The sequence below is a fragment of the Quercus suber genome, unplaced genomic scaffold, assembly GCF_002906115.3.
Source record: "Quercus suber isolate HL8 unplaced genomic scaffold, Cork oak 2.0 scaffold_42, whole genome shotgun sequence".
Classification (NCBI taxonomy): domain Eukaryota; kingdom Viridiplantae; phylum Streptophyta; class Magnoliopsida; order Fagales; family Fagaceae; genus Quercus; species Quercus suber.
In genome coordinates this window covers 612,390-673,337 of record NW_027069507.1, presented here as the reverse complement: position 1 = coordinate 673,337, position 60,948 = coordinate 612,390, and the positions used below count along the sequence as shown (strand labels likewise).

Genomic DNA, 60,948 nt, shown 5'->3' with positions numbered 1-60,948 from the left:
GGATGGCCTAGCTTCAATATAAAACATGTAGGGGACATGTTTCCTTGTGAAAGTGATAATTATAATAATAATAATTAATAATAATATCAGCGAGTGAGAAGAAGACAACTATATATGCCTAGAAATGAGTTTCTACTATTTACTCTTAATATATTAATTAATTTTGTATTTTGTTTTGGTCACATAGAAAGTTTAGATGCAATAATATCTTCCAAAATGATCATATTCATAAAATCAAGTCATAAGAGATCACATCTGCTTTTAAAAGACTCTTCTTTTAACTAACTAAAGCAGAAAGCACAACCCCACTCACCACTTACATCTTCCTCCTTTACCAAAAAGAAAAGAAAAAATGAGAAGAAGTCCTACTTTCACATGATCAACGCATGCATTCACTGAGAAAGAAAAGGGAGGAGAGAACTATAGTCTATATATAGTGCGTCAGCGTAGCATCTTCTTGCTGGTTCATGGTATTAGACCTAACTTCCTTATAGATATATAGTTGATATCATCTCAAGGACTGGGGACCCGGAGGACCCTTCAAATTAAATGTCCACCTTACATATATATATATATATAGTCAACTATTATTAACAAATTGAAAATGAAAAAAGAAAAAAGAAAGAAAGGTGACCCATAATACTACTTAATATTATCAACCTAGCTACATAGCTAGCTAACAGGTGCACTAATTAAGTGGGTCTAAGTATATCGGTAATATTCCATATATCTAGCTACATATTTAGGGTTTTCTTTTTCTTTTCTTTATAAATACATACAAAATACTAATTAGAGATAGGTCTAGCCTCTAGGTTAAGAAAAGAAGAATCATGGTACAATGTTGTCAACTCCAATTTGCTTTGAGGGGTCGAAGCTATGATTTTGTGGGTAGTGATCTTGTCGATATGACTGATATTGTGGTGGAGTAGTGGATGATAGAGATGGATTATAAGAGTACCATTTAGAGCAGAAAAGGTAATTAAAGAAGTTGATGAGGCTGAGGGCAGCTAACAACCAATAAAAATGATCAAGCCTATCCTTGTTGAGGTCATTTTCACTAAGCCATCCACCACTTGAAGAACTTGTGGTAATTTTGTTCACTAGGGAAACAAGGAGTGAGCTTAAATAGAAGCCAAATGAGTATGAACAGTAAGTCATGGCAGTTAGAAATGATTGCATTCCTTCCGAGGACTGCTTGTAGAAAAACTCTATTAGCCCCACGGCAGTGAACATCTCTGACAGCCCAAATATGAGAAATTGTGGAGCAATCCAAAAGATCGACAGAGTTTCATTCAGATGTAAAGCTACATTTCTTCTCTTTTTCTCAACCATTGCAGCTGAAACCATAGAGAAAGTAGCAATAAACAGCCCTATGCCAACCCTTTGTAGAGATGAGATTCCTGAGTCCCTTCCTGTGAATCTTCGTGCAATTGGTACAAAGACAGTTTCATACAGAGGGACAACAAAGATTAGCAAAATGTAAGGGATGGATTGAAGAGAAGCTGGAGGGATGTGGAAGCTGCTTGAGATCCGGGTGTTCATCGTGCTCCCTTGCTGGACTGAAAACGTTTGGAGCTGTGCCAAAATGGTGTTAAAGATGATGGTGCACGCAAATATGGGAATAACTGAGATGATTATCTTCACTTGCTCCACTTGGGCAACTGTGCAAAGTCTCCATGAACTTTCACTTCCATCTTGAATTCTAATGCAGGCCTTGTCAAGGAATCTGCAATATCATGATTATCTTAGAGAATATATATTTACATTTTAACAAGAACAAGACTAAAATTAGGTATGTCAATGTTTTACCCAACCCACGAACACAACACGAATCCAACACGAACCCAACACGGTTTTTTGCAGGTTAGAGTTAGACTTTAGCGGATTTAGGTTATAAACGAAACAACCTGAACGCAACACAATAAAAAACGTGTCATAAACGAGTCAACCTGCGTGACCCGCAATAAACACATTTGACATGCCAATTTATTCATGTCATATCGAAATGACACATTTAACACAACCCGTTTAACTCATATAACAAATAATATTAATTTTATTTTAGATTTATTAAATAACTTTTATATCTAACTTATATTTTAAACTTTAAAAGAAAAGTGAGTAATTACAAAAACTTACAAATGATATAATTGGAAATTGAAATGGGTTGGAAACTTGAAATGTATACACTACTTTTGGGATGTAAAAAAAAAAAAATTCTAGATGAATGTTATATTTAATATTAAGCAAATTGAAATGGGTTGGGTTCAGATTGAACTATTTAGTCGAATACTCCTATCTTGACACAACACGAACCCGACATGAACCTAACGCGCTAACCCAAATTGACACCCCTAACTAAAATCTAAATTATACCCTTAAATTTGGATTAATTGTCATTTTCATTTCTAAAGTTAATTTTTTGTCAATGTAATCCTTAAAAGTATATTATTCTTGTTAAATTGGTCATTCCATCCATTGTTGTCTATACAATTGTCAATATTCACGTATGTAATATGAAATGGATTGCTGGACTTTTAAGGGAAATTTTATAGACGCCAATGGACAAAGAATTTAAAAGAAATGTTCAAGTTTAAGGACCGAAATAACAAAAAATAAAACTTGAAGGACTGAGAATTTACCCAAACTTGGTGCAATTTGGATTTTGGCATAAAAACATACATTATATAACAAAAGCAAGAATTCCCTGTTTAAATTTGAAACAATCCCTGTTTCATGCAGGGCAAGACCTCTTCACAGAAATCTAGTATATGGTAAATGGTAATCATCAAATATGTTCTGTCTTACCTGAGCTTTTCGGTGTGGAGGAGACTATTGATGTTAGGTGACGTAGCAAAAATATGGTTCGGTACATTGTTTTGGCTTCCATGAAGCATCCCAGTATTTGAAGGGCAGATTTGCTTTCTCTTTGTAAATGCAGCAACAAAAACCTGACAAGGAGAATACATAACAAATCAAGCGCTTACTTTTAATAAACAACTAGGGGTCACTTCCAAATCCCTATCTAAAGTAGACCGTATTATTTATATGAAAAAGGATAGGACAATACAAAAATTTACTATAGTACTTAACTTAAGCAAGAATTATCAAACATAACTACATGTAATTGTATTTTGCAAAGCCAAAAAACTTCCATTATTGTTCTTTTAATCAACAAAGGTAAACCAAAGCTATTCTCTGTGTGGCCATATTAATTATATATACCATCTGACCCTAAAATGAACATATTTTGTAAACTGAACCAACAGAGAGTACCTGAGTTACAACCTACAATTCGTCATAAAACATTTTTAAGAAAAAGGACAAAAAGGAAATCTCATCATATGACATATCAGCATCGACAACTTTATTCCTTTTTGCCTTTTGATTTATCATTTTCGAATTAATTAATCAAAATTAGTTAGCCGACAATCGATTACAAAAATATAATGCTTCATGAACATGGATTTCGAGGAATAGCTTAAAAGAAGAATGGTTTCTAACTATCCAAAAGTTGAAGCAAAAGAATCCGCATAAAGGCCTTTATATTTAAGCTAAAAAAGTGACGGGTACTACAAATTTTACTATATATTTAGAGTTATTTATTTATTATGTTGTTTAAATAATGTCAATTATATTTATTGTCTAATCAATTTCTAACTTGTAATAGTAAAATTGATAGTAATTTTAGCATTTTTAAAGAAAATAATAGTAGTTAGAATCATTAGAGATTACTTGAGCAATTGGGGTGAAGATACTTCCGCGGGGTGGCGTGTTCCTGTAGAAAAGAGTACCCGAAACCAAGCTGATCATTCCTATTGCCATGGCAGCTGCAGAGACTCCAAATCCAACATCCATTCCAGAATGTGTTTGGACCCAAACCAACACAGTAAGAGCAATAAGCTCCCCCATGCAGAAGGCAAAGTAGGCAGCATTGAAGTAAGTAGAGAGTGTCTTGGATTGCTTGGAGTCATTTGTTCTGAATTGGTCAGCCCCATGAGAGATTATATTGGGTTTTAAACTACCACTCCCTAAAGCCACCAAGTAGAGTGCAACAAAGAATATCAATGACTTGTAGCCCTTTGCCTCCTCACACTGGCCTCCCTCCAATATCATGTTGCATTTTGGTGGCCTTAGTTGTGGAACATGGGCTTGAACAGCAAGTAGTATAAAACCCTGTCACATAATTAACTCAAATTAATATTTATTATTATATATAATTTGTTAAAATGAATACAATATATAATTAAATAAGATCTACTGGCTGGCATTTTGTACTATGGAATATTCTTTTTTTTCCCTTTTGATGCAGCAAACCAAAGGGCTTTAGAACAAAAACCATCATTGATATATTCATCTTTATGTTTTTTACAGGAGTGAAATGAAAAGAATCTCAAACTTTATATGTATTTCGGTATCATAATTCATAATTAGATAAGGTTGCAGAGATATTAAATAGAGATATACTGAGATCTCTAGAGAGACAAGAATCTGTTGGGCAGTATAAGAAAAAGAGACATGTCAGAGAAAGGGCTTACAGAGAGCTCCACAAAGCCAAAGATCAACATGGTCCAGAAACTCCCAAGATAAGAATCGGAGAGGAACCCACCAAGGAGTGAGAGGAGGAAGACTGTCCCTACAAAGTTTGTTACTATGTTTGCAGACTTTGACAGAGGAAAGTGCATGTCATTGATTACGTAAGTTATCAGATTGTTCCCAACTGCAGCAATTGCCATCATCTCGAATGCTTGGAGACCTGCAGTGTGACCCACAGAAATCAAGCATATGTATGTTACTTATTTTTTATATAGAGAACATCAAAATGAAATGAAGGATATCCCACATAACATTTATATCAATAAAATCTAAATTCTGATATTTATTTCTTTCTAACTATTGTACTACCACACTTGAAGAATGATAAAAGTGTTAAAATGGTACTTCTAACTTTAAGCAAACATAGAGATAGATTTTGTAGGCATACAACTACAAGGCCAAGCAATATATATGAGAGAGAGAGAGAGAGAGAGAGTATGCATGGTGCACATGGAAAAATAGTATTAAAACAACACAAAAAAGAAGAAGAAAGAAAGATAGGAGATCGAGGAGAAGACCTAGGACAAAAACAGCAGCCGTCATTCCACCATGCTTGTTAGGCTTGCAGGGTCTGCCTCTCCAATCAACAGAGGTCTCCTCCACCAACACAGACTCATTAGGCATGTCAATGGCATCTCCTTTTTTTGTCTTCTCCACTCTTTCCACCATTCTTTCTACTTAATTAATTTGTCCTTTATCTAAATACAAATTTTCTTTCCTTGTCTATACTATTTGACACAAAGATACTTTAATATTAGTATTGTTGAAACTTGGAACTTGAGGGACTACTTCTTTTGTGATTTTGGGACAAGTGAAGAAAGTGGCATGGGTTGGCCTTGTATTTATAATGATTTTCCATCCAACGCTATTCCTCGTGGCCGATCTTTTCAACTCCTCGTCAAGTTGACTAATTAGGCAGTAGTGGAGGTGGCAGCCTGGCCCCCATTACCATTACCATTACCATTAGGCTCAAAACTAAGCATTAAGCAATGCAAAAAATGCTTAAATGCAAGTCAGCCTCCTTTCGCCCACAAATCACAATCACCACTTCGGTTTTGGTATTATATATACATACATCTATCTATATTTTGATAGTATTTAATTGATAATTACATTTGAGTTTGACACGTATATATATATAGCGATAGTAGCAACTAGCTTGAAAGAAATCTTTTGTTTACATATAAACTCCTCCCAACCAAACCCATATCCAGTATCCACCATCAGATATATGGTAATTCCTTCAGGCCCGGGTACCATAGACCGTACTTAATTTTGTCGCAGAGCACTATATCCACCGATCAATCATGATCGTTCTAGTTGGCCTGACGTATTGTTTCTCAAACTTGGCCCACAAGTCATGGAGTGGAGCATTAAAACCACTTCTTTGTGCTCTTCCAGGACTCTTAATTACTTCGCATCAAGAGGATTTTTTTTTTTTTTTATTTAATATTTTGCTTTAACACTGTGCTATCCTTGCTTAAATCANCAATAACTTGTGTTAATCCCAGACAGGTGATCATGATTTTTAATAAACAGTAACCACAACAAGTTAGACCAACGTACACCCATGGGATATTCTTCATCTGATTTTACATTTTGAGTATTACAAGTTTACAACTTTAATACCTTACTTTATGTCTTAAAAAAAACTTCCTATGGAGAGAAGGCTCAGCATCAAGATTAGTTCTAATGGATTTCGTTGATAATAATGATCTCTAGATCGATAACATAAAGCTAGCTATGACCTATGAACTGAGAATTGAAGATCCTACATAGCTCAAATGAATAATAGAATATGCCTTAATTAATTTGGGCCTACATACCCACCAGCTGGCTCTTAAGTCTTAACCCTATTATTTTTACACTAAAGACAGGTGCAATCAATCATATTCATCATATCGATGATCCATTTTTGAATTCATATATGGCATCGTTGGTTTTAGGTAAAGCAAGGCATGTAAACCCCTCCATGGTATAATTCATTCCATGATTATTCAATTCTTGGTTAATCTTATCCAGCAAACTTGTCAAAAAATGCTATCATGCTCGACGTAGGAACCCCTTAATTAAGTCTACGATTTAAGTTTAACCTTTACTTGCACAAGAAGCTCTTTCTTTCGAAATAATAATAATAGTGTCATATAGAAAATAATATTCAATACAAATTTATAAGTATTATCTTGCTATAATTACTTATGCATCTAAGTTAACTTGTGAAATTTTTGGAAAAATACTACAAAATTCCTTGAGGTTATAATAATTCAGTAATACTACAGTCATAAAGTATTTTACAACATTTTTACAAAATATTGATGTAACCAACTTCTTATTGGTTTTCATCTAGACTCGCTCATCATTAATATCACTTTTTCATTTACCAATAATCACTCACCATATCAGCAGTTTGTAAAAAAATTTCACTCACCACATCGATAGTTTGTAAAAATTTTTATAAAATAGTTTGTATCTCTAGAATTATTCATAATAATTAGTACAACCTATATTCTTTGGACTTCATAGTTTCAAAGTTCCTAATTTACTTCATTTTCTCACGCGTTAGTCAACTGTTAATATAATATAAATTGGTAATCAATGATTCTTAGAAAATTTCCAAATTGCTTTTGGTAGATTAGAAAAAAAAAAAAAAAGTTCTGCCATAGTGCCATTCATAAAGGCTTGCATCACCAAAAGCCGAACAATATATGCATTCTAAATGAAGTCAAGTTTTAATTGACTAGGAGTTTAAGAAAAAAAAAATAGTGGTTCACCGGTCAATTACTTAGCACCATATCCTAGATCATTCAATTCTTGACCTCAAGAAGATTTTGTAGGCACGGATTGGATGTTGATTTAAGCAAGGATAGCACAGTGTTTATTTCCGAAAGCTCTAGGGTAACATGTGTTGCTGAAGGAGCACACACAAGCTAGCCATTGGTTGCAACTGTAAGTGTATCTCTTTATTTGTTTTGCCAAAGGCTGTTAATTTTAATCGTACATGCAATGTCTTAAATTAAAATGAGTACATGCACCTGTATTCCAAAACTTCTCAGATAGATTCCGACGCAATTTGCTAGGCAGGTTCCTTAAAGTATGTAGTACGTGACACAATCCAATTTACAGGATTAATAATAAGGTCTTGTTGTTCCAAAAAGTATATAAATTGTTGCTCTTTTTGAAAGGGTTTAATTGGATCAAAGATTGGAAATTATGATTGGTAATAGTTTTATGCTGTTAAGAGCATTCACATCAGCTCTTGCATTCTCATGTATAATAGAAAAAGAGAAGAATTTTACACATTTAAACCACAAAACTTCCCACATCAGTCCGTTTAAAAATGTGTAAAGTCTTCCAAATTTTTCCACGAGCTACAGTACCCGTGTAAATTTACACGGACACCATAGCATGTGTATTTAATTTTTTATTAGTTTTTTCTCTCTCTCCATGCCTCAGTTGCTCTCACTCTCACCTCACTCTCCACTGTCGCCAATCACACTTCTTCCTCAGCAGCCGTGACTTGAGTCCATGACTGACTGAATGATGCCGCCGTTCTTCAATATAATATTCTGACGAGCCAAAATGATGCCGCCGTTTCGACATCCTTCAATCTGATCTTCAATTAGATCGCTCAAAATGATGCCGCCGTTCTTTAATCTGATCTTCAATTAGATCACTCAAAAACTCAAAGACCAAAGCGCTCAAAAACTCAGAAACCAGATCGCCCAAACTTGAGAGCTGTTGAGGAAGAAGAAGAGTTTGATAATCCATGAGACCCATCTACACGTTCTCTACCTGGGTTTCTTTTGCTTTCTTTCTTTTGCTTTTTTTTTCTATCTGGGTAGCTCCGCAAGCTGTTTGTGTGTGTGTGTTTTTTATTTATTTATTTATTTATTTTGGTGGCTGTTTATGTGTTTGATAGGAATTAATATTTGGGTGGCTGTTTATGTGTTTGATAGGAATGAATTAGCTGAAGATTTGTGGGTTGATGATAGTGGTTGGGTGGGTTGATGATGGTGGTTGGGTGAGTTCATGGTGGGTGTGGATTGAATATTTTATTTGAATAAATGTATATAATAGACAAATTAATGTGGATGTTTTGTAAAAGTGGTTGTGTAAAATAAAAAAAGTAGATTTTGTCTTGTAAAATAGACAAAAAATTTGCACGAACTGACGTGAATGCTCTAAGGGAATTGACAATCAAATCATTAACTGGCCTGCCGCCTCAGAGAGAGAGAGAGAGAGAGAGAGAGAGGTGGTTCATAGTGTTAAGGACGTCATAGTATGCATTCAAACAGTATCCAAGAAAGAGAGCCAATTGAATTTAAGTTTTTACTTTTAAATTTTTTATTGATAGTGGTGATTCCATCTTTGACGCATGGCAGATGTTAGAGTGCGCGTTAATAAATCCACCTAATTCATTTCAAGCATATGTTAAACGGGAAAAAGAAAAGTTTATGCATTTGAAAATGATGGCAACCATTAAGACTTAAAAAAAATTAAATTAATTAATTAAGTAGCCACAAATTTGCTTTACTTTAGATTTATGTGTTTTTGAAGGCAACTTTAGATTTGATTTATTTGTTGTTTAATCATATAATTTGGTTAAATTGCTTTTTCCATGCTGCATCTCAATTAAAAGCCTCAATTTTTTCCCCCTAATGATTTGATAGTTGAGGATGAGAAAATTTAAACTCTGGATATCTTTATTGAAAATATCAAAAAATACTAACTAGTTAAGTTAAAAGACGTTTGGCGAAAAAGCGACAACTTAAAAACACTCAATTTTATGGTTGCATAGTCTTCCTTAACTTCCGGATGCCATCCTTGAGCAACTACTAAATCACTAGTCTAAAACTCATGAAAGTGAAATGATTTCTTAATCCCACATTGCTAAAGGTAAGTAGAATGTTAGGTAGGGTTTGGATACACGTTTGCGTCCACGTTTGGCTTTTCAACGCGTTTTTTTTTTTTTTTTTTTTTTTAAGTCGCAATTTTTGACCAATTCTCCCATGAACAGTGTTTTTTTTTTTTTTTTTTTTTTTTAAGTCGCAATTTTTGACCAATTCTCCCATGAACAGTGCACTATTCACGGGTCTTACAAATTTCACTTTTTAACAACTTTTTTCATTAAAAATGGGTCACACGGCATTATTCACACATTTAAAAATTATTTTGATACAGTATTTTTAGTTTTCAGTTTCAGTAAAATAAGTTCTATTAACGGACCTTTAGTGTTAGGAATGGAATCATGATTTATCTTTAGTGGGTCAAAGCAAAGAAATAAAAAAGAATAGTACTAAGTACTAACAATAAGAAAAGAAGAATAAGTTGTATGGATTAGCTTAATGTAAGCTCATCGATCAAATTTTATAATGTTATTAATATGATAATCCCATATTAATGAACGCAATCCAAAATTACATTTTAAGAAATAAAATCAATTTCATTGATCTCAAATTTTTAAATTTTGTACGAGGATTTTAAATAATTAGTATATTAACATTTGAAGTTGATAGTACTTCATCACTAGCGTTGGATTCTAAATCATTTGATTTTTTTTCTTTTTCTTTTGAGAAAAGTTGATTGTTTTAATTGACTTTCTCATAATCTACAAGTCAAATAAACATGCTATTTATTATCTCATTATATCTATGGTAATATTCCAACTAAAAAAATCAATTCATGTTGGCAAGTAAAAAAGATTTAAAAACAAAAAAACAAAAAATTAATCATATTGTCACAAAGGGTGGATTAAGCTGAATACAAATGGTTCCTCACAAAGGAATCTAGGCCAAGAGGCAAGAAGGTGGAGGGCCAGTAGGTATGAGTGTTTTGCCCAAACTTTGAGTGGTTTCCTTTCTCACTAATGCAATTATAATAATGTTCATCTTAGCTTGAGTTATTTTATATATAGAGGATTGTAAGTGGCTCTTGAGGAAGATTGCTCACATGAGAATCAAACATGCGGGAAGCGAATACTTGCGTTGATGCCTTGGATGTTTTTGGGGAGAACACAAGTTGAATATTGTTGCTTTTGAATTGATGATTTGATGGGCGTTGGTCTCGTCTTATACATTCTATTATTTGTACGTAATTTAGACTCTGTTTTGTTTCGTTTAATGCATAACCTCCTTTTATTCAAAACAAAAGGTTTCCAATCTAGAAACTGCTTAAATTTGGTTTGCTTGCACTTTGCAGAATGAGTCTTAGAATATTTAAGCTCAAAGGGGGAGACTTTACATTCTAAACATATATATTCATTGGTGATCGTCACATTCAAATCATGATCCGACCCATTGAAAGGTCTATCATTTTAAGCCTTTTTGGATAGAGCAAATGTAGTGGGCGATCCATGGAAGCGTCATGAACAGTTGCTTTGATTCACTTAAGATGTTTGAATATATTTTATAATCCAATTAAGTTACTGACTAAAAGAATGCCACGATATATGGTAGGGAATTGGAATGATTTTTTTATGAATGGAAAGAACAATTATCAATTATGGTTTGGTTCTATGTTGCCCGACACATCCATGACAATTCATATATGATAGTGGCAAACATTGAATTTAGAGTTCCCGTAAACATTGGCTTTGGCGGCCCTTAGAATCGCCAATATGTGAAGGCCACTTTTTGTTTTTACAACACGCATGGCCTGCAACCCTTTCTACGTAGTATCTACTACTATCTACTATGAATTGAACTACCTAGCTAGCTAGCTACTACTTCGTACCTAGATTAAGCGCTTACCAAGTTACCATAAGCTTTCTATTTTGTGAAAACAATAAGATTCTCTGAGCCTCTTAGAGCATTCCCATTTAGGATTTCAAAAAAGTTCAATTTTATACCCTCAAAACTTATTTTATTTATTTTACTATCTTATTTTACAACTCATCCAACATTCCAGTTTCGATTTTTATATACAACTCATTAAAATAATATAAACTACACAAATATAAAAAAATTATATTTTGCTCCCATCTCTCTATTCTACCTAACAAATCTTCTCACTGCTACCCGCCAACATTAACTACAACCCATACATCTGAACCACCATTACAACCCCAACACCACCGATTCAAACCCAACCCCTAGCACTAGTACTACAATCAACCTTGAACCACTGAACTTGAAACCAACCCACCACCACCCAGCACCACCAAAATGATTCAACCCACAACCACCATGACCCGCACCTCAACAGCACCATGATCCACTGTGGCCCACACCTCGACCACAACTATGAACCACACCGTGACCCACACCTCGACTACAATCATGAACCACATCGTGACCCATCGTGACCCACACCATGAACCATCAAACTTGAAACCAACCCACACCACATACCCAACAACCATCGTGAACACAAACCTTGACCTCAACCCATTGCCACCACCACCACCATTGAAGAGCAAGATTGTGAGCAAAACCCACCACCAAAAAAAAAAAAAAAAAACTATGGCAAGTAAACACAGACCCACTGCGAGCAAAACCCAACACACCCACGGCGAACACACCCACAAGGACAAACCCAAACCCACGGCAAGCACACCCTGATTTCGTTCAACCACCCAAACACAACCCAAACTCCAACCCAATCTCCACCTAAATGTTGACCCAAACACCACTCCAAAGGCCAACCCAAACTCCACCCAAATCTGACCCAAACTTCGACCCAAACGCCGACCAAACTTTTATTACAGTGAACAAACTAGAATTTACAAGGGAAAAAAAAAATCAAAGAAAGAAGGAATCTGGAGATGCAAAGAGTGAGAGGGGCTGAGGGAAAAGAGGGAAGGGAGAAGTGAGAAAGAGAGTGCAGAGAATAGAGAAGAGAGAGAGAAAAAGTGAAAGTGAAAATGAAAGAGAGAATAAGAATAAAATATATATAAATATATATATATATACACACATTTGATGAACAATGAGTTTGTATATACACAACCTCACTGTTCATGGATGTTAAGAACTTTTGCATATACACACTCGGTTGGAGCATGTTTTTAAGGGGTTGGTGGCTAAAATAGCAACTGGGGGGGGGGGGGGGGTTTACATCCCCCATTGCTAGTGCTCTTATGGTCTAGGCTGACGCTTTCACTAGGTAGTAGGCACCAAACCACTTAGGTAATTATCCATGGATACTAGGTGGAAGGTCTAATATTAGTTTTTTTTTTTTTTTTGGTAGACAGGATAATATATTAAAAACTAGGTGTATTAACCACAATATTACAACCAATGATCTGGGTCAAGCCCAGTTTGTCAAAATGTAAGAAGGAGGCAATTATAGAGGGAGGGGACTAAAAAATAACAAAATCATCCTCCATGTTTGCTCCAAATTTTTCATGAGCGTTGGCACGACAATTTTCTTCTCTATAGCAATGTTTTAGTCAGACATGGGGAATGTTCTTCATTAAGTTCCTGCAATCATCAATAAAAGAAGAGAGTTCTCAATTAGTGCTAGTGGAGTGAGATAACACAGGAAATAGCTATAGAGACATCAACGGGAAATTGGGTATCTAGATTTGCCAGGGCTATTGGCTTCACGTCTAGCGTTTCTGCTGAACTCTGGGCTGTGAGAGATGGGTTGGCTTGTTGCTGTAGCCTTTCCATAGCTGCGGTGGAAATTGATATTGATGTCTCTATAGCTATTTCCTTGTTATCTCACTCTACCAGCTAAGGGTTTCATACTCCATAGCCCAGCTTTCACCTCTTCTCTTGTGATCTGACCGTTAAGAGTTTCTCCTTTTTCCTTCGACAGAATGCTGGCCCAGCTTGTGACATTCCAGATGGAGATTGGGGCACTTGTTTTGCTAGTTTCAAACAAGGACATGTAGCCCTCCCTGATAATGGATGCAATACTCTCCTTATTGTGAATCAGGGGGGGGGGGGGGGCGATACACGAGTCCATGCCACAACCTTTGAGCAAGCAGCCACTGTGGGTTTGAAATAAGGCTTCCATGCACGAATAGTAAGATAGTGTTCCCCTACAAACTAGTTTCCCCCCCCCCCCTAACAACTTTCTTATAATCCTCAGTTAACCTAAACTTAATCAGATAGAAGTCATTCTCAAAAAAAAAATTAGAGTACTCTGTATTTTCAAGCTGGCAATTGAAAACCAAGAAACCGTTGTTCGGGAAATCAAGTCCAGGGATACGAGAATCATGGTACAATCATTATATATATATATATATATTCTTTCTTTTACATTGCATTGGACTCGTTTCTCTTTATTTTCTTCAAATTTCTCTTATGGGTCAGCTCAATGTACTCTGTTTTACTTGAATTGGGTACAAGTAGTTTTTTCATTTTTTACTTGTATTGCTATGGTTTTTGATATTTGGATTTAATTGAAATATTGGGTTCTCTTGGTTTTTGAAAATAGGGTGCTGGAGGTTCTGATGAAGAGGACAATAGGTGGCCTCTATGGCTGAAACCTTTGCTCAGAAAGAGCTTCTTTGATCCATGCAAGTTACACCCCAATTCCCACAAGAGGGGATGCAATATGTATTGCTTGGATTGTATAAATGGTGCTCTTTGCTCTTTCTTTCTCAAATACCACAAAGACCACTGTGCTATTCAAGTACTATTTGTTGGAGTGGGTTATGTTTCAAACACTTAGCATTGTGCTTTGTGTCTCACATTAGTTAGGAGTGAACCATGTTATGTGTTTATAAGCCATTATTCTCCTTAAGTGGTAACTTGAAAGATAATTGGCTAGGTGTTAGAGTTGGGCTTAGGTTGGGTTTATGCTTGTCTCTATCTCTATTGGGTTGTATCATTCTTCTTTCTTTTTCTTCTAGCCTTTTTAGTTGGTCTTTGCCCAAGCATCCCGTTGGGCATTTAATAAGCTGCACGTTGGGCATGCAAAGTGACTGTTGGAGCCAGCCCACTATTTCTTATTTCCTTTGGCTTATAAAACCCTTCAACCCTCATTTCTTTTTCTTATCTTTTCATTTTCTAGCCGCACTCCACAGCTTCTTTACTCCTCTGTTTTCTTCTCTTCTCCCACAAAACTTTATACACTTGTTTTGGGTGTAAGGAAAGGCAAAATAAGAAGGTTATTCTTTAGTTTTTCTTTGTAAAGTTGTAATTTACAACTATATTTTTGTTAGCTTTTATTCCGTGTCAAATTTAATTATATTTTGTTCAATCATTTCCCTATATGTTTGTGGGATTTAATATAAGGGTTTAGTGTGAGAGTTTGGTGAAGAATTGTGAAGATAGTGAAATTTGCGACTTGCTTGTGACTGGCTCGCAAGTAGACGACCCCTGAAAGGCCACGTGAGAAGCACATGCTAAAAGTTGAAAAAACTTATGCTAGACTAGTTTTTGCAAGTCACTTCGCGACTTGGCCAATCCGGGTGACCCGCGCAACTCTCTGCTTGGATGATTTTAAAGAGTGCTTTCCTCGTTTTTTTTACCTACATTATATAAGCCCACATTAACCACGAAATTGTAAAGAGCTATTCAAAAGAAAACCCTAGAAAAGTTTTTACAACACCCACCATTTTAGAAAGAGTAACTCATCCTTAAGTGAGAATTCTTTTGTAGTCTCTTCTCCTCCCCTCTCCCATTGTTATACCTTGAGAGGATATTTGTACCCAAATATAACCCACACATATTCAGAGTGTAGAGAGTATTTGCCAAAATAAGCCATTGAGGCTTGGCGGATACAATCGAACGATATTGCGGGATCCAGGAAGCTAATGAAGACAAGATTCTGAGAAATCCGTTGGTAACTGGAGTTTGGAGAGCTCAAGTACTTTGGGTAGAATAGGTTTGGAGGGTCTTTTTGGTATCCGTGTACTTCAACTTATTTACTAGTGGATCATTTCGGCTTGAAGGGTCACGGAGAGATTTTTTGCCAAGTTCTTCGGTTTCCTCTTCGATAACACATCGTCATATTATCTTGGGTTTGCAACTTTATTACCCACTTTGCTTTCCATTTTAGCATTGCACTTATTTGTTTATCCATACAATTATTGAATGGTTCGATTGATTAATTTGTTAATCACAAATATTCCGCATTAAGTGTGTTAAGTTTGAAATTAATCAAGCCGTAATTAAGAATTGGGGGCCTAAATAAGCAATAGTGTTTTACACTATTTGAGCTTTCATTCTTGATTGGGTATGCATCCATATCGAAGATTTTTGCTATAGTCTAATCTTGGGGGGTTGTTCGGCCAAGAGAGCCTAATGTACCAAATTCTACTCCATGTGGCACGAATCAACCTTTAAGGACAATACAATTTGCATTATTCTATAGTTTGTGAGATATTTCTAACTCTATCTATTTATTTTTGTTATTGATAATTTTTTAGGGTTTATATTATTGAATCAAACCTTGTTTTTCATTGCTATATTTTTAACACCATTTCCTCCCTCTGAATTTAAAATTTTCCTCTCTTTTTGGTTACATATATTGTTGTCAAATTTGTTGTCATATAGATTCTCGGTAGATGATGATAGTTTACAAATATATTGTCTTACATTGAATGTTTTCTCATACATGATATTATTATAATGTTAATGTTGATGGTTTTGATATATTTTCAAAACTAGAAGTTTTAAAGTAAGTTTTGCAAGTAGAAAAAAAAAAACGATAATGAATTTACTTAAATTATGTATTAAAAAGCTAAATTCATTTCGGAATACTTGTATTGTTTTCATAATTTTATTGAAAATATTTGTTGCAGTTTGTTTTTATAGAATGTTTTTTATTTTGCAAATTAAAATAGATAATATCCTATCCATAATATATTGGATTAACCACATATAATATATATATCAACAAAACTTGAACATAAAAGTTAGTAATTTTGAATCTTAAAAGTGAGAAGAAAATTTATAAAACTAAAAGTTAAATCAATTTTATTTAAACATTAGAAAATGTTTCACTAATGGTTTACAACTTTCTGGACTTCCTTATATTTATTTTTGTACATTTTCTACTGAAGTAGTGTTATCATTTGCTTCCTAGAAACTACCAAGATTAATTTGCTCCTCTCTCTAGCTTAAAAGATATTTGGTTTTCTTGTCGAAAAAGTAGTGAACTTGAACTAATAAGATGCCCGGATTAAGGTGTTACCAAATTACAGTTTCGAATTTTCTTGCAATAATTTATTTATACATATACTCTTGTTAGATACGTAAGTTATAATTCGATGAAGATCAAATACTAAGGAATGATGATGCCTTGGCTTTGGCCAATCAGAACACCTATAGTTGAAATACAGCACTTTTGTGACTTTACTTCAAAATATCTTCTTCTGTGTAACCAAGCAAATTCATGATTATCAATTGCTTCAACCCTAGCAAGTATGAATGTCAAATTAAACCACGTTACTCTCGCTTTAAAACGTGCCTCCGTGGAAACACACACAACCAAATAATTAAAAAATAAATATTTGGAAAAGTAATTAAATCCTTTATTATTCAACCGACCAAGCGACCAAATCTCTGTAAAATCCACTTTAATTTGCTAAAATAATTATTTACTTTTTGAAGAAAAATAATAGAAATTTCCTCCCAAGGAAAGGGGTCAAAACTCAAAAGAAGTAGCTAGGTCGGTAGGATTAGTTGGCAGAGTCAAATAAGCTAGAATTTGTAAATGTAGGTAAAAAGTGCCATACACGATGGCCATACACTACTCTTTTTTCTTTTTTCTTTTTTTTTGGGTACTTAAATAAATTATTAAGTACCTTAAATGTATTACTATAACAACAAGTTATTTAATCCAAAAATTAAAATTTTCACATAATTTAAAAAACAAATTAATTCATATTATTTTATTAAACAACTTATTTTTATTCATGTAGAATACCATATCAGCTGTATTCTAAAAATATATATGGTAATAGTCATTCCATATATATATATATATATACTTACTTGTAATTGTTCCCTCTAAATAAGATTTTCCCGTAATTGTCTGCGGACATTTTATAGTCTTTGGCCACAATCAGATCAGCAACAAAGTACGCCTAAGATTTAGCTCAAGCATCATTTCATTATTATCTCCCCACTTATGATTTGCTTAATTAAAAAGTATGGGCGATCATAAATCAGAAAGCACACAAGAAGTGTCTCAAGCTCCTATTAGCCTATGCATGCCACATGGCAGTCTTATGGACATAATAATAATAGAGTAGTCGATGTGTCAATTTTTAATTTGTGTTTGCACACAACAATGCTTGTGAGTGGGAGACAAACATTCCCTATTGTCCAAATTCATTCTAACTAATTAATAAGTGTGTGTGTGGGTTTAGTATATATATATATATATATATATATATATATCTTTAGATTACTTTGTTTCATATCATTTTGTGTACATTGGATACCAATAGAGATAAAAGTTTACATTCTCAAAAAAAAAAAAAAAAAAAAAAAAAAAAAAAAAAAAAAAAAGATATAAGTTTACAACCTAATCCTTAGAGGCCATTTGGTCATCCAGTTTAAACACACGCGTTCAGTGTTTAAAAACTGAACATATGTGTCCAAAAAAAGAAAAACATGTTTGGTCATCCATTTTCAACATAAGTTGTTTGGAAAACATTGTTCCAAAACCAGTTTTCAAACACACAGTTTTGAAATCACTTGTAGCCTGTTTTTAAACAACAAAACAAGGGTTTTCAGTGACAATTGGGTAATTATTTTGAAAATGGTAAGGGCCCACTTAGTCAGGTATGTCTCATCTCTTCCTCTCACAATTATCCAAAGTCTCTGCACGCCGAATCCCAAAGTCCACCTGGTCAGTTTTTTTTTTAAAAATCAAACACAAATACCGAACACATATTTTTGTTTTTTGAACACTGAAATATGTTATTTAAACTATGATACTAAACACATTTTTTTTTTAAACATTAAAAACATGTATTTCAACAACACTTTTTAAACCATAATTTTCATATTATTTTAAACAACAATTTTTGAAATTCATGACCAAACGGGCTCTTAATTTTATATAACTTTTTTTTATCTCTTTTTTTTTTTTAATAATAATAATAACAATTCGGTAGGAAATAAACATATGTTTTTTCTTTTTTTCAGAAAGTTGGTGCTAATTGTCTTGTTCTTTTTTTAATGTCCTATACGTTTTGTACAGGCTATCCTCTTCAAAATAATTAATTAATCAAAGGTGAGATGAGATGAAAATTGAACGGGAGTGGGCAGAAAAGAAAGATTACAGTCTCCTTTTTTTTAGTGGCTTGATGAAAACTTTTTTTGGATGAGAATCTGCTTGATGAAATCTTTAAAAGGAAGATTACAGACATAATTATTACCAAACTATGGTATGCATTTTGACTTTTACCTCACCTACAAAGAAAAGTGTTTTGAATTTTGATTTGAGATAATGACTGTGTGTCAAGCACATTATTTATTTATTTTGTTAACAAAAAATTGTACTCGAGGCTTACACTTTCCACTTGTTGCTTCCTCGATGAGCCTAGGTGATACTTGTCAAATTGATACTTGGTCCAATAACCTTTGGTAACCTCTTCGAAGTAGCTATACCAAATTTGACTATGTCAGTGTCATGTGTTTTTGCTACAGACGCTAGCTACCTTAATTAATTGCCTCTTTCTACTCTTTCTTTAACCACTTTGCATTTCATTAGATTTTCATTTTACACCACTCGTTACTTATTAGCATTCCAAGCATTAGTTCTGGTTTTTAAATACCTTCACCTTTCTAGTCGTAATTTTCTCGTTTTGCCACTTTTCGTGCTTTGAGAATATTTATTTAACCAACAACATTAATGACCTGACCTAGTGGGGGAAAATATTGTTAGAATATATATATATATATATATAAATCTGTGTGTGTCTGTGCGCGCACAAAGTCATATCATTGGTTGGGTAAATAGAATTTTTTACTTGATTAATAGTTATTAAAATAATTAAAATGACATTTTTAGACCCATTGGTTTAAGTTTTTAGGTAGAAATGATATTGGTTTCCCCGTTTATTGTTTCAAATTTGGAAGCCATTTCTTTTTTCATTTTTTGCTAGGTAAAAGTTTTAAGGTAATTCAATCCTCAATGTGTCCCATTATTGAAAACGGATGTTATCAACTGGACCAAAGTTCATTGGCATTTTTTTTTTGTTTTTGTTTTTGTTTTCTGCTTTGGTTACGTTTAGATTTTTCAATGGAAATTATATATGCCTCCAGTTATCAAATCTATATCAAATCCTCCAGTTCCAATAAGGATATGAAGCTTGGTGGTCCTTAGCATATCTTATTTTGTGTTTGTGTTAACTGTTATGATCCCACTTGTATGTGCATATTGTGTGGATGTAACTCTTTGTGTCTGGAAGAGAGGAGAGATTTTTCTTGATCCAGCAATTATTACTTTGAAGAAGAAGAAGACACTTTAAAGAAAATAGTGACGCTTCCCCATTTTTAACCCCACGTTTGAAATTGGTTCAAATTAATATATATATATATATATATATTCTTCCAAGTCTCCATACAATGAAGTTGGGCGAAGAACAACAAGGCTTCATCATCCTTAACCGGTCCTTCAAAATCATAAGAGAAAGTGACCTTATTCATAAAGATAAGGATACTCAAACTGCTACTTCTACTAATCTAGCTACTTCCTTACATACCTCAGAATTTATGTTGTGATCAAAAATCTGTAACGGTAACACAATAAGGCAAGGAAAGGTCCCTGGCTTAATGACTGCCCTGACATTATAGAGTCATCGGTCTAATAAAACAAATAGTATTATTGGTATGATTATATAAATGTAATGTTGTATCTCAAAAAAATTTAACAATTAATTTCAAAAGTTTCAAGTTTCAAGCTGCATCTACCACATTATCGATTCATGAGATTTTTAAGATGTCTCATAAGTAGGAAATGAAATAGTCTAGCAAAAAAGATTATGACAAGTTGGGAAAAAAATGATCAACAATGATGACAACAAATTTCATAATTTCACATATTTAAGCGAGATTATAATTAGTGTAATATCACTTTTAAATAGCTTCGCATCTAACATCACTTCTATTCTATTGTAAATCAATCACAATGTAAAATAGTGTATTTACTCACAAAGTTGGTGATGTGTTGGAACTGAACACATCTGACGCCTTCAGTTTGCATGCCAAGTGGAGTCATGCAAGAAAAGGATGTCCAACCAACCTTAAAACTTGTTTTAGAATTACAACAATTTCACAACTATCTGAAATGACAAGTTGTTGAACCATACAACATTACAACTCCAAACAAATAAAACATAGTTTTGAGGGAATGAATAACATTGTTTTACAGACCACCTTCGAGATGACAAATTAAGAAACAGAGAATTAAACCAGAATAATGGTGCCCTTGGAAAATAAAAATCACGACCAATAACCTCAGCTTCACCTTTTTTTTTTTCCTTTCCCTTATTGTATGTGATAAAATCATAAAATGCTAAAAGATGGTTTTAACATTTTACCTTTATTCCAGTTCTTACCTCACATAATTGGGTCGGGAGACCATTTATGTTATCACTTATATGTGTAAAAGAATGAAGTGAAAGTTTGTGTCAAATCAGATGTCTCATTTCAGCATTATTTGAGGACTAATCTATCTATGAGTATCCTAGGCGTAGCACAAATGCCATATAATGCTCTTATTCTTTGCTACAATATCTGCACTGAAAATGGCATTGATGAGAAAAGACCATGGTGCGAGAAATTATAACATCTCAGTCTTAGTCCCTCTTAGCTTAAAGATTATAACTATATCAATCAAAGAATATTTGAGATGTCATAGCTGTCATCATAGTTTTCCTATTCAATGAAGAGGGATTTTATTGATTATACACCTTGATTTCACTTAGTGGGGCATGGCTGTTTGCCCCTAAGAATCTTATATATACAAATATGTTCGAATGTAGAGTTGTATATCCATATTATTTAGGACCGTAAAATAACATATATATGGCCCTAAGAAAACTTGAGCTCTATTGGAGATCTAGATATCCCTTTGATTAACCTCAAGAATATTATCTATAATATATAATTGCTCTTCGCCAGTTTCCCTTGACAAGTTTCTTCTTATTAAGGCCATTTCGGAGGTACTAGTCCTCCATTTTCTCTTTTTTTTTTTTTTTTTTTTTTTTTCTTTTTGTAACTAATTTTTATTATATCAAAAGGTTTATTATGGATTTAATTTCTTTTGGTTTTAGAAACTAATCAAGTATAAATTAGGAATTGAACAATTTGAATTTATTTATCTTTATGTTTTTCAATATTAATCTAATGTATGCAATATCAATGGTGTAGTGACCATATTTTATTTAGGCTTTATTTTATTTGAGGAATGGATCACCAAGCTTATCTAAATAATACAATAAACTTTTAATTTACAATTTCTGCTTCTTAATGATAATTTTTTATGATTAGATTCAAGATAACATATTAGTGAACTTTGGATTACAAAAGTAATAATTTATGTATTATTTAAATTCAATTTTTAAATATTTAGTTTCTTTCATTTTTTTTTTTTTTTTTTTTTTAAGAATGAAATCTAAAAATTTTATTGAAAAAGTCAATCACTATCAGTTAAGAGTACAGAATATAGATGTAGAAAAACATCCTCCATTTACACTTTATAACCACTAACATGTTTAGTATGTTTAGTTAGATTATGAGCAACAGAATTATCAAGTCTATGTACACGTGAAAAAGAAATCCTATTAGAATCATGTGCTTTCCTGATATCCTTGAACAATGCTCCGTCGAAATTAACCTTCAGTGAGTTTATTGGGTTTATCTTATTTGTATAGAAATGATAGACAGAAGAAAAAAAAGAATACACTCAAATAATTATTTTTACATGAAAAATATATTTATCAGTTAACTTGACCCGACCCGTCAAACACTGGTTATTAATTTTTGCAACGTGTTTCAATAGAAAGCTTTTTCATGCGTCTTTGCTCATGGTCTGGAGAAAGCTTCACATAAGCAATGCATATACTTGCAGAAAAAGGAATCGAAAACCTAGATACAGCCAAACCGAACGTTAAAAAGAGAGTCCTAAAGTAAGGATAAAAGGTATACACAAACGCAACATATCATGGGTGTTCCTTACATCATCTACTTAGCCGTTTCAAAATGGAAAATCACCTCCCCTAGCTCTAACCTCTAAGTCTCACCGCCACCTACCTTTTATATATGCATGCATCTTCGATCAGTGTCTGTATTATTATTATTCAGTTTTTACTCTTTTCATCATCTGGAAAAAATAATGAAGCCACAAGTAGAGAAAATGGTTAAGATTTCCAATCTAATGCTGTGGCTGTGGGTCACCGCCACAATGACGGTGCAGTGCTCGAAGGCAGCTGTCGCGCCACGACAGGTTGCAGCTTTGTTTGTGTTCGGAGATTCCTTGGTTGATGTTGGTAACAACAACTTCCTTAGCTCCTTAGCTAAGGCCAATTACTATCCATATGGCATTGATTTCACTGCTGGCCCTTCTGGGAGATTTACCAATGGCGAAACCTTTGTTGATATGCTTGGTAACTTTTCTTCAGCCTTGTTACTAATAATTATTGTGATACGCACCAAATGGATTAGATTGTATGAGTGTTGGATCTCACCAAATGATATATATCAGGCATTATTAGGTTGGTTTAGATGATATAAATGATTATGAGAAATTCTAATTATAATTTTTGACTAGTTCTTTGGGTATGTAACACAAATTTAGCTAACGCTAATATGAGCGTTACAAGCGTATATAACACAAATGTTACTAACGCTAATATGAGTTTTACAAGCGAATATAAGGAACTTTAGTTGCCAATCTTTTGAATATAACGAAGATATGATTAATACTTACTTTTTATGACCGTATAATATTTTTTAAAGTGACATCTTCATTATTTCTGATAAATTCCTCAGATTGTGACAATAATATCATTTAAGGTTGTCATATATATATATATATATTTATATCGATATATATCTTTGTTATCCCCCACCTCTGATATATATACCATCTGATGTGAAGTTGCTGGACAAAAATGGATTGATCAATATGGCAATCATTTAGAATAAAAGCTTTTATTGACTAGAAGAACAAGTATGAGCGAAGCTCATTTTGATGTGAATTTTTGGTTGGCAGGGAGGATGTTGGGGATTCCATATCTTCCAGCTTTCGCAGATCCCACCACAGTTGGTACCCGAGTTCTTAACGGAGTTAATTATGCTTCAGCAGCTGCTGGCATCCTTGATGAGACCGGCCGACACTATGTACTTCAATTAATGCATTTATATTAATTATTATTAGCAACTTTCTATTAAATTTTAAAAACAAAAAATAATAATAATAAAAGACAGTTTGTATGTAATAAACAAAATTCTCTTCCAAAATTATACTTTTGCTGTAATTGTGATGCCCGGATGCAGGGACAACGGTACAGCCTGAGCCAGCAAGTGGAGAATTTCCAGTTCATCACATTAAATCAATTAAGAACAATAATGAATGGGGCGAACCTGAGCCAATATCTGGCAAAATCTATAGCAATTTTGGTGTTTGGAAGCAATGACTACCTCAACAACTACCTCTTGCCATCCCTCTATTCTTCCAGCTATATCTATAGCCCCCCAGATTATGCAAACCTTCTACTCAATCGCTATACCCGCCAAATTTTGGTATATTTCACTATTTTATTTTCTCTATCATAAATTCAATGAATCATTTAGAATATATATGGGTCTTAATTTATATCTAATTAAACACAATAAGTTTAGAGAGACTTTAACCTTAATTAATTTGTGTGGGATTAGTGAACAATTAATTTATATGAAATGGTTCGCTGCATGCATTGCAGGCATTGTACAGTATGGGATTGAGGAAGTTCTTAATAACAGGAGTAGGACCGCTTGGTTGCATCCCATACGAGAGAGCTAGTGGTCAAGCCCAGCCAGGAAGGTGTGTGGATTATGTGAATCAGATTCTTGGTACCTTCAATGAAGGGCTTAGATCGCTGGTCACTCAGCTCAACACCAACCACCCTGATGCAAAGTTTCTTTATGGCAATACTTATGCTGCTTTTGGAGACATCATTAACAGCCCTGCCACTTATGGTAAGTAAATTACTAGCTATATATCAAGCAAATTAAGAAACGCATTAGATAGAATTTATTCACCTTTAATTTGAACACAAATTAAGATGTACACATAAAATCTCATTGGCAGCTGGCGGGCCAAACCCAATCACTTGTTTACTTTAGTGTCATGCATATATACAAGTCCCGGTTTTAATAGTTTCGTGTGTAGCAAGCATTTTTAATAGCAAAAATTAATGTTATTTCAGGGTTCAGCGTGGCTGACAAGGCTTGTTGTGGAATTGGGGGAAGCTACGTGGGACAAATAACGTGTCTACCATTTCAAATGCCATGCCTAAACAGGAGCCAGTATGTGTTTTGGGATGCTTTCCATCCCGGAGAAGTTGCTAATGCCCACCTTGCTTGGAGGGCTTTCTCCGGTTCGCCCACTGATTGTTACCCAATCAATGTTCAACAAATGGCTCTCCTTTGATCTCAAATACTTTTATAGCGTGAGCCTGTTTTATTTGTCATGTATGTTCAATAATTAAGTTCAAAGTTCAGTTTGCAATTTGGCATCTATATATGCTTGTATTGTATGTGGAACTATTGTGTAGTGGAAACCATTTCCTTTTATCGTGTAACTCCCTTTCGAGATCTGCAACGATGTTTGCTATATGTGTGATACTAATTTATCAAGGACACTGTCTCTATGGGCTATAATAATGAATTTATAATTATTATTTGAAGGTTCCCATGGCCATACATGCAAATTTCATGTCAAATACCTTTTACAAACAATGGTAAATACGTAGACTTGTCCTCTATATGAGGCTCATATAAATTTTTTAAACCCCCAAACAAAATTGTAAAAGAAATACATTTAATCTTTTATTTACTTTTACTTTAATGGTCAAATTAGTAGTTAAGCTTTAATTTTTATCAAATTAATCAAAATGAGTTGTTTCACCCAAATTTGTTAATAAATAAATCCATTTAAATATTTTTAAAAATAAAATAAATAAATACTCATCAAACAAAAAAGATAAAGTATCTAATGAGTTTAATTTTGTAGCTAAAAAAAAATGCTTAAACGGTGTTATTTGATAATAGATTTGAAGGGAAAGACCCAAACTCATGTTTACTAACAAATATTAAATCTTATGGATTAATATGACAATTGAAAAGTGAGACTAAAATGAACCTTAATAAGTAAAAGAAAAAAACCAAAGGTGATATGGTAAAATGCAGGCCTTAATTGAAAACAGGCCTAGGCTAGGATGGGCTGGGCTCGGCTAGTGAATTTTTATGGGGCCTAACCTAACCCAGGAATGGCCCCCTTTTTCAGTGAATAGTGAATAATCCCCACAAAAGAGGGACTTTGAAAATCTGTGTGTCGCCTTTTGATATGTTCTTTGTCCCCTGAAAATTGAAAAGAAAGAGTGAAGAGTGAAGAGTGAGAGGGAAAAGGGAAAAGAAAGAAAGAAATAGAAATGGCGTGGTTGAGTAAGAGTAAGAGCATGAAAATGGGAAAATCAAGTTCAAGTGCTTCTCTTTTGAAATCACTGTTATGTCGTCCTCCACGCTCCTCCTATTCAACTGCTAAAAGGTCATCTAATTCGTCTTTTAAGGAAACACACGACGTCGTAGCAGAAGCAGAAGAAGAAGTAGAAGCAGCAGCGAGTGCGAGTTCTGGAATCAGTAGGCCACTCTCTGAAATCCTAAAAGAACTGAACAAGAGAGTGCCCGATTCTCTCGTCAAAGTCTTTCGCTCCGAAAATGACTTCTCCATCAAATATGTTCCCTGGTTCTCTCTCTCTCCATCAAATATTTTCATCTAACTTTAATCTTTTTATTTTTTATATCTCTTTTTATTTTTGTTTTTGTGTAGGCATGTTATGAATCGGATTTTGAATTTACATGCTCCGGGTATTATTCTTTTTATTTTATTTATTGTTGTTAATATTGTTCATGTTTCTTTAATTTCTATTTTTCTTTTCTTTAAATTAAATTAAATTATGATTTTATTTGTAAATATATAGAATGGTCGGGAGAGGTTCGAAGCATAACGTATTCAGGGGACGCCAAGTCTGTCTCTGTTGTTTATCGTGTCACTCTCTATGGGACTGATGCTGAGGTATTATTGAATGACATATTCGAATGTTATCATCATAATGTATACTATGATGCCAAACTAAAGGTTTCCCATTTCACAATATAGAGCTTTAAGATGTGCTTGGACCTAGCTAGAAGCTTTCAAAATTAAAATGAACTATTATTTATTTATTTATATACAACAAATGAGATAGTCTAGTCTAGAAAGGGAACTTGAATAGCTGCAAACTCGTTATTTCTTTCTTTTCATTGCTAATGCTTAGGTTACACATGCCTCTTATACTCACACCACCATTCACCATACTCGATCTCCATCTCATTATTGAGGGAGGAGCAATTAGTGTGTCATTTGAGGCTGCGCTACACCTCATTGTCCAACCTACCTAATTTGTCTTCAAAATTAATTTCAAAGCTTTCATTAAGCACAAAATACTAAAGATTTAGATTAGAACCTGATTTTCCTTTTATCAAAAATAAACTCATCATCGTAACAATGACATGACATGACATTTGCATCTAGTATTAAGGGAGAATAATCAGACAAATTTAGAGTTTGCAAGCCATTTTCTTGATCACTGCACTTCTTTTCCCATAATTTTTTTTTCCCCTTCTTCTGACTGAAAGCGCAAGATAGAGAAAATAACAATGACAACTTCTATATATTCATCACTTGTGAATTACATAATCTACCTTCCATTTATAGAGGAGACTTTACCCTTGAAGAATATCACATGTGATGAATCAAAATGAAATAACTAATTTATAAAAAACTGCAACTACTTCAACAACAGTTTGTTACAACTGAAATCTAACATCAATGCTAAAGCCCGTGTGAGTGTGACAAAGCTAATCCCCCACCTGTAGTAAACTTTTGATGGTTAACTTCTGGTCTGCTGCTGCGTTGAGCACAAGATGCGGGACTTTTCTGCACTGTTGCATTGTTTACTGAACTGCTGATCGATGTGTTCTGCACTGTTAGAATGCTTGCCTGATATGCTGCTGTGTTCTCTCTCTCTCTCTCTCTCTCTTAACTAACATACTTTCTAGTTGATAATCTTTATTTTGTATGACTGTATTTGCATTCAACATGAAGACAATAGCAAGTTGGTTTAGGGCTTTCCACAAATGTCCTGTTAGCTGAAGCCTTAAGGAAGTGTTCACCTTTTCTCTAAAGAAAGTCTTATGATAATTTCATTGAAAATAAAGATACGTGTTCACTTGCTTTATTAGTGGTGGAAGAGAGAAAAAGAGAGGAGCTGACATTTTTTTTTTTCCTCATGCTTCCACAAGATATATAGGGAATCAACGGGAACTGCTTCAGTTGATGACACAAGTTATGGGGATCCTGTACAAAAAGCAGAAGCAATGGCATTTCGTCGAGCTTGTGCACGCTTTGGGCTTGGGCTTCATCTATACCATGAGGATATGTCTTAGCAAGAAGTTAGGCTTGTGCAATGCGAGTCTGAATTGTATCTTTTTTGATGTTGGGGAAATCATGCTAGATGTGGATTGGTTCTTTTTGTTGTCGGGGTCAAGATGATGGTTTTGGAAAGCTGAAGAAGCGGCCTATTTTGAATCTAGCAGACATCTGATATTGAAGCATCAGCCCGTGTTTAATTAAGCAGTTGTTTAGTAGTTTGTTGTTGGAAATATTATCTTGTGAAGTGATTTAAATCCCTAATATATCCAGTGTCTTTTGTAGTCATTGTAGAATCGCTCAATCAGATGAATGTGAGCATATTTTGCTTCCTTAACATGTTCACTCAAGTAGATTTCCTGAACATTCTCAACCAACAAAAAAAAGGTAGATTTTCTGAATTGTTGAATTATTTCCAATAATTTTGCTGGAATTTTATTATCTGAACAAAAGTTCAATTTAGATATATATATATATATATATACTTATATTGCAAATGTGTTAACTTTACTTGAGGCAGGGATGCTTTCATACTAACATGGCTAATGGCTTGATGCCAAAACAGCTTGTTTTGCAACTGTTAGTCGCTCTTTTTTAATCCTTTGGTTCTGTTTTTTTTTTTTTTTTAAATCCCAAAATATAGCGGAGCATTTTTTTTTTTTTTTTTTTTTTTAAATCCCAAAATATAGCGGAGCATTTCATGTTCTATTTGTTATGAGTGTGGTACCTAATATTTGGTGAGAGATGTGTTGAAAAAAGCCCAAACTGTTATCAGCCCAGATATATTTTTTGGGCTGAATCTTATTAGACCAAAAAAGCTATGTTAATGCCTTTTTTTAAAAGGCCCACACAAAGCATATCCAATTATTTTGGGCCTATTGTTTCCCTGTATCTTTTTATTATTTACACATGGCTCAAGCAGGTGCAATTTTTAATGGGGAATTTTGAACGAATGTGATTTGGGCGGTAAAAAGTTGGTCTATTTAGAGATCTTACCCATGGACTGAAGAGATAGATTTCGCCAATTGGGCTTGGAACACTTGCAAAGTCTATGAACCCCATGAGCAAGTCACAATTTATTTTCCCAAAATTTCAGCCTAATAACCTAAAACCATGTAAACTATTTTGATCTCATTAAACGCTAATTCATGCAGTTCCTCAAATTTAGCAGGTTCTTAATGGGTCGTTTCCCCTAGTAAGTTAAGCAAAGCTAGTTAGGCCAACCAGATTAACAAAAAAATGGTAGTAAACCAGATTGTTATAATATCCCAAAAAGCCCACAACTGAAGGTTTCCAATCATCCAAAAACCCACAACCAAAAACCTTCAATTCTTAATCAAAGATGGATATTAGACATGCTCGTGATCTAATATAAAGTATTTCCCAAAAGTCATGCATTAATAAGATTTTATCTACCTCACTAACCACATTTATACTTCTAACTTAAGCCCAAGAAGTAGTAAATTTCAAAGTTGCTCTTGGGCATATATATATATATGGTAGTAAAAATAATGCTCTCTCTCTCTCTCTCTCTCTCTCTCCATTTCTTTGTATTTTAATTATAATAGAGCAAGGGTTATTTTTAACTATTGTTTTCCTTTTTTAAGTTATTATCTATGTGTGGTTCTTCACAAGGCATCACTAACCTCTATTTTTTTAATCTGAGTTTGACTCCTTTGTATCTTTGAACCCAAGTTATAGGCTTGAAATTCCTTTAGCTTGACATTACAAATCCATTACAAATCGACCCCAATAAGATCTCTAGTTTGATGCTTTTTAATTGGTAAGAAACAACTCTAAAGAAACAAATTTATTCACAATTTTGATGGGGTCTATTGTGATTGCTTACATAATAAAAATGTTAAGAGATATCAAGAGTCTCCTCTAACTCTACTCCCTGGTAGATGTGCCACTCACTATCTTGACCACAAACAATATCATCATTTCAAAAAATTTGGTCTCACAATAGTAGGAATAGCTATTGTTACAATTTTAGCCACTAGTGTAGTCATCATCCAACTATAAAGGCCACAGTTTAAGCGATATTAAAGAGATCAAATAAGCACAATTCATATATATTTACACCTAATCCAGTTTATTGTAGGATTTAGCTAGATCAATCATGTTATTTATTTTTGTGTGTATTCGTATCTCGCTCTCTCTCTCTCTCTCTCTCTTAGTCCCAATCCATCATTTCAAATAATAAGAATGAAAATTTGATACTCAATCTCAATTCTAGAAGACTCCCAAAGGGCCAAAAGTTTCAACCAAAAAAAGAAAAGAGAAAAAGACTCGCACCAGAAATAATAGAAAAATGGGCAATGATAATAATAAATAAAAATAAAATAAATGGTACAAAACAATAGAAGGCAAGTGGGTATGAGTGAGACTGAGCTGGAAGTGGGGTCCACAGAAGATGTGGAAGGGATAAAGCTGATGGACAGGCATGTGTTGGAGTCGGACACACACACACCCACACCCACACAGTGCCGTGCTGCAGTCCCCAATTCCATGTCTGGCACTTGCTGCAGGAGACCCCTGCTCCCTTGACCCTTCCTTCTTATTTAACGTACACATACACATACACATCATATTTCATCAAACAAACAAAGAAAAGAATTTTGATTAAATTGGAAATAGTATACTGTATACAAGGAAGGAGACTGTATAAATAAATATAAAGAGAGAGAGAGAGAGAGAGAGAGAGTAGAATAGAGTGAATGTGCGTTGTCGTATGGATGATTATCACTTTCATTTTTTGGTCAAAGAAGTTGGAGACAGCTGCCCCAACTGCCAGATCATACCCCACTGTCTTTTAGTTTCTACCCTACTCCTCACGTGTACTTTCTCCCCTGGTTTTTAAAAACTAAAAACAAAAACATCCATTATTGTTCCTCTTCATCTCACGGACCACGGTTAATAACTCTGGATAATATACACAGGTTAAAATAACAACTTTAAGCTCTATGTCTATGTGCCTCACCCTCAATCTTTCATGGTAAACCCTTTTTTTTATTTTTTATTAATATCATCATATTGAAGGATTTCTGGTAACTCTCTTCTCTCTCTCTAGTATGAATGATATGAAAGGGCCCTTAATTAAAGCTCCATTAACTTTTTCTTCAAACCTAAATGCATTTGTTTCTTTCTCTTATTTCTCTACTGCCATTCCGTTCCTTTTTTTCTTTTATTTGTCGGACAAATGTGTCTCCCAACTATTGGAATATTTGGATGCATTGCACAACCACACCTCTAAAATTTGTAGGGGTCAAATCATAAAATCATTACCCTAAACCTTAACGTCCTCGACAAACCGACAACGTAATACTCTATATATATAACTGGTTCACCACAAAACACATAACACAATCAATTATCAAGTGCTCTAACTTCACTCGCATCTCTCTCTCTCTCTCACACAATGTTTGTTATGTTATATATTTAGTAGCTATCTATATAGGAGGGAACTCATGAAGTTACTCTAATCAAGATGTCTTCCTAATGTCAGATCCTCTATTGATGCCCTTTATTTCATTGAAAACCAGCTCCCAACATATATAATTACTATAAATTCAACAACTCATCTATTTCGGCTACCTCATTAACTTCACCTCATCACATTTACTGCTCATTAACCTTTTCGAATACCACCTCTTTTTTTAATCTTTTCGAAAGAAATGCCCTACTGGTATTATTGAGTTTAACCTCTAGGTACAACATTCTATTCTTTTCTTTTTATATATATATATATATATTTTATTATTATATATTCTTACAAGTGAAACTTAGGAAAATTGGATGGAAATTAAAACCAATAATTTTTCACTTCATAAACCAAAGTAATGCTCACACCATAAGTGGAGCTAGGGAAGTGCCAAGGGGGGCCTTGGCCCCCTTAACTTTTGAAATTTTTTATCAATTTTCTTTTACATTTGATAACAAATTTATAAATTACACAAAAATGTATTTATCAGCGCCCCCAAGAAATTTCCTGACTCTGTCACTCGCTCACACCATTCTTATCTCCAGTAGCACATTAAAAGGAAAAATACATTCACTTTCTGTTTGCATGTTTAATTAGAGATGTACAGTGGATAACATTAATTTTGCAATATTAGTAATTAACGTAGTTATGATACTTTTAGTCACATTTTCGTCCTCTTTATTTAATGCATTATTTAGAGATAATCCTCTCTAATTTGAGGGTTAAGACAACTTTAAAATTATTAATTAATAACAACCAACCGGCAATATAATAGATGTGTCATGATGTCATCATCCCCAAGGGAACATATGACAGATTTATCTAGTAGGTAACCACATGATGCTATATATTACATTTACAGTCACTCGATGTAACCAAATATGTGATCCATCTCCCTTTAACCTTAATCTTAAGTACTACAACTTTGTTGCTGAGTAACAAGGCAAAGATTCTTGTCACTTTATCGTTTTAAAACAATCAGAAAGGGATAATAGGGAAGGTGGTGTATTGGCAGAATTGTCAGAAGGTAAAAGGATAAAGGAGAAAAAATAAAGCACTTCAAATATGAAAATGCAAAAAATAAAAATAAAATAAAAATAAAAAAGGAAAATAAGTACTCGTCTCTTTATGTAATCTAAAATTTATATAATGTAATCTTATTTAAATAGAGAACTTAAATGTAGTACATTGGATTCTCAAAAAAAAAAAAAAAATGTAGTACATTAAAGTTATATATGTTTAATTTGTGCTAAGTAAAATAAGTTGAATAAATAGAAAAAAGAACTAGCTGCATACCAAACAAGCTTAGTTTTAGAGTCCATTTAAGAACAACTTATTTAGCTAAAACTGGAAAAAAAAAAATTTATTGAAAATACTGTAGATAAAGCTAAGAGCTAGCTAAAATAATACAGTGAGACCTATGAATAGTATAAAAAAGTACAATAGGATCCATGAATAGGAGAAATTATACAGTCCTCATGGTAGACCAAGTCACTTGTCCACCATTCAACTAAAAGACTCCCACTTGTTTAGAATCGCTAAGTCAATAATCAATTTTTGTTTTAAAAAAATTTCTATCGTAGCAATTTTAAACAGGTTAGAGTCTTTTAGTGGAATGGTAGACCACGTCACTTATCCACCATGAGGACCTTATAATTTCTTCATAAATAGTAACAAAAATAAACTAAATAGTAACAAAAATAAGCTAAATAATAAAATAAAAAAAACTAACTTTTTCAGTTAATGCCAAACACAACCTTAATTAGGCGAACTGGTTGGGGATATCATATTGGTGATTGTTAACAGAAGAAAGTCGCACATGCAATTGTATAGATTGGCCTATATATGTATATTATATGTATGTATGATCATTCAATATAGCCCTGGGGACCAGTACTAAAAACTGGCAGAGGATGACTAAAGTTAGAACTTAGAACAGCTAATAATCTCTTCCATTGATAATTGAAAACGATACATGTAATGTAGCTAGCTAGCGACGTCTCACGTATTTTGCAATCAAAGCTTAACACCCTATGTCTCTCGCTGACCCCAAACTTACATTACCTACTACTTCATCATGTGACTATTTGCCCATATTCTCTCTCTCTCTCTCTCTCTCTCTCTCTCTATTCATATTTTGCTACTTCCATTAAATTATGAACTTTGATATAGGCCTAGACTTTATTACATGAATTGTTGGGTTACACATGTGAATATGACTTGTTCATGGTTTACAAAGAGGTCTTGAAGTACATAGAGAGGTAGAGACTCACATGTGAGGGGGAGATTGTTAAGTTATACGTGAGTGAAGTCTCACATTAAATAATAATGAGAAGAATGAGTAGTTAATATAACATAATTGAACAAATACCCATTAGGGTTTAAGCCTTTTGAGTTAAAGTGTGTCTCTATATGTTATATTAATTATTCAAGAACTCTTCCTAAGGATTTTATCTCCCCAATATGAATTATATCATCTAGACCACTTTTTTGTTTTAAATTATTTATTTAAATGAGATTAATCTTTTTTGTTTTAAATTATTTATTTAAATGAGATTAATTAAGTATATATAGCATTTGTTAACCTTAAAACACTAATGAATGAATGCGAGTATTGAGTTTATTATATATATATATATATACAAAATCCAACAATCCATTACTATGGTCTATTTTTAGTAGGGAATCTCATCTCATAGCTAGGGTTGGCTTTGCCTACGCCTGTTTTAGTTAACTTAGCTTTGAATTTTAAATAATTATGCATCGCTTTTGGTGTGGCAGTTGATGTAAAGGCTATACTCTATAGGGGTAACAAACTTAGAAGAAGGTTTATAAATGGCAAAGTGAAGGGTGGTCTGTCGTTTTACGATCGATCTCTGAATCATTACCAAAGACGTGCCTAGCTAGTTTATTAATTAAATTAACATTTAGTACACAAATGGATGTTTCTGGGGCCTCATATTCCTGTCTTGAGATAGTATAAGCTGACCCTACTGACAAACAAGCACTAACTAGCAAATTATCCTTCAAATAAGTTGGATGAAATGTATGCCTCATGTAGAAAAATTTTCCCACATAAATTTATCAATATGTCACTATCCAACAGATAAGATGGTTAGGACCATACATCGATCATATTGATTGGCTGCTAAATGAGTAGCAAATTTGGGTTTCAACTAACTAATTAGCAACTTCTTACTTCTTCGTATATAAAATGCATGAAAAGGGACCTACAAACCACAAGATGCTTCCCAATATCCACAGCCTTATGACATGCTACGACAATAATTTCTCATGTTTTAGCTAATTGTTCTGTGCATTTACATGATTCATCCTTCTTGATAAGTTATTATACTTATTTTCAAATTATAATACTCTAGTGTATGTGTATTGAATATATTTTTTTTGTGTTCAATATTCATGGGTCTTGGATTTATTAGTACTTATCCAAACCTGTTTGTAGTTTTTGGGCTTCTTTGCAATACCATACAGTCAAACAAATGACTTTTCCTTAAACTTTTCAAATTGACCTTACTCATTAGTTTTGGCTCCGGTGTTAACATTTAATTAATTATAAATTGAAGGAAAAATAGTAGGTATTAGATAACCTTTTTTTTTTTTTACTTAATGTGCATTCAAATGAATGCTTTGAATAAATTGAGCTATCACATAATCTATGATAGATCTACTTTGACCACAAAATAAAAAATAAAAATAAAAACCAAGGTAGGCCGCAGTATTAATTCCAATTGGATGACCAGTTACTTGTTTGTACCATGTTTTAGTTGTGGCTCGACCTTCTTAGTTAAGGTAGGAAAAGTCAGGAGTTTAAACTTGAAATTAAAATTTGGTCATAGAAATCCTTCTCCTTTCGGCCAATGTTTTCTAAAGAAGCCGGTAAGTTGTTACCGCCATGCGACATAAAATATTTTTTATGGACGTATGTTATACGTTTCCAACTTTCCATTCACATTGACTTTACTCATAATAATGAGCATTTGTTCATGCTCTGTTTTTTTTTTTTTTTTTTTTTTTTAAACCTTTTTTTTTTTTAGATCGTTACAATATGGTGCTAACCTCATAGTTCAAACTCTTTCCCCCACTAAATCTTCAAGCATTTTGTGCATGAAGATGTATCAATTAAGGTATAGGACTCTTGGTTTGTGATCCTAAAATAAGCTAAAAAATATTTTCTATTGTTTAACTCACATGAAGAACAATTATTTTTTCTTATAATTCCAATAATAATATGAAGGAAAAAAAAATTTATGAAAACATATTGAAAAATGGGGAGAAAGGTAGTGGAGGTATTCTCTGATTCAAGGCTAGTAGTGGGCCAAGTTCAAGGAGAGTTGAAAGCTAGAGATCTCAAAATGCAAGAATACTTGAACCAGGTTAGACATTTATAGTCTGGATTTGAGTCTTTTAATTTATCACAAGTCCCTGGAAGTAAAAATACACATGCAGACTCTTTGGCCACATTGGCAACCTTCTCGGCACAAAGTTTACCTCGGGTAATCCTTGTAGAGGACTTATGTAAACCCACCGAGGCAAAAGGAATTGTGGTTCATGTTCATCAAATAAGGGTGGGTCCTAGCTGGATGGACTCTATTGTATTGTTCCTTAAGGAAGATGTTTTGCCTGAGAATAAGTCCAAGGCTAACAAGGTGCAGAGGAAGGCTCTTCGGTTTTGGCTGTCTGAGGACCAGAAACTGTATAAGAGATCTTTTTCTAGCCCATATTTGCTGTGCATACACCCTGAAGTAGTTGAGCTACTCCTAGAAGAATTACATAAAGGTATTTGTGGAAACCACACGGGAGGTAGATCTTTGTCTCACAGGGCCCTCACACAAGGCTATTGGTGACCGAATATACAGAAGGAAGCACAAGACTATGTGAAGAAGTGTGACTAGTGCCAGAGGTTTGCACCAAACATTCACCAACCTAGGGGGTCCTTAATCCTTTGTCCAGTCCTTGGCCTTTTGCTCAATGGGGCTTGGATATTGTAGGACATTTCCCTAAGGCAATGAGGAATAAGAGGTATCTATTAGTCGGCACAGATTACTTCACTAAATAGGTCGAAGCTGAACCATTGACAAATATCAGGGATGTGGATACCAAAAAATTTGTTTGGAAAAATATTGTCACTAGGTTTGGAATCCCTTATACCCTTATCCCAGACAATGGACTTCAATTTGATAGTAAGCCTTTAGGAGGTACTGTTGCAATCTGGGTACAAAGAATAGGTATTCCACTCCGGCCTATCCACAAGGGAATGGGTAGGCCGAGGCTGTCAACAAGGTCATAGTGGGTGGACTCAAAAAGAGACTGGACGACGCGAATGGGAAATGGGTGGAAAAACGACTGCACGTCCTTTGGACTTACCGGACCACACCTCGTAGGTCTACTGGAGAGACGCCTTTCTCGATGACCTATGGAGCCGAAGCTATCATTCCTTTGGAGACTGGGTTTGCCACGCTGAGAACAAGTTCTTTCACTCCGAGTGGTAATGATAGGTTGCTGGAAAAGAGTCTAAACTTAATTGAAGAACGGAGAGAAAATGTCATGATCCAATTGGCCTACTATCAACACAAGCTCAAACAAGGATATGATGCCAACGTGAAACTGAGACCGTTGTCACTTAGAGACTTGGTTCTAAGAATGGTTATAGGAACTACCAAGAACCCAGCATGGGGGAAGTTAGGATCCAATTAGGAAGGGTCATATCATATAACATTAGTGGCTGGGATAGGTGCCTATTATTTTGAAGATCTAGAGAAAAAGGTTGTACCATGCCCTTGGAATGTACATAACCTTAGAAGATATTATTATTAATGAAGGTTTCCTTCACCCTATTCGGGTTTGTTATATTGTGTGTCATGCGTTTTCACTATCTATCTAAGTATCAAACAGAATCTCGGTCATACCTGGCTCCTCGGACCACATACCTTGGGGAAATTGATATCTTTTAATCATTGTACTAAGTGTTAAACAGAACCTTAGTTATGCCTGACTCTTCGGACCATATACTTTTGAAAAATTAATACTCCTAGACATCTATCTAAGTATTAAATAGAATCTTGGTCATGCCTAACTCCTCAAATCACATACTTTGGGGAAATTGATATCTTTTAATCATTGTATTAAGTGTTAAACAGAACCTTAGCTATGCTTGGCTCCTTGGACCACATGCTTTGGAGAAATTAATACTCTTAGACATCTATCTAAGTATTAAATATAACCTCGATCATGTATGGCTTCTCGGACCACATGCCTTGGGGAAATTGATATCTTTTAAATCACTGCCAATTTTATCAAATTGCTAAGGGTCAAGGCAAAGCCTTAGTTATTGCAGGCTTTCTGGATTATAAATTTAAGGTAAGTTAGTATTCCTTATTGATGACTTCAGTGTCAGGTATAACCACTTCGAACAACAATGATTCTCACTATAACAAGAGTCTTAATTAGATGCTCATGGGCATCACTTAAAGCATTTACAGGCATACCTATGTCTGTTTAAAAGTTTACTATCCCTTTGACCCTATAAACTTCTTAATGAGTAAGGCACAGAGTAATTTTAAACCTATATGCCTGTTGCAATATTGTGTATGTTCTCAAAGTTAGAATTTTGCTTTGCCGAGATGATGAACTTAGTAGATTTCACTTGTTTTAATACTGATCATGTAAGATGGGATAACTTTTCTGTCACCCATGCAAATTGATGAAAAAGGATTTCGCCCTATTATTATGATTAGTGAGTACTAAACAAGATAGAAATTGTATCAGTACTTGAATAAGAATCATAGGAATAAGGAAAATTCTCATAACTTTCACTAACAAAAGCCTTGGAGCAAGGCAGGTTGAATACAAAATGGCAATTTGGATACAAATTATGGAAACTAAAACAAAAGTTGCCAGTTAAAATAAAAAAGAAAAAGAAAAAGAAAAGAGCTGTCCTAAGTCTATTTCTTTTTTATTACTATTTTTTCTAGGGGAGGGGCCTTGGTTTGCTGAGTTGTAGCCTCTGAGGATCCTTGATCTGCTCCCTTGGAGTCACCCTTGGCCGAAATTGGGAGGCTTGCCAAAACAATTTCCATTCTAGTGTCCTCTTTGTCTTTGGAAGGATCTTGGGGAGCAGTCGAGGGCATGGTGGCATCAGGGGCCACCTCCTTGGTCACCTTAGCTCCTTTTTCATTTGCCCTAGGCTGCTCGGCCCCTTTTGGAGGACTACCAGGAGGGAGTGGAACCTTGCTGGGATTGTTTTTCTCAGAATCTACCACCTCGAGAGGGGTGTTTGTTTTGGAGTTGCCTGAGGAGGAAGTACGAATGGCTGGGGGGCAGTACACATTTTCTGTCTCTTAAGCATAGAAGAAGCCTCAACCCCAGCTTGGTTGAGGGCTTCATCCCATACTTGGGCACAATAAATCCTACACACCCTTAGGACCTCAGCCCTAAGGGCTTCTTCAGCCTCGACCACTCCAATGTCATACCCTTCTTGTTGTGTCTCCTCCCGAGCTTTCTCTGCCTCCTCCCTCGCCTTTTCAACCTCCTCCTTGGCCTTCTCAACTTAAGCCTTGGCCTTCTCGACCTCCTCTAGTTTTTTCTTCAGGGCAACAATCTGTTCCTTAGAGACGACTAGCTGGTCCTCGACACTACGGAGAAGTAGCCTTTGGCTCTTGGCTTGCCTTTCCATAGTATCTAAAGTAGCGGTGGCACTTTTTCTTTCCTTCTCCTCCACCATCAGTTTGGTCTTAAGCTCTTGGGCGCTTTTTTCAACCACTTAAAAGGCCTCCACAGCTGCTATCCTCCTTCATCTTTCGATGAGAATAGTGCACTATCTCCTCAGCCTTAAAAGTGGCTTGGATGGCCTAGGAAAAAAAAAAAAACCTGAACTTAACTTTGAAACTTGCTTACCATGGCTAGATCCTTCTTTAGCTCAAAGAAGACTTCATGTTGCCTTATAGACCTGAGTTCAACCATGTCCTTAAGCAGAAGCAGGGATTGCTCCACCGTATCTGCCACATACCCAACTGTACCTTACTAGAAGTCGCGAATAGAGGCATCACTGAGTAAGGGAGCCTTATTCAACTCCAGGCATGGGGTTTAAGCTGGGGTTGCAGCTCGTTGGTCACCCCTCAATTCTGCCTCGATGTCTGACCTCGTTTGAAGGGCTCTTTGTTGCTTGGCCCCCCTCTGAGACTCAACTTCCCAAGGGAGGACGTTTTTCCCTATCTCCACTACCTCTTTTCCTTTCTCCTCCCACTTCCTCTTATGGTTGGCAGGGTCAGCTCTGTGGGTTGGAACAAGTGGAGGAGGGGGAAGTTTTGTCTAGGCCAACTTCTCAGGAGCATCCTTCCTTAGCTAAGACTCCAGTAACTTTTGGAGAGTTGATCTCTACTTCCTTTGGATTCCTATCTTGTCCGGTAAGGGAGTAGTTCCTTCGAAGTGAGTAGATTGAGGCTGAAAAAATTGGCCGAGGTCACCAGTTGATGTCTCTAGGGACAAGGGCTGGTTGAAAACCTCGTAAAGGTCGTCTGATTCTAAGACATTTGCTACCTCCTTCTACCCTTCTTCTTCCTTATCTTCTTCCTTGCCGATAGGTTAAGAGGAAGTAGCTTCACCAGATGCGTGTTGAGGTGGAAAAGCTACTTTGGGCATGCCTTCTGGGATGGGTTAAGTGGAGACTAAGGGTGCCTTCTAGAATAGGAACGCCTTTAGGGAGGAGAAAACCAAGGACAGCTACATTTATGCGATGTAGACAGGGGTTCTTGGCTCTAATCACGCACTTTGGTGCTTGAAAGCCGGACGAGATCGGCTTGTACCCTAAGATTAGGTGAGCTGCTCGTAATTGGTCATCGTTGTGTACTGAGACCTCGACCCGGAGTATGTTATCCAAACTCTCCTTATTAACTAAGCTGATGTTTGGCTTAGCAGCGTGTCTATCTGCAGAATCACCAGGAACACAAAAGTTTTTTTGTCAGATGTAAAAATGGAACATGCCAAAAGAAAAGAAAGAACTTATAAATTAGCATCCTAGACCTAAAATCCCACATGGCTGCCCCTCTCTCGTCAAGCAAGGGAGGCCATCATGCCATTCCTCTGTCACGATTAGAAAATCCTTATTCAGGCTTTTGTTGGATTCAAGAAGGCACTGAATGAGCCTAACTTTAGGATACCTAGACTTTAGGTAATACCCCTGCCCCTTCAGGTGGTGGAGATTATAAACCCATTGACATCATGATGTGTAAGCCCTAAACCCATCTGTCATTGAGGGCGTCTACGCACCTTAGTATTCTGAACATGTTTGGGGCACATTGGGTAGGAGTCAACCTATAAACCTTAAGATAATCCCTGGTCACAGTGCCTATGGGGATTTTCATCCCGCCTTCTATAAAGGCAATCATCGGGATTGCTACTTCTCCCTCTTACCTGTCTACATGCCATTGTCCCTTTGCGCGATACCTAATGCCCACTCCTGGAGGGATCATATATTGAGCCCTCAAATTCTATATCCCCTCCTCGGAGTTTACCAAACTCTTAAATCTACCCATTTCTAGAAGGGTTTGGAAAGACCTAAAGTGATTGGGAGGAAAAGATGGAGCCGAGGAGAGGAAAAGAGCGAAGAATAGAAAGATGTATGGAAAAGTAAAAGTGCAAAGAGTTGTGAAGACTTACAAAAATAAGAAATGTGTCCTCGGACAAGCTTTTAGTATTTGTAGAAGCACGAGTAAGGTAAGAGAGTTGGCAGGTTCAATGTTTGTGCACTAACAGCTAAATGAATGCTAAAGTAAAGAAAATGTTTGATTTGAGTGATATTTATATCAAAAAGAGAGCTACAGGGCGGGAAAATTCCTGCCCAAGTCCTAGCAGAGTTCTCAACCGTTGGATTTGAATCGCACCGTAGAATGTGGGGAACATAAGACTGTAAAAATTTAATGAGGAGCGCATCTTGTAAGACGAAGCGTCAAGAGCGTGCCTTAGGCAGTTAAAAATGCGTCTTTATGAACAGAGATGGGACGAAATAAGCACAAAGCAAATATGGTGACGTCGAAATCATCCTTTCTTCCTGAGGAGCTAGAAAGAAGAATTTCAAGAGGCTATTGTAGGAATATTGGGCCTAGGAGTTCATTATTTGTTTGTATATCAGGCCTATAGCCCAATTCGAGGACGAGAGTTTGTCCGAGGAAGAGAAATCTTTATCAAAAGAGACTGCGTTATTAAATAGAGGTTAGTTTTGGTCACAATGGCTCAAGAGGATGGGCCGAGGATAAATGCATCCTCGGTTGACCAATACTGGGGTCCGAAGAGATTGTCTGTCATCTAGGGTAACATTCCAGAAAGTCTCATTAATGCGGATAAGCATTGTAGAGATGTCAAACAGGGAGAAATCCTAAAAATATCTTAGGAGAAAGCTGCTACCACTGCATTAAATACTCTACAGCTAACTCTCTAACCACATTAATGTGGAGGTGATACCTGAATAATAGTTTTCAGCCTTACAGTTATTACATGAAGATTTATAAGAGGTTCTGATGGGACAAATATCAACACCAATCATCTAACATGCACGTGGAAGATAGAGATGGAAAGGAAAGATAGTATAAAAGAAGGAGGCAATGAGAAAGGGGATCAGAAAATCAGAGAAGAAATACTATAGTAATCTAGAACCAGACTTGTAACCACATTTAATAGCATTATATAAGAACCAGTCTCTTCGGACATTGCCGAAGACATTTTTTCTTCAGTTTAAATTTGTCTATCTTCACTCTTTTGTCACCAACCTACTTAACTTGTTGTTTGATTAACTAAAACCCAGTTTTCTAACCAATTTCTCTACAAATTCATTGTTTTGGGCTTTTTGGGCCTAAGTCCATTCATATTTTGGGTTAAGAATTCAAATCTGGTTCTTACATAAATAATTTAGGCTAAGCTCAGTAAAAATATCGTTCATGTTTGTTTGCTTATAACAAGCAAGCTTAAGCTTGTTTAATAAACAAGCCAAGACCAAATAACAACAAAAAGTTGATCATGAATAGGCTCATGAACGATAGGACTTAATACAAAACATGTTGAGTTTAAGCTCATGATAATAGAGTCCAAATATTTTGTCCCACACTTCCTACTCCACTATATACTCCACAAATAAAAACATGTCACATGTACATCTAATTTATTAAATGCTAAATTTATGTCTTCTATTATTTCAATTACCTAAATATGATGGGTTATTTATTTATTTATTTTAGGAAATTGAAATAATAGAATGCATAAATTTAGCATTTAATAAATTAGATGTACATGTGGCATATTTTTATTTGTGGAGTATATAGTGGAGCAGGAAGTGTGGGATAGAAGATTTGGACTCATGATAATAAGCTTGATATATGCATGACAGATCAAACTTATCTTACTAAGGCTTTAGTTAATTAGAACCTAATGAGATAACTTTTCCAAACAAAAATTGAAGGGCTTTAATTACTCTTTCTTTTTTTCTTTCTTTTTTATTAGCCAGCGACATGCGACAATGTACATGAGTACCATCCTCCTCTTTAGTTAGGTCTTTTCTTCTTTTCCCATTCCCATCTAATCAAACCACATTTGAACTAGATTTTCCAAGCTCCTCCTTCCCCTTTCCTCACCTTACCAAATTACTATCTAATTTGTTTGTTTTAGTTCAAATCCCCACTTCCCCTAGCTCAATCACCTCTATGTCATCATCTAGTGTCTACTTTCTACAACCTAAAGTTATAGGCTTCCTCGGCTTGTTTACAATTTGAAATATAATAAAAAAAAAAAAAAAAAAAAAAAAAAAAAAAAACCTTAACTTAACTTTGAAACTTGCTTACCATGGCCAGATCCCTCTTCAGCTCAAAGAAGACTTCATGTTGCCTTATAGACCTGAGTTCAACCATGTCCTTAAGCAGAAGCAGGGATTGCTCCACCGTATCTGCCACATACCCAACTGTACCTTACTAGAAGTAGCGAATAGAGGCATCACTGAGTAAGGGAGCCCTATTCAACTCCAGGCATGGGGTTTAAGCTGGGGTTGCAGCTCGTTGGTCACCCCTCAATTCTGCCTCGATGTCTGACCTCGTTTGAAGGGCTCTTTGTTGCTTGGCCCCCCTCTGAGACTCAACTTCACAAGGGGGGACGTTTTTCCCTATCTCCACTACCTCTTTTCCTTTCTCCTCCCACTTCCTCTTATGGTTGGCAGGGTCAGCTCTGTGGGTTGGAACAAGTGGAGGAGGGGGGAGTTTTGTCTAGGCCAACTTCTCAGGAGCATCCTTCCCTAGCTAAGACTCCAGTAACTTTTGGAGAGTTGATCTCTACTTCCTTTGGATTCCTATCTTGTCCGATAAGGGAGTAGTTCCTTCGAAATGAGTGGATTGAGGTTGAAAAAATTGGCCGAGGTCACCAGTTGATGTCTCTAGGGACAAGGGCTGGTTGAAAACCTCGTAAAGGTCGTCTGATTCTAAGACATTTGCTACCTCCTTCTGCCCTTCTTCTTCCTTATCTTCTTCCTTGCCGATAGGTTAAGAGGAAGTAGCTTCACCAAATGCGTGTTGAAGTGGAAAAGCTACTTTGGGCATGCCTTCTGGGATGGGTTAAGTGGAGACTAAGGGTGCCTTCTAGAATAGGAACGCCTTCAGGGAGGAGAAAACCAAGGACAGCTACACTTATGCGATGTAGACAGGGGTTCTTGGCTCTAATCACGCACTTTGGTGCTTGAAAGCCGGACGAGATCGGCTTGTACCCTAAGATTAGGTGAGCTGCTCGTAATTGGTCATCGTTGTGTACTGAGACCTCGACCAGGAGTATGTTATCCAAACTCTCCTTATTAACTAAGCTGATGTTTGGCTTAGCAGCGTGTCTATCTGCAGAATCACCAGGAACACAAAAGTTTTTTATCAGATGTAAAAATGGAACATGCCAAAAGAAAAGAAAGAACTTATAAATTAGCATCCTAGGCCTAAAATCCCACATGGCTGCCCCTCTCTCGTCAAGCAAGGAAGGCCATCATGCCATTCCTCTGTCATGATCAGAAAATCCTTATTCAGGCTTTTGTTGGATTCAAGAAGGCACTGAATGAGCCTAACTTTAGGATACCTAGACTTTAGGTAATACCCCTGCCCCTTCAGGTGGTGGAGATTATAAACCCAGTTGACATCATGATGTGTAAGCCCTAAACCCATTTGTCATTGAGGGCGTCTACGCACCTTAGTATTCTGAACATGTTTGGGGCACGCTGGGTAGGAGTCAACCTATAAACCTTAAGATAATCCCTGGTCACAGTGCCTATGGGGATTTTCATCCCGCCTTCTATAAAGGCAATCATCGGGATTGCTACTTCTCCCTCTTACCTGTCTACATGCCATTGTCCCTTTGCGCGATACCTAATGCCCACTCCTGGGGGGATCATATATTGAGCCCTAAAATTCTATATCCCCTCCTCGGAGTTTACCAAACTCTTAAATCTACCCATTTCTAGAAGGGTTTGGAAAGACCTAAAGTGATTGAGAGGAAAAGATGGAGCCGAGGAGAGGAAAAGAGCGAAGAATAGAAAGATGTAGGGAAAAGTAAAAGTGCAAAGAGTTGTGAAGACTTACAAAAATAAGAAATGTGTCCTCGGACAAGCTTTTAGTATTTGTAGAAGCACGAGTAAGGTAAGAGAGTTGGCAGGTTCAATGTATGTGCGCTAACAGCTAAATGAATGCTAAAGTAAAGAAAATGTTTGATTTGAGTGATATTTATATCAAAAAGAGAGCTACAGGGCGGGAAAATTCCTGCCCAAGTCCTAGCAGAGTTCTCAACCGTTGGATTTGAATTGCATCGTAGAATGTGGGGAACATAAGACTGTAAAAATTTAATGAGGAGCGCATCTTGTAAGCCGAAGCGTCAAGAGCGTGCCTTAGGCAGTTAAAAATGCGTCTTTATGAACAGAGATGGGACGAAATAAGCACAAAGCAAATATGGTGACGTCGAAATCATCCTTTCTTCATGAGGAGCTAGAAAGAAGAATTTCAAGAGGCTATTGTAGGAATATTGGGCCTAGGAGTTCATTATTTGTTTGTATATTAGGCCTATAGCCCAATTCGAGGACGAGAGTTTGTCCGAGGAAGAGAAATCTTTATCAAAAGAGACTGCGTTATTAAATAGAGGTTAGTTTTGGTCACAATGGCTCAAGAGGATGGGCCGAGGATAAATGCATCCTCGGTTGACCAATACCGGGGTCCGAAGAGATTGTCTGTCATCTAGGGTAACATTCCAGAAAGTCTCATTAATGCAGATAAGCATTGTAGAGATGTCAAACAGGGAGAAATCATAAAAATATCTTAGGAGAAAGCTACTACCACTGCATTAAATACTCTACAGCTAACTCTCTAACCACATTAATGTGGAGGTGATACCTGAATAATAGTTTTCAGCCTTACAGTTATTACATGAAGATTTATAAGAGGTTCTGATGGGACAAATATCAACACCAATCATCTAACATGCACGTGGAAGGTAGAGATGGAAAGGAAAGATAGTATAAAAGAAGGAGGCAATGAGAAAGGGGATCAGAAAATCAGAGAAGAAACACTATAGTAATCTAGAACCAGACTTGTAACCACATTTAATAGCATTATATAAGAAGCAGTCTCTTCGGACATTGCCGAAGACATTTTTTCTTCAGTTTAAATTTGTCTATCTTCACTCTTTTGTCACCAACCTACTTAACTTGTTGTTTGATTAACTAAAACCCAGTTTTCTAACCAATTTCTCTACAAATTCATTGTTTTGGGCTTTTTGGGCCTAAGTCCATTCATATTTTGGGTTAAGAATTCAAATCTGGTCCTTACATAAATAATTTAGGCTAAGCTCAGTAAAAATATCGTTCATGTTTGTTTGCTTATAACAAGCAAGCTTAAGCTTGTTTAATAAACAAGCCAAGACCAAATAACAACAAAAAATTGATCATGAATAGGCTCATGAACGATAGGACTTAATACAAAACATGTTGAGTTTAAGCTCATGATAATAGAGTCCAAATATTTTGTCTCACACTTCCTGCTCCACTATATACTCCACAAATAAAAACATGCCACATGTACATCTAATTTATTAAATGCTAAATTTATGTCTTCTATTATTTCAATTACCTAAATATGATGGGTTATTTATTTATTTATTTTAGAAAATTGAAATAATAGAATGCATAAATTTAGCATTTAATAAATTAGATGTACATGTGGTATATTTTTATTTGTGGAGTATATAGTGGAGCAGGAAGTGTGGGATAGAAGATTTGAACTCATGATAATAAGCTTGATATATGCATGACAGATCAAACTTATCTTACTAAGGCTTTAGTTAATTAGAACCTAATGAGATAACTTTTCCAAACAAAAATTGAAGGGCTTTAATTACTCTTTCTTTTTTTCTTTCTTTTTTATTAGCCAGCGACATGCGACAATGTACATGAGTACCATCCTCCTCTTTAGTTAGGTCTTTTCTTCTTTTCCCATTCCCATCTAATCAAACCACATTTGAACTAGATTTTCCAAGCTCCTCCTTCCCCTTTCCTCACCTTACCAAATTACTATCTAATTTGTTTGTTTTAGTTCAAATCCCCACTTCCCCTAGCTCAATCACCTCTATGTCATCATCTAGTGTCTACTTTCTACAACCTAAAGTTATAGGCTTCCTCGGCTTGTTTACAATTTGAAATATAAAATTTTAGTTTGACAACAATAAAAAGTTTTAATCTCAAAATTTTGAGGTTAATTCATTTACGGCCCCAAAAAATATCTCATGACAATAACATTACACTTAACCCTATGCCCTATGTTTAGACTAAGAATTGTAATATATTCTGATCACCTCCATTTTTTTCTCTCTTTCCCATCCCCGAAACTTAGAAAGTGTAGAGACAAAGCTATGGTCCCCCAGTTGCCAAAAGACCATGCGGAGGCCGAGGTGACCATAGGACTAATGGACTATACAAAAAAAATTTAATGTGAAAAAGAGATGCACTGAATCACACCCGTTTATAATTTATTTATAGTTAATAGTTATACAACATTACTGCACCAATTGGACGGTTGACCGTTGACTTTCCCCGTGATTTTATCCCTCCCTCCGTTTACAAATTTCCCCGTTCCGTTTCTGCCACTACGTTACACATTCCAAGCAATGCAGTTTTCTATGGTAATATAGGTGATTATGAGAACAACCTTAGGCCTAATTAGTCATTGCCGTACTAGCCTTAAATAATAAAACCAAAAGTACAGCGATGAGGGATATTGAGGGACATAATAATAGTAGAAAAACCCACACCCACGCTCATGATTGCGCGTGGTATGGAATAATATGAGGTAATGATATTCACGTAGTAAGCACACATTATAATGGGCGCGTGAGAAAGTGAATTTTGGAGAAATAATGTAACGAGGTGGGGGCTGCTGTTTTGTATATAATTCATGTCCGTATTATGAGAGCCCCTTTCCTCTTTTTCTAACTTTTGCTTTCTCTTCCCTCCTAATATTTCACTTCTCTTTTTTATTCATCTCTCTCTCTCTCTCTCTCTTTCTTATTATCAATACCACTGCTCCTTCCATCACCACCAAATCCAAATTCACCACCTCTAATATCTTGAAAAGATCCATCTAGGTTTAGTGGGTTTTCCTCATATTCATCTTGTACCACAACTAAAATAGTCTAGATCCATCTTTGTGCCATAGTGCTAGCTAGGACTTATTTCATTATTGACACAGCACACACATACACAACTAGTAGTACTACTACTACTAGTATCACTACTTCTGCCCACTTTTATTTGGAGAGATATCAAGGTGGTGGTGGTGGTGGTGGTGGTGGTGTAACAGATTTTGTAAGAGAAAATTTTGAGGAATTAAAGTGACCAAATTTTAAAGATGACTCCAGCTAATTTGGCAGGGCAGTTTGGTGACACAACTTATACCAAGGTATTTGTTGGAGGCTTGGCTTGGGAAACCCAGAAGGAGACCATGAAGAAATACTTTGAACAGTTTGGTGAGATCTTGGAGGCTGTTGTCATCACTGACAAAGCCACAGGAAGATCCAAAGGCTACGGATTTGTATGCTTCTTCTTTACTTTCTCTCACATTTTTGCTTGCATATAGATTTTGTCTAATTTATCTCACTATTCAATATCTTATATGGTATCTTTGTACTTTGTCCTTTTTTCACTAGATCGCGAGCCAAATGAAAGATCTAGAATTGTTAATTTCTCAAAAGAAATGGAATTTATAAAACAAAAAAGAGAAAATATTAATAACTCTTTTCTGTTCATAATTGTGATGGAAAATTAATGTTATTTCTATTTTAGGTAACTTTTCGAGAACCCGAAGCTGCCATGAGAGCTTGTGTTGATGCTGCTCCAGTGATAGATGGGAGGAGAGCTAATTGCAATCTTGCTTCTTTGGGTGTTCAAAGATCCAAACCTTCAACACCAAAGAATGGTATACTACTTTTTATTTCTTTTTCTTCTCTTTCTGTTTTTTAATATTATTTATTTCATACTATATGGATTATATTTAGGTTATGTGGTATGAATATGATACATCAGATCTGAGAAAAAAGGTTCCATAAAATCTTCCATTTTATTTATCACTATACAAAGATGCTTAATTTGAAGTTTATTATCCACAATTATTCGTTGACAATGCGAACAAGCTTAGTTGCTATGGATATTCCTTACTAATTATTGGTATTATAAAAATTAAATACTGTCATGTAAAATCTTGATCAGGCAATATCAAAAATATACTATTTTGAAAACACATATACACTTGGAAATGCAGCATGAATATTCTCCCAAAATGGAAAAGTTCTATTCTGCCTTTCAGGTAATAATTCCAGAAAGTACATTTCAAGAAAAATAGGTGGAAGAACAATTATATGAATTCACAACATGCAAACAACTCAGCCACTTTGTACAAGAACTACATTTACTTCTTGCCATATATATGTGTGTGTGTGTGTTCCATTAAAATGTATGATATATAGATATAGTATATTCATTACAAACTGATCATATACATGTTCTCCAACATGCATATGTGTATATAGGTGTTAAATTAATAAAGAGATGAATATATATATAGATATATATATTATATTTATGATTGGAGATTTAAGGAGTAAAAAAGTAAATGTGTGTGATGAATTAATTAAAAATGAAATGGAGTGCAGGAGGAGGAGGTGGAGGAGGAGGAGGAGGAGGCAGGAACTTTAGGGTAATGGGGTCATTTCAGACAGGGTTTGGCGGGACAGTGGGAACAGCTTTTCCTTCAGCTGCAACCTTCCCTCATTATGCCATCCAACAAGGAATTCCTTACAATCTTTATGGGTATGTTTTCATTTTTTGTTTTATGAATATATATACTTACTTTTTTTTTGTATTCCTCTTTGATTTCCCTCTACCTTTGCTTGTGTATACAATCATACATGGGAATAACCTGCACGTGCATTGCCAACTTAGTTATAATGCACACCCATCCATTCCAACCCCCCATTAAATTAGGCTTACTATATATCAAGCATGCTCATCTCTCTCTCTCTCTCTCTCTCTCTCTACCTCCACGTGTCCACGAATACATTTTTTTACCATGTTAATGGTCCCTCTCTCTCTCTCTCTCTCTCACACACACACACACACGTAGATAAGAGAACACATGCAGGTGTATGTGTAGGCAGTATTAATGTTATGTAAATCATTTTAAGCATGCACATCACCAAGCACGCTGTTCCGTGATGCTCATGCGCTTTTCTCTCTCTTCTAAAATTAAATTTTGAACTGATTTGTTTGGAATTTTGAGTTCCTTCCTCATATCACAAGCTTCAAATTTTATTCTAACTTTTTCCCTTTTGTCATTTCTTTGATCGCTATTTCAGGTACTCTCCATACTCGCCAGACTACACTTACCCTACGGTTTGTACAAATTTCACATTTTTTTCTTTCTTTCTTTTGCTTTTTATTCACACTATATCTAATCTTGCTTCTTAGGATGCATCTCGAAGCATACTTTTCAGTAGACCATGACCTTTTAACTTCCAATGATTTTACATATTTTTACACACCACAAAGGAATCTCCTCTTTATCAATAATATTAATATGCCAAATCCTTCATTTTTATTTTTTTATTTCATATCTCATTATTTCATACATCCGAATGTACAACACTTTTTTTCCCACCTAAATGTGGATCCAATGTAAAGGAGCTACATATGCAAACGAAACTTCTTTTCTTTTCTTTTATTCAGAAAAATAGTTTTAGTTCAATCTGAAAAATCTCTGTGACCCTATTGTAAAAGTATCATCAGTTATATATGTCATGAGTTACTTAATTAAACCTTGAAAATCAATGAAATATGAAAACTGTCTTTGCTCAAAGGCTAAGATGGCTCAAAATAAAAGAAACATTTTACTCTATGAGATCTTAAGATCCAATTAACTATATCTGCCTAGCTAGTCAGTAAGTGGGGACATTTTTGCCTTCGACCAAGCTGGCCAAGATGGTAAAGGCAGTTTTATTTATTTATTTATTTATTTCAAAATCTTTTGTCTTTTTTTCTTTGGAGTCATTCAATATATAACAACCACCAAAATTGACCCAAGATTTTTATCTTCCAACCACCACTTCGTAGCAACCACAGATACTTAATTTAATTTAAACTATTACTATTGCAACCGATCGAGATGGCGGGGCAACCTTTAAAATTTCTTGTTTTATTTATATCTCTAAATTCAATTCGTAGTGTTCAATATTAATGGGCTTATAAAATCAAACACCAACCACAATACGGCACTGTACTTTATGAAGTTTTTCTTCCTTTTTTTAAAAATAATTGATCTCACATATAAGCAAGGAAGAATGAAAGAGATGTGAGAAAATGATTGAGGCTGCACTGCACTAGCTTAGCTCTTAGCTAGTAGGGGGACATGAACCTGCTAACCTGAATGCCACGTAGTCGTAATTAACAAACAAAGAATGAAGTTGAGAGGTCAAAGCAGCCTTCTGTCTTCACCAATAATATTTGAATAACAGACTTCAATTCTTCTTTTGGTCCACTGACACACACACTCTCTCTCTCTCTCTCTCTCTCTCTCTCTCTCTCTCTCACAGTTACACTTTCACGGTCTTCTAAGAGTCCACACTCACTCACTGAGCAGTGAGAAATGAGAACCAGAATGTTTTCCACGCACAATGCCATGTTATGATTTGACCCACGAGAAAACAAAGCAAACATTTGATTTTTTCTACTTAAATTCCTACGTTGCCACCATATTTTAATAATACTATCAATAGGAATACCGATTAAATAAATAAACCCTAGATTCACGTTTGAAATTTTAGTTGTCTGCGGATCCACTTCCATTCCATACATAGTTCATTTGACAAGCAAATTATCAAACCATTTCCATCATGAATAGTTTTTAAGTGCCCAAATGCATATGACTCTTGTAACTTACTTTCATTTATATACTTTGAAATAATGAATGAATGTATTTTATAATTCACATATTCTCCAATACAAATCTAAAATTATATACAATGTCACATTATTAAAAATTTTAAATGACCTGACACTACATATATATCAATCGTTGTTGTTGTGGCACATACAGAGCTACTATAGCGTGTATGGTGGAACAACCACCCAATATCCCATGTATGGAACGGGGCCAGCTGGGGGGATGATTACTGGTGCGGCGGCAGCAGCTGCAGCATTCTACCCATATCTCCAGTTCGGAGAAGGGAGCGGTGGAGCAGCTGCCACTGGCTATACTTCTGGACAGACCGGTTATGGTGTCAATTATCCACACCACCTGTTTCAGTATTCAGCCATCAACTCAGCAACTGGGGGGTACCCACAGCATTATGGTGCATCAATGTCTCTTGCACCTACACCTGCCTTGCAATCAGGTTTGTACTTCATAAACAGATACCTTAATTTCTTTTTTCTCATGATCTCTCCTGCTTATTCATTCTTTTCAAACTATATATATATATATAATATGCATCATTATTTTGGGTGTTTTGATTTCTCTCTTTCTCTTCGTAGGCATATGAAAAGTAATGTGGAAAATGTATCTTATGCATTATATATATATATATATATATTCTTTCTCTCTCTTCCAATGCGTATGCACGGTAAAATATATAATACATATATCCAAGCCAATGCATGATATAAATATCACCTTACTATTAATTTTAAACATGCCATTATATGTCCATGACTTTAGACTATTATAATGTTTTTGAATAAAATTTGTGTGTAAAATGGCTTTTCAAAACTACTTTTTGAGTAAATGCATGTGTTTGTCACTGCGAAGTGGGAACTAATACAATGTTAGATCCACTAGTTTTCAAGGCATGATGTCTCCAATGTCACCTCTTGATGAGTTGATTGTTAATAGAAAATAATTTGTAAAACATACTCTTTGTTTGTATAATATATATGGCAAAACCAACCTAGCTAGATAATTCCCCAACATGCATGATAAGTATTTTATAAATCAGTTCTTAATTTCAAGGTTGATTTTGTATATGTCATTTTAATTCAAGAGTTACTAATATCTTTGACAGTGTGTTTTGCTGTGCCACAGGCGTGACCATGGCTCTTCATGCACCAATTCCTCATCGCTAGACATTCATGTCGAACTACCTAGCTACATCAAAATTCTCAGCTGTTTCTTGAAGTCTCAAAAACCTTTGGCCTAACCATGGTTCTCTCTCTCTCTCACACACACACTCTCTGTGTCTAACTCAAGCCCATTCATGTCAATTGGGCTTTTGCACACATACATGGCCCCCCATAGGGGCTAAATATCACCTCCAGAATTGGAGAGTCATGCATTTTTCCCCTTTGCATCTTTTTGAAAGAAAGGGTTCCTGGAAGAGAACCGAAGCATATGTGTAAGTAAACCAACTAAAGCTATTGGAATTAGCTAAGTTGGAAATAGTTTTTCAATCCTTGGCCCTTGAAAGGCCGAGTAAAGCAACCAACTTTTTAACTTTAGCCCAAGAAAGGCTAAACAAAAGCACATGGTTTGCGGAAAAAAAAAATTTGTAAATTCAACAACAGAAATAGCGAGCTCCTCACTTTGAAAATCAAGTTTTGGAATGGCTAATCCCTCCCAACTTCAGCTAATCACCTCTAGATGAAGAGGCAGTTTTAGCAAAATCATCATGGGGCATAATGGTGTGCCCCAACTTTTTTGTTGGTAGTTAACATCTAGTCTTAGGATTTTAGAGCTAGGACCAGTCATGTCTTTATAAAAAATGCTTTTTACCAACTTCATTTCAACTTTCACATTATGGTTTTAACCAACCATCTTCCCTTAGGGTAAGGGGAGGCAATCACTAACTCTTGTTTATTACTTTGTAAATTCATTGTGGCTAAACATGGGAGTTTAGCCCCATTTTACTAAAATTTAGGAGGGATAGTGTTTTTATATTTTTCTCTTGCATTTAGCTTTTAATATAGTTCATCATCAATTTGAGTACTCCATCAATGGATGTGGAGCTCAAAGCATGTGCATGTAACCCTGGGAGATATTTTGGTTCCCTTGGGTTCTTCTTCACTGACACACCAACCATGGTTAGGACTTAGGTCAACCTTGTCACCCTCTCTCTGCTCTCTGCTCTCTTTTAGCTTTTAATATAGTTCATCATCAATTTGAGTACTCCATCAATGGATGTGGAGCTCAAAGCATGTGCATGTAACCCTGGGAGATATTTTGGTTCCCTTGGGTTCTTCTTCACTGACACACCAACCATGGTTAGGACTTAGGTCAACCTTGTCACCCTCTCTCTGCTCTCTGCTCTCTCTCTCTCTTTCTCTCATCATTTTCACCGCCACCGGCCACCACCAGCATCATTATCATCATCTCTCTCTCTCTCTCTCTCTCTCTCCAACTCTTACTTGGAGATGGAACTTGATACTCTTAAATATTATGTATAAGCCCTATGGATTGGATTGTAATTAGGGATGCTCTTAGGACAACTAAGATTCCTTCTCTATCCAGGCTGGTTGAGAATGGATATGATACTTAATTCTACTATGTTTTTAATTTGAGACTGCTATGCTTACTCCTGCGAATGTTTAATTTGTCCATGATAAGCAAAGTTAATGCTTCCAAAAGTTCAGAAATTTTGTCGTGGTTCAATTGAGATTTTTTTTTTTAGTGACTAGTCGAGTTGCATCCTATGTATGCAAAATAAGCACAAGAATTACTATGTATGTAAAAGTCTTATTGATCTGAATAACGTACGTTTTCATTGGTGTAGTAACAAGAAAGTAAATCCACGTAATATATTATAGATAGCGAACAATTTTTTAGATTTCTTTGTTATCATTTCTTGAAAGCTAGAAAGTAGTACCTTAAGTTATTGTGGACTTGCTTATACTTAAATAAGATTGGATTTCACTATACTACGATAACGAATCACGTGACATGTTGCATGTCTTGTATATGAGTCGAGGGAAATTGATCATAATTCATAATCCTCCTTTTTCTTCTCTCTCTCTCTCTGCAAAAACATAGGATACTTGTACAGTAGGAGGCAAAATCTTCTGTTTGTTTTCCTGATTTTGTCAAAAGTTGAAAAGAGGCTACACGACGATGTCGTCCTCTCTATCACCTGCTTTTCCTTCTTTCTTTCTTTCTTTCTCTCTTTCTCTCTCTCTATATTTTTTTGGAGATGACAACCGCAGCGAGTGACTACCGCACCAATCTCATATGCATCCTTCGTTATTTCAAACACACACACACACACATATATATATGCTTGATGCTTCAACTTTCTGCACTATGACTGCCTAATTCCATTTGCTGTAATATCAATGTCATGCATTTTTTGAGAGGGCCATGATTATTTCACATCTAGTTAACTGTGTTCATATTTTTTTCACATCATATCTACTCTTTTTATAATATATGTACAATATGAGCATCTGGCGTTAAAAGTGTGAACATGGTATGAAACGTTTCTTTGATGCATGATAATATGCATGACATGTTTACAATAATTAGCCTTTTTGAACCAAGCATTTTCCCGCCTGATCAGCCATCCTGTCCTTGGCACGGACCCATAACATGCATGGTATCTCCAGCCACTGTCACTGTGTCACAATTCCTTTTCGGAAATTTCCTAGTTTCCTTTCCCAGGGTGTACGATACGTCGATATCTCAAGCGTGCGAGATTTCATGGTTCTTGGTTATTTTTCATGTCTACCATTTCTGGAGGGAATCCTTCAATATTTTGACTTTGCTCTAGATTGCTTGCAACTATTAAACTTGCTAGGCTGCTAAAGAATTTACAGCTCATATATAATTGATTCGTTGAAATTTTGCATTGAATTTATAGTCCATCTCATATATAAATATAATTGATAATTGGGGTATCTGGTTTAATTTCTGCTAGTATTATAGCGTACCTTCCTTTTGTGGTGACTTTGAAGCTCATGTTGATAATTCACTTATGCATTGGATATGTATATTTTTCGCTTCACAATGTGTAGAACTTACAACTATATGAGACTCACACATGAGAGATACCTTCTCTTATGTTTGATGACCTCATCTATTCTTTTCCTTCAAGTGATTACTCAGAGAGAGAGAGAGAGAGAGAGAGAGAGAGAGAGAGAGAGAGAGAGAGAGAGAGAGAGAGAGACTCTCTCTCTCTCTCTCTCTCTCTCTCTCTCTCTCTCTCTCTCTCTCTCCTTAGGATCTTCTGGAAAGAGCTTTGAAGATTCTTGAAATTCTGGGAGGTAATTTGCTTTTCCCTTAGGTGAAAACTTTTTCCACCAAAAGTAAATGAGACGCTCAAAAGCACAGCGAAACTATGCAATTGTTCATTTTTGTCTTTTTGTGTCAGCTGGTACTGTTTTTGTCTTTTTGTGTCGGCTCGTACTATATATATATATATATATATATCTAATGCATTATGCCTTCACATATTTTCAAAACTAATTGTAAGTTACTAATCAAGATAATAGGACCATCACTTTTTACTACCATGACTTTACACATGCTTGAACTTAAATGTAAGTTGTAATAGAAAATACATGTAATACAAATAGTTTTGGCGGAGACACCAATAATTCATTTTTAGTTTATACTCACTTAAAAAAAAATCATATTCCACCACTTTATTCATATCAATATGCTAATGTAGTATTCAATACCAAGTTGAAGGATCTAGTTTCACTCCTACTATAAGAATCATATGTCATTTTCATCAACTTAAAGAGATAGAGATAATAAACGACCTACATGTATTCATTGCTAGACAATGCCCTTCAATATATTGTAGATTGATTCCTTATTTCTACCATTAGTTTAAGTAGATTTAGACAATGCAAACATAATGTAATTAATGATGTGCTATCCAAGCAATCTAAGCATCCATCCACTGATTTAACCTATGATGAATCTTGCATTTGTAAGCATTTCAAATAAGAATGTGAATTTTGATGAATTAGCAATTCTATATTACAGATATCCTTTAGGAAGAAGACAGGGACATAATGTGTATGTGATTGTGAACATAAGTTGTACCAAAAAACTTACATGCAATCCTGCCACACATATAGCAATGAAAGGAACAGAATAAATAGAATAAATTATTGAATACAATACTACCACCATCCAATAATTATTGTCAAAAGAGGGAGGAAAATAACTAATAGTTCTTCCATTGAGGATGCCACACAAGATGTGACCAGTTGCTTAGAATTATAGGAACTCATTGATAAATCCCTACAACACAGAGCCCATTACAAATGAAGCATGACAACCAGAACAAAATTGAAATAACAATAAAATAAATGGATATGACCTAGGAGTTAGCACCTAGGCCTTGCTTGGAGTCAGCACTAAGTGGGGAAACTAGTAGGAGTCAGCACCTAGGGTAAATCTAGAGTCAGCACCAAATCAAAAAAAAAAAAAGACCAAATGGCCATTGTTTTTGGTTCATCAAAATATCAATTATCTCCTCAAGGAGTACAATAGGTTGGTTATAAAGGATTACTAAACTCTAGTTCTAATTGGCTAGAAAACTCTAATTGCCTTATTACGAAGATAACCTTGCTTCCAAATTAAAATATTAATAGACTAATAAACTAATATGACCTAAAATATAAAAAATACAATTGACTTGCAAAAATAAATAATACCAAATAAAAATCAACTGAAATATTTCCTTCATTTGCTCATCCTCATATAGGGCATCTGGTGCTATTATTCTTGTAACCCCAATAATGCAAGATACAACTGAAACATTCACATCCATTTTAGCATGTCTCAAAAGTTTATTATTGATCAAAGCCTTTACTAAGGGAAAAAGTGTGCCTCGCATTGATTTGGATGGTACTTGCTCCATGTATGCTAACAAATTTTCAACTTCATCAAGAAGAGTAAGGTGGTCATAAATGGAGAAAGGAGGGTTAAGGAGTCTATTCCTAGCCTCCTTAACCTGCTTCTCAAGTTCACTATGAAAGGAAGTCTTTTTTTTTTTTTTTTTTTGGGTATACACGTAAAGAGTATATTGACAATATTTCAAACCAGCAAATTAAACCAAAAGAAAGAAACTTCAAACCCAAAGTGGCTTGGCCCACTTAAGGCTGATGGGTTGGCTTTGTAAGTGAACTCACGTGTCTGCTTTGTCCTGAGGTGACTAATAAACACAAACAGCAAAACTTCAAAACGCAATGTAGACTCAAGTGGGGCTCGCGCGAGAACAGCAGTGAGCTTTGGTCAGATCTGCATCGAAGTTTGGTCTAGCAGTGGCGCACGAGATGAAGGGCTTTTGGCGGTGCAACATTGACAAGGAGCAGGATCGGGCTTGTAGGTCAATGAAGATGGTCTAGCGTCGATTGGAGCAGGTGAGTAGATGGCGGTTTGAATGCTGGATCGTCGTGGTGGTGGCGCTAGACAACGATATTGGAAGTCACCAGTGTGATGGGGACGCTGCTGGTGATGGAGGCTGATGGCGGCGCTGACTTCTTGTGGATTTGAATTGTGACTTGATAGGATGAGAAACACAGCAATGAATTTTTTTTTTTTTTAAATACTTTTCTGGTTCGTGACTCCGATGAGGCTTCAAATAGATCGGTGTTTACTTTGATACCAAAACTAACGCAGGACAATCAGAACAAAATTAAAATAACAATAAAATAAAGGGATATGACCTAAGAGTCAACACCTAAACCTTACTTGGAGTCAGCACCAAGCGAGAAAACTACTAGGAGTTAGCACCTAGGGTAAACCTGAAGTCAGCACAAGATAAAAAAAAAGACCAAACGCCATTGTTTTTCATTCATCAAAATATCAACTATCTCCTCAAGGAGTACAATAGGTTGCTTATAAAAGATTACTATACCCTAGTTCTAATTGGTTAGAAAACCCTAATTGCCTTATTACAAAAATAACCTTGCTTCCAAATTAAAATATTAATAGTCTAATAAACTACTAGGACCTAAAACATAAAAAATACAATTGACTTGCAAACATAAATAATACCAACTAAAAATCTTCTTGCATCTCCCGCATCAACAAAATAAATAATAGTCCTTCCATTGAGGAACAAGCCATTGATAAATTCCTAAACGTGTCTATCTGTTATGTTTATGTTTCCATGTCCAATCTATAGGGGTCATTAAATCTATAACTATAAGTCACATACTATATTGAAGGTTGTCTCACATCAAGATTCAAGAAAAGAAGCCAAATTATCATATAGGGACATTTAAACTTCAATGTATAGCTATTTTGGATAGTTTAGCTAGTATGTTTCTATTATGGGTATAAGCATAATAACATCTAACATGCTGCATTTCACATTAAAAACAAATAATCAAATTTCACTACTAATAATTAAGCAAATAAGCTAGATGATAATAATAATAATAATAATAATAATAATGAATATACTCTGACAGCTGAGAGAGAGAGAGAGAGAGAGAGAGAGAGATTTTTGTAGTAAGGATTAGGGAAATGTCAAATAGAGATGGAAGAAGATATCCGGAAACGAACCTTGATGATTCTTCAAGGGGAGATTACTGTTGTTAGCCATGAGAGCAAGAATAAAGATCTCTTCTTATCGAGCTAAGCCTAGCTATGTCTATGCTTGTTTGAGTAGACCTCTCTCGTCAGACTTTTGTGTGTGTGTAAAATCTCTCTTTTTCTTTCTCTATCTCCGTTCTTCTTGCCTTTGTCTTTCACCATTGTGCATCTATCAGTATTCACTATTCACTATTCAGTGACCAGATAAGCCCCACATGTGTTCAAAGCCCAAAGCCCAAACCCAAGCCGTAGTTTTGGCTCAATAAAAAAATTATCCCCAAAAGCACTTTATTCACTTTTTAATATAGACTAAAGATATTCCAATGGGTGGGCTGCGTATAGCCCAAATCAATATAGTTACAAATTTACAAGGGAGGATTTGAAATTTTGAACTATGAAACTTCATTAAAAAATTCAAATATTCAATTAATAAAATTCAAACTCTTATTTCTTTAATTTTTGATGGATTTCAAAGAATAAATTTACATTATACCACATTTCAAAATAATTATATATTCACACGCATCGCATGAGTCTACAACTAGTTAATAATAGCAATCAAATCTTGATCTCAAATTGTTTTGTTCAACTATAGATTCATAAAGGTCTACCACATATATGACCTTACATTTATTAAGAGAGAATCTGCCCTTCCTTTTTCCAATTGAATGTTTTTTATATGTATAAAAAATTTAAAACACTTGGCTTCCTAGTTTTCAACTATTTAGAAAAAGTGGCCTTGATAGTGATTGTGTAAAATTCTTGGTCTTTACCACAGTAGTGTTTGAAGTGGCCCGATCTCTTGGCTGAGGATTGAAGAACACTCAAAGCAAGTAGTCCTTTGCTTTCTTGATGCTATGCTCTAATGCATTAATCCTGGTTAAAGACACGGATGCCCTGAGTTCAAAGCCAAAAAGACGGAGAACAAAGTTTGCATTTGCTTCTATTCTGGGCACTATGCTACCCCTGTGTATGCGCATGCATGTGTGTCTAGAGAGAAGGGAGTTCCCAATACAAATCAATATGCTATTAAGGCCTTCAAAGACTATCGAAAACTTTCAGATTGTAAGGACTTCCAATGATACATTTGAAGCAGAGAATAAATATTAACCCATGCATTTCGAGTTCAAATATTTTGAATCCACAAAATTCAAATCTTGGTTATCAAAGCATGACCTCAAT

The 60,948-nt window shown here is 35.3% G+C and overlaps 5 protein-coding genes across 6 annotated transcripts in view; 3 read left to right on the top strand and 2 right to left on the bottom strand.

The window, feature by feature from the left end:
- Nucleotides 1-506: 506 nt before the first annotated feature.
- LOC112016358 (protein NRT1/ PTR FAMILY 4.3) lies at nt 507-5,419 on the bottom strand. Its single transcript, XM_024048910.2, has 5 exons — nt 5,115-5,419; nt 4,539-4,756; nt 3,736-4,176; nt 2,809-2,951; nt 507-1,726 (listed from the first exon to the last, which is right to left on the bottom strand). The coding sequence occupies exons 1-5, from the start codon at nt 5,263-5,265 to the stop codon at nt 829-831; spliced, it is 1,851 nt and encodes a 616-aa protein (XP_023904678.2). The 5' UTR covers nt 5,266-5,419; the 3' UTR covers nt 507-828.
- A 17,128-nt stretch (nt 5,420-22,547) lies between these two features.
- Nucleotides 22,548-25,294, top strand: LOC136066668 (GDSL esterase/lipase At1g71250-like). Its single transcript, XM_065771354.1, has 5 exons — nt 22,548-23,116; nt 23,725-23,852; nt 24,009-24,254; nt 24,434-24,689; nt 24,920-25,294. Exons 1-5 carry the CDS (start codon nt 22,777-22,779, stop codon nt 25,141-25,143), a joined length of 1,194 nt encoding a protein of 397 aa, XP_065627426.1. The 5' UTR covers nt 22,548-22,776; the 3' UTR covers nt 25,144-25,294.
- A 736-nt stretch (nt 25,295-26,030) lies between these two features.
- LOC136066648 (DNA repair RAD52-like protein 1, mitochondrial) lies at nt 26,031-28,584 on the top strand. The gene is made up of 4 exons (XM_065771320.1): nt 26,031-26,457; nt 26,542-26,579; nt 26,693-26,787; nt 28,056-28,584. The coding sequence occupies exons 1-4, from the start codon at nt 26,144-26,146 to the stop codon at nt 28,197-28,199; spliced, it is 591 nt and encodes a 196-aa protein (XP_065627392.1). The 5' UTR covers nt 26,031-26,143; the 3' UTR covers nt 28,200-28,584.
- A 19,576-nt stretch (nt 28,585-48,160) lies between these two features.
- Nucleotides 48,161-53,930, top strand: LOC112016308 (uncharacterized). 2 transcript variants are annotated; one of them, XM_024048838.2, is made up of 6 exons: nt 48,161-48,765; nt 49,017-49,149; nt 49,883-50,039; nt 50,585-50,621; nt 52,321-52,618; nt 53,305-53,930. In XM_024048838.2, exons 1-6 carry the CDS (start codon nt 48,583-48,585, stop codon nt 53,343-53,345), a joined length of 849 nt encoding a protein of 282 aa, XP_023904606.2. In that variant the 5' UTR covers nt 48,161-48,582; the 3' UTR covers nt 53,346-53,930. The 2 variants fall into 2 exon arrangements, with proteins under 2 accessions (XP_023904606.2, XP_023904605.2); XM_024048837.2 differs by having other exon boundaries at nt 48,163-48,765; nt 53,285-53,930.
- Nucleotides 53,931-60,771: 6,841 nt separating this feature from the next.
- Nucleotides 60,772-60,948, bottom strand: part of LOC112016337 (vacuolar protein sorting-associated protein 52 A) — a 16,204-nt gene continuing 16,027 nt past the window's right edge. The window contains exon 20 of the mRNA XM_024048882.2: nt 60,772-60,948. This exon is cut by the window's right edge and continues 313 nt beyond it. The gene's annotated coding sequence lies outside the window, so the exon portion shown is untranslated.

Coding starts and splice junctions, on each gene's coding strand:
- LOC112016358 (XM_024048910.2), bottom strand. CDS start 5,265: ATGGTGGAAAGAGTGGAGAAGACAAAAAAAGGAGATGCCATTGACATG. Junction 4,757..5,114: donor GGCTGCTGTTTTTGTCCTAG/GTCTTCTCCTCG, acceptor GTCACACTGCAG/GTCTCCAAGCATTCGAGATG. Junction 2,952..3,735: donor TCTTCACCCCAATTGCTCAA/GTAATCTCTAAT, acceptor TCTCCTTGTCAG/GTTTTTGTTGCTGCATTTAC.
- LOC136066668 (XM_065771354.1), top strand. CDS start 22,777: ATGCATCTTCGATCAGTGTCTGTATTATTATTATTCAGTTTTTACTCT. Junction 23,117..23,724: donor AACCTTTGTTGATATGCTTG/GTAACTTTTCTT, acceptor TTTGGTTGGCAG/GGAGGATGTTGGGGATTCCA. Junction 23,853..24,008: donor ATGAGACCGGCCGACACTAT/GTACTTCAATTA, acceptor GCCCGGATGCAG/GGACAACGGTACAGCCTGAG.
- LOC136066648 (XM_065771320.1), top strand. CDS start 26,144: ATGGCGTGGTTGAGTAAGAGTAAGAGCATGAAAATGGGAAAATCAAGT. Junction 26,458..26,541: donor TCCATCAAATATGTTCCCTG/GTTCTCTCTCTC, acceptor GTTTTTGTGTAG/GCATGTTATGAATCGGATTT. Junction 26,788..28,055: donor TCTATGGGACTGATGCTGAG/GTATTATTGAAT, acceptor TGCTTCCACAAG/ATATATAGGGAATCAACGGG.
- LOC112016308 (XM_024048838.2), top strand. CDS start 48,583: ATGACTCCAGCTAATTTGGCAGGGCAGTTTGGTGACACAACTTATACC. Junction 49,150..49,882: donor ACCTTCAACACCAAAGAATG/GTATACTACTTT, acceptor AATGGAGTGCAG/GAGGAGGAGGTGGAGGAGGA. Junction 50,622..52,320: donor CAGACTACACTTACCCTACG/GTTTGTACAAAT, acceptor TGGCACATACAG/AGCTACTATAGCGTGTATGG.